General features: G+C 43.8%; 7 protein-coding genes across 11 annotated transcripts in view; all 7 read right to left on the bottom strand.

Annotated features, from left to right (window-relative positions):
• The window catches only part of LOC118316883 (DENN domain-containing protein 2D-like), a 24,215-nt gene extending 23,124 nt beyond the window's left edge, over positions 1–1,091 (bottom strand). Inside the window, exon 1 of one of the 3 annotated variants that reach the window (XM_035645141.2) lies at positions 836–1,091. In XM_035645141.2, the coding sequence (XP_035501034.1) occupies positions 836–865 (30 nt within the window). In that variant the 5' untranslated portion in view covers positions 866–1,091. The remainder of the gene's footprint in view (positions 1–835) is intronic. The other 2 variants (XM_047330908.1, XM_047330909.1) reach the window with 2 other exon arrangements.
• Positions 1,092–18,238: 17,147 nt separating this feature from the next.
• LOC118316472 (oleosin-B6) lies at positions 18,239–24,626 on the bottom strand. Its single transcript, XM_035644311.2, has 4 exons — positions 24,492–24,626; positions 23,005–23,131; positions 20,172–20,653; positions 18,239–19,604 (listed from the first exon to the last, which is right to left on the bottom strand). Exons 1-4 carry the CDS (start codon positions 24,534–24,536, stop codon positions 19,395–19,397), a joined length of 864 nt encoding a protein of 287 aa, XP_035500204.2. The 5' UTR covers positions 24,537–24,626; the 3' UTR covers positions 18,239–19,394.
• Positions 24,627–26,881: 2,255 nt separating this feature from the next.
• Positions 26,882–32,042, bottom strand: LOC118316819. The gene is made up of 3 exons (XM_035645039.2): positions 31,886–32,042; positions 29,165–29,689; positions 26,882–27,472 (listed from the first exon to the last, which is right to left on the bottom strand). The coding sequence occupies exons 2-3, from the start codon at positions 29,684–29,686 to the stop codon at positions 27,047–27,049; spliced, it is 948 nt and encodes a 315-aa protein (XP_035500932.1). The 5' UTR covers positions 29,687–29,689; positions 31,886–32,042; the 3' UTR covers positions 26,882–27,046.
• A 610-nt stretch (positions 32,043–32,652) lies between these two features.
• On the bottom strand, positions 32,653–39,212 carry lrif1 (ligand dependent nuclear receptor interacting factor 1). Its single transcript, XM_035645040.2, has 3 exons — positions 38,691–39,212; positions 35,561–37,127; positions 32,653–34,763 (listed from the first exon to the last, which is right to left on the bottom strand). The coding sequence occupies exons 1-3, from the start codon at positions 38,726–38,728 to the stop codon at positions 33,921–33,923; spliced, it is 2,448 nt and encodes an 815-aa protein (XP_035500933.2). The 5' UTR covers positions 38,729–39,212; the 3' UTR covers positions 32,653–33,920.
• A 537-nt stretch (positions 39,213–39,749) lies between these two features.
• On the bottom strand, positions 39,750–49,363 carry LOC118317087 (renin binding protein). The gene is made up of 11 exons (XM_035645536.2): positions 49,207–49,363; positions 47,673–47,778; positions 47,499–47,574; positions 47,338–47,413; positions 46,769–46,947; positions 46,053–46,280; positions 45,200–45,281; positions 44,909–45,084; positions 44,651–44,782; positions 43,444–43,531; positions 39,750–42,271 (listed from the first exon to the last, which is right to left on the bottom strand). The coding sequence occupies exons 2-11, from the start codon at positions 47,771–47,773 to the stop codon at positions 42,198–42,200; spliced, it is 1,212 nt and encodes a 403-aa protein (XP_035501429.2). The 5' UTR covers positions 47,774–47,778; positions 49,207–49,363; the 3' UTR covers positions 39,750–42,197.
• Positions 49,364–51,797: 2,434 nt separating this feature from the next.
• Positions 51,798–63,035, bottom strand: rcc2 (regulator of chromosome condensation 2). Of its 3 annotated transcripts, none has more exons than XM_035643895.2 (14): positions 61,882–62,575; positions 61,651–61,787; positions 60,829–61,051; positions 60,561–60,654; positions 57,511–57,654; positions 57,213–57,344; positions 56,904–56,992; positions 56,188–56,302; positions 55,314–55,480; positions 55,028–55,208; positions 54,748–54,853; positions 54,237–54,309; positions 54,075–54,152; positions 51,798–52,276 (listed from the first exon to the last, which is right to left on the bottom strand). In XM_035643895.2, the coding sequence occupies exons 2-14, from the start codon at positions 61,665–61,667 to the stop codon at positions 52,172–52,174; spliced, it is 1,524 nt and encodes a 507-aa protein (XP_035499788.1). In that variant the 5' UTR covers positions 61,668–61,787; positions 61,882–62,575; the 3' UTR covers positions 51,798–52,171. The 3 variants fall into 3 exon arrangements, with proteins under 3 accessions (XP_035499788.1, XP_035499787.1, XP_035499786.1); XM_035643894.2 differs by having other exon boundaries at positions 61,888–62,575; XM_035643893.2 differs by lacking the exons at positions 61,651–61,787; positions 61,882–62,575 and adding an exon at positions 62,590–63,035.
• Positions 63,036–65,921: 2,886 nt separating this feature from the next.
• On the bottom strand, positions 65,922–69,299 carry LOC118316257 (60S ribosomal protein L22). Its single transcript, XM_035643898.2, has 4 exons — positions 69,188–69,299; positions 67,456–67,563; positions 67,229–67,353; positions 65,922–66,118 (listed from the first exon to the last, which is right to left on the bottom strand). Exons 1-4 carry the CDS (start codon positions 69,197–69,199, stop codon positions 65,974–65,976), a joined length of 390 nt encoding a protein of 129 aa, XP_035499791.1. The 5' UTR covers positions 69,200–69,299; the 3' UTR covers positions 65,922–65,973.
• Positions 69,300–69,775: the final 476 nt, after the last annotated feature.

The raw sequence follows: 69,775 nt of genomic DNA, 5'->3' as shown, positions 1-69,775 counted from the left end.
CCTAAAAATGGGGGCGGGGGGCTGATTCAATAAGTGATGTGTCCTATTGTTTCACAAATCTAGATTCATATACTGTACCTATAGCAGAACTGTGACGGAGTGTACCACGAAAACAAAGGAATTTACACACACGGACACACACACACACACACACACACACACACACACAGACAAAACAATGAAGTTACCAATTAATGACCAACTGATAATGTCAAGAGAAAGTGGGAGAAGTACAGGTTGATCAGCTCTTCAGTCTGCACAATGCTGTGATTCCTGCAGTGTGTTTGGTTTCACTTACGCGTGAGAGCGTGATGTATCAGTGAAACGTGGAACTGACGAGAGAGAACTTGTTCAGGTAGTCTGTAATATGTTCTGCATTTTACAGGATGGTATCAAATGAAGTTTCACTGAAAAGACACTTCTTATAGATGAGACAGGTGCTGGCTGGGTGTTATGGTCATAAAATATTTTGTTGCCACATGTACTGTTTCTTTTAACTCGATTCCACACCAGTAAAAATACATTTTGACACCTTTCACTGCAGAGTCAAAATGCTGTGCGCTTTTTAATCTTACCACAGGAAGTAAAAGTGAAAATTTGTCAAGATCAAAGTTCTCTATTCCTGCTGTCATGTGACATTCACAGGAAATGTCAGTTTCTCATGCTTTACATGTCAAGGCAACTCTTTGCTCTGGTAGCATAAATGCCTCTGACTGTTACATGGCACCCTGATCTTCTGATCCTGAATCCAGTTAACGCATCGTCTGTCTGTATGGATGACACGTCCAGGCCATTCACTGAGGAGCAAAACACAAAGAGCGTGGAACTCACTCACCACCTGCTCCTGCTGTGATGTCTTGTCCATTTGTCTCGGCTGAGCAGAGGAAAGAAATGATTTATCATCCGCCGGATCCACAGTTCACGTGTCGACTTTATTTCTTCATCAGAGAATACCATCCAAAAAAGAACCTTCTCTTTCCCAGCACACGCAGGCGCAGCGGGTAGCTGATGTTGTTGGTATCAACGAAGCACCAAGTGCACAAGGAAGCAGTCGTTCAAGTGAGCGGTTGATGGACTTCAGTCTCAGGCTGGGATTTCCTCTTTCAATGTTATATCACAGTACAGTGACGCAGATGACGCAATGTGTGTGTGTGTGTGTGTGTGTGTGTGTGTTGCACAGTTAAACCCGTTCATCCACTTTTGAAACCAGTTAATCCATGTACGACTTGGATGACGATTAATAATGTACATTCACTCCACAAACCTGAGTCTGCCTGTGTTGGCGGATGTTTTAAGCCCTGCTTGAATGTTTTGAAGCTCCCTGCTTGCGCCGGCCTTCCTTTCTGTCAGCCCGATCATCTGAAAACCTGTTTATGTCACGTTAAAATCACCTTCATTGCCTTGGAGTGTTCTGCGTTTGGCTTCTGAAATCTTTTTTTACATAAAGCTTACCTGCGGTCATTGAGCTGTGAGGATATAAAAGACTTCTTAATCATCCGTGGCCCTGGTTGACTGCAGACCTTCTCAAATGAGAGAGATGTGTTTGGACAATGAAGGTTTTTTGAAGGTGTTCCTGTTCCGGGTCAAGAAATCTCAAAGTTATGACTGTATGGCTAAGGACCTTAGTCGTATCTGCATGTAACCATCCAGGCTTTAGAACACACAGCTGAATATCAACAGCGGAGAGATTCCTTTGAATATGCAATATGATATGTCTTCATCGAAAGACTTGAGGCAGAACGCCAGGGCACCAAACGATGCAGACAAACTCCCAGATATGGAGGCGGAAGAAGAGGAGGAGGAGGAGAACCACTCCAGGACACTCCCAGAGACACCCACTGCCTGAACCTTTCAACCAGGATGCTGTGATCTGTGATCAGAAGCTGCATTAGGATCCAGCAGCACTAACGCTGAGCATTCCTCATTGTGATGCAGTGGTAGGAGCAGGTTCGGTTACTTGCAGATCATTAATACTTATCTGGGATATTTATAGCCATTCATTCAATTATTAATGGGTACTTCAGTTTTTTCCAATTGCTAACACACTAAAATGACATGCATAGCACAATTATTTAAACTGACACACGGAGAGCAAAACCTCTTCTCAAGTCTCCAAAAGTCTAAACACATTTTCTGCTTTACACACATTTTGCAATTCAAAATGGCACTTTTTAAATGCACTGAACACGGTTCTCTGCATAAGACACAACAATCTGACACATTTGCCATTCAAAATGACCCTACATGAGCTAATTGGCCAATATATGTGCCAACTGGCCAAACACCTCAATGGTTAATTGTTACCACTTCGAACAGGAAGTAAGCACTATGAAAAGACCACAGATGAGCCCCTTTTTTTTACAACAACAATGGAAGACGTTGCGGGGGGGGGGGGGGGGGGGGGGGGAGAGGCAGGGGGAGAATGAGAGTGGGAGGAAGAGTGAGAGGTAGGGGTAGAGCTGGTAGAGGAGTTCATGGCCAAAGAAGACAACAACTTTCAAATGAAATCAGAGCAACCTTAGTTGATCATGTCATCAACAGAGAGAGCAGCCCAACTTGAGCCGTTTTACTGTCGCCTGTGTCATCCGGACATTTAGACTGGATTCCAGGTATGTAACCAAAATTTCTTTCACACTATGTAGAACACCCCATGTTATAGTGTGACACCTGTTTACTTCATGAATGGCTGATGTCATATAATAACTGTACAAGTTTCCTGTACAATTTACTCTACTGTGGGGGAAATATCTTTAGGCTGCATTGTCCAAGCCTATATTTTAGTTTTTTTGTTTTTCTAAAGGACTGAGAGACGTAACCATGGTGGAGGAAGGGGCCAAATGTTCACCGGGGTACAGGAAGATGCCATTGTAAACTTGGTTTTGGAAAATAATGATTACGAGAAATTGCAGAGGAGAAGAGGTGGGTTTTAAGACGTGACTGAAAGGTTGTGAGGGAGTCGGAGTCACGGATCTCTTGGGGGAGGGAGTTCCACTGCCTGGGAGCAGCCCTGGAGAAAGCTCTGTCTCCAAAGCTGCGGAGGTTGGCTTTGGGGTGGAGAGGAGACCGGCAGAGGTGGATCTGAGGGACCGTGTGGGTTGGTAGGGGGACAGGAGATCAGTGAGGTATTGGGGAGCAAGATGGTGGAGGGCTTTGAAGGTGAGTTTTATGTGGATGTAAATACAATATTGACTGCAGTACACTACACGCAACATTGTTTCCCAGTGTACTGGATAACACCATATTGACTGATTTTTGTTCTATGTTTTCAGAGAGTACTGGAAATGGATGCTAATGCAATCCCACATGAGTTCATCTTTATAGATGAGGCTGGGTTCAACCTAACAAAGACCAGAAGAAGGGGGAGAACCGTCATTGGTCACAGAGCCATTATAGATGTTCCTGGCCAACGTGGTGGGACCATCACAATGTGCGCTGCCATCTCCAATACGCACGGTGTCCTCCACGGTAGATGAAGAGAGAATAGAGAGAGAGACCAGGAACAGTTCTAACTGTTATATTCACTTCACTTTCACTTTTTGTTTTCTTCAATATTTTCTTGATATGCAGAAAAAAAGAAAGAAAAAGAAAGCATATGAATACCATTAGTAGACATTTTCAGTTTTATCCCCTCGACCACCAACCCACCCCAACCACTCCATGCCAGGCAGAAGAAAATATATAAACAAGCATAGTTACCGTTACAGTTCCTATATAAACATTTAGAAAATCAGTGCACATATCTACACTTATGAAAAGTAGTCAAGTGTAAATAGAGAGGTAGTGACAAAAGATAAATCAAGTAAGTAAATAAATTAAACGTATAATAACTATAACAGTAATAAAAAAAACGCACGGGCACAACAGTGGATCAGAATGAAACAACAAACAGGGTTTGTGGGCAAAGAATGAACAAAGAATATGCCAATGTTGACTTCCTACTACGTCCCGTCAGCATGAGCCAACCAGGCACAAAGACAAAAGGTTGCCCTCAAAATGACAAACCAGTCAAAAGGATGAGAGCTGACGAGGTTTGACAAAACCCTCCTGTGCTTTGTTGATGACACAAGTTTATGTTGAGTGCCAGATATGAAGAGGTCTAACACTCGTATTCCTGTACAACAAACCCGGAGCCATGTCCAGCTGTTTTTTGTCAAATAATATTTAATTTGTTTCATCTGGACAAAGAGCAATGTGAAAATGACAAGCGGTGGTTTTACAATGGGATATACCATTTTTTTTGGCCTGTAGTCTCCACACAACAACACTCCAGGAAGTCACAGTCCCCAGTCAAGGAAGAGTCTATAGGCTATTTCCTATTGTTTCCACTCTCTTCGCTGAGCTAAGGTAACCAGCTGCTGGCTGTAGCTCCGTATCTGAGAGTGGATTAAATGTTTGTTCTAACCATCAGCAATAAGGTCAGGTACGCATATTTCCAAAATGATTCCTTGAACACGCCTTAATATATCATGTCCTTGCTGATATATAGGGCAAGGGCTTGATTCTCTGCCTGTGATAAAAAAAAGGCTCATCTGTACAGGCGTCCACAGCCAGAAAATCCACATCATCCTTCAGGATTCGACAGGCCACAAGGGGACCGTGTCCTCCCTCTACGGACAGTTCATCTGAGAGGGTCAAACCTGTTGAGGAGCCAAATCCAGAAAGGAAGCAGAGCTGTGCTGAAGAGTCCCCCACCAGTGCCCCATTCAGGAGAAGACTGTGTGAAGGCAGCATTCAACAAGAGACATGGCACTCCTGTGCTTGAGGTGCAGACATTCAAATCTGATGTGGTACGCTCTTACAGTTAGATAAACACAGTCTTACACCGTCTGCTCAGGATATCCATACGCAATGACATACCTCACTGTCTGCTCCTTCCACAGAGTTATGAACCACTCCTACCTTGTCATGTTGGGCACATACAGCACACATGTTCAGATCCATGGAAGGGCCGGTTGCAAGGTAGAGCACTAGAACTGGATGAATGTCATATCTTCTCAACACAAGGGGGCAGCTCAGCTGCAGCAAAGGCATGGGCACACAGAGACACCAACTTCTGTGAACAGTGTCTGTGTATTTATATGACCAGAATTTTTTTTTAGTATTATTTTTTAGTATTATAGCCAAGTGGCGACCCACCATGACGCCATACGTCTGACCAGCAGCATGTCGGGTTTTAGGTTGGTTCTGATTGAGCACCCACCTTCACCTGCAACCTTGCACCGATTGGACAGACCAGCTGTCAATTACACTGTATGCACGCTCCAATGTAAATTGTATTTAATCATCTATTTTACTTTATATGAGACCACAAATTACAAAATGAATATTAAGGCTGTACTTGAGAAGTGGCTTCAGGCGCTAATGCATTGGCTTAATTTTCCAGACCCGGTGACTACGTCCATTTATATGTACAGTCTATGATTATAGCAAGTATTCTTAAGATTTGAGGAAAATCATCTAATGCTATTAGACAAAGAAACTGCACACACTAGTACTGACAGCAGGAGGAACCTCATGCATGAAATGTGCCTGTAATAGAAACGTAACTGTGTGTGTGTGTGTGTGTGTGTGTGTGTGTGTGTGTGTGTGTAGAGTGAGAGAGACAAGGGTGGTTCACCGTTTCACCGTTTCACCATGTGTGTTCTCAAACACTCCCCACTAGTTTGCTGCCCACATAATTGTCTTCATTTATTTCTCATTTCTTTAGTTTGCCACACTTTCATTTCATCTGCATCCAACCACATTCAATCAATGTCCTAGTTTGTTATATATATTCAAAACCTCAGAAAGAAAAAAAGGACAGTTTAATCTAGTAGATATTCTACAGAAGAACACAAATGTGTGTTATCAAGTCATATTTCTGTATCTTAGACAAAGAAATATAATTGAGAAGATATATGTTTTGTTTATTGTTCATTTGTGTTTGTTTTCTTTGGTTAGTCTGAGTGTTTATAGTAAATAATAGTGATGCTAGCCACACTCCAACCCAGTTGGTGGCGGTAATGAACCCATTTGTTGTTTGCCAATCGCCAAAAAAAACAGGAGAAGAAGAAGAAGTACATCTGCTCCCCTATATGTCACCGGTCTGTTTGTTCATTTAACACCTTATTCATTAAGTTGGTGTCTTGAGTATAGTTATTTTTTGTTGACCTCTTTTACAGGCCTAGTTGTTAAATTGCTGGTTTATAATGATTTTGTATTTTTGGGGGAGTAAATAAAAAAAACCTTTGTGACCCTTTGTTTCCTCTTTACCTCACTGCTTGGTCCCTGACAGTTATGTGTCCAAAAATGTGCTCGCAATTGTCATGAAGTTATGACTGTGGTAACACAAATCAATACAAAATATCTACAATGCTATTTAATAAGTTTTTTATCAAGTTGTGATGTCAGCCACGCAGTATAATGTGCTGCGGGTATCTGGATCAGCAACACTTTCCAAGTTCGCCACAATGAATCCACATTCAAAATCAAATCCAGATAAGATTCAAATGGTACTTTTGGTGATATTAGTGAACTGCATGTGTGGCCTGCTGCAAAGCTCCATTCAAATGAACATTGATAATGATTTCTTAATAATTTCTATCAGAGAAGGATGCGGGGAAAGGAGATCTGGTTGTGTTGTGGCTAGACCTGGCTAATGCATTTAGGTCAATGCTACACAAGTTTGTAGAAATTGCACCAACTAGCATCATATCCCCAGTAAGATCTGGGACCTCATCTTGGATTAGTAAAACAACTTCAAATTGAGAGTCACTTCTGGGCCAGTTACATCAAATGGCACAGACTGGAGAAGGGCATCATCACCGGGTGCACAATATCAGGCATCCTCTTTTCCCCCTTGCCACAGACATGGCAGCAAAAGCAGCAGAGGCTCATCAACCAAGTCTGGCAAACGACAGCTCCAAACCAGAGCCTTCACTGATGACCTCCGAGTCAACACATCTTCTGCAGGGAGCACATGGTTACTGCAATCCAGAGGAGAGACTCATCGAGTGGGCGAGGATGAGCTTCAAGCCTGACAAGTCGACAAGTTACTCTTTTACACAGTTAGTTTGGGGAAACTTTTCGACCGCACCCTTAGAGATGTGGTGGCCATCCACATATCCGTCACGGAGCTGGAGACCTGGCTCAGCAGAGGGAAAATATCAACATGGCATCCTGCCTCCGCTCCTCTGGCCATTGCTAGTTTATGAAGTGCTCATCACATTGGTAGAGATAAATGGAGAGGAGAATGAGCACAAGAGTTCAAGATCACCCATACAAGAGAAGGATTGCAGTACAGACTAGGGCTTTTGGAATGAATTTCGGGAGTCAAATTTAATTTGAACATTAAAAAAGCAATACTATTTGAATGCTGCTATTATTATTTGAATGTGTATTTTTATCTGTGTTGGCACTGCGGCTCAGGATTGGTCTTCTCACATCGGCCTATCCACATGTGAAAACAAAATGCTTTGGTAATGTCACATGACCCCCGCTGAACAGTAACGTTTTTCTGACTCTCGATCAGAAGTGACAGACAGCGATGATATTTCCTCAACAAGGTGTATTTGAATAATGCCAAGGAATCTTTTTACATACACCAACCCAAACAATAAACAATTATCTAGTTTGATTTACTCTCTTCCGATACAATTGTGGTGGGAGGGACGAGCCGCAGGTGCCGGAATGTTAATGAAAAGTGCCTTCATGTAACGGCTTTGGGGTCAATTTTTCATGTAAACATTCATATTTTTTAATGATGCCCATTTCATTAACAAAACTGTGCATCAAGGGGTAGTTCAGGATCTTGTCATATTTGAATTGACAAATCCATTCTTCTGTTTAAAATAGAATGGGCTACTGCTGGGCTACACCACAAGCTACTTTTTGTATACAAATGTATACTTCTTTATGGAAATATGATGGACACGTACACACACACACACACGCACAGTTTTATCTGGCAATGCTCAGACATGATTTTATCTGGCAACAAGTGTTGCAACAAGAATCTTCCAAGGGGAGAGAGACACAGAGACAAAGAGAAGAACAGTGTGACAGAAGCTGGACATGCGTCACACTGCGTTTCAGTTCACATATGTTTTGAGTTTTGTATTGAATAAGAGAGTGAGTGACCGGTGGGCGGCTGTTGGTCCGGCGTGTGTTGGGTGACCCAGGGTGGGCAAGGAGGTAGGCCACAATGTGCCTGTCAAAAGCAAAGGTGCCCATTAGGACATTAGCCTACCTGTCAAGTAGGCCGCTGCCTAATCTTCATACTCCCAATTTACATTGTACTTAAACAGGTTATCTCACTTTCACGAAACACAGCAGGCCATTTATACATTCATGTTGAATCTTTGGTGTTGGTCTACACTGGTGAGGTCAGTAGTAGCCTAGGCTACGTCCACTGTTCTCCCTGCAGACATTTGCCCTTATTAGTGGCTAGGGAAATGTTGCCTCTTGTCAGCGAAGCAAAATTACCTTGTCTTGTTGCATTCTGTAAAGCCTAACATTAAAGGAGCAGTAAGCGACTTTGGACAAAGCTTGTGTCTCTCTTTGTTGTTGTCGTGATTTTACTACTCTGGCCGGGGTGCGAACCCGTGACCCAGCGGGTCTATATATATATATATGAATACAATGTGGTTCCGTAAAATCGAAATGCTTACTGTTAAATCTAAACGTTAAATCGAAATGTAAAATGTAAATGCTAAATGTTTAATCGAAATGTTAAATCGAAATGTCACAGCGTGCTTGGTGAACTAGCTAATATGCAAATTCACACTGCCAGTCAGTGGAAGTACCAAAATAAAAGCTTGATGAAGCGAAGCGATCCAGCGCTATCCACCGTCTTCCTTACAGTAGGCCGTCGTGACTGTGTGACTGCACTCCACTGACAGCCACTTCTCCTCACCGTGGTCTACTGTTGCCTGCCAACATGTCCAGGGATTTAGCTGAGAATATTGGAAGGGCCGTTTTGGCAGCAATTCAGATTTTTGAAGCAGCATACTACAGCCTATGAGGTCATTTTAATGGCCGCAGACCTCAGCGGTCGACCTTGTAAGTCCGTCAAGTTTGGGTATTTAAATGGATTTCATATATTCTGTGCTGATGCTCTGCCATGTCACCCTTACCCTAACCATCATCCTTACCTTTATAAGCTTATTACCCAGCTTTGGTAAAACAAATAAAGGCCCCCGATGCTCAGAGGCAGTATTTGTGGCGTACCTCCTGTCACGGTTGAGCCGCTATTTCGAAAAAGCGTTGATATGGTCAGCTTGACCACATTCGACATAGTTCGCCGCATGAGTTGGAGGACCTGTTGTTTAACTTTGATAAATATTTCATTTACCAAAGTAAAAAACACCTTGAATTGATATTTTCTGTATAATGCAAGAAATTACAAAATGTGAGTAAATGTAACTTCAAAATGAAATTAAGTAGGTTTCATTCAAAATTTGATATGTAAACCCCTTAAAAAGAAGACCCCACACCATGACTTAATAATTACTTTAAAAAATACTTAAATTAAGAAATTGTTTTTCTATTTTTAAGTATTTCATAGAAAGACTTGCTGGATCAACACAATCATTTGATGCAAAATGTTGCCTCAGTTTTGATGTTTTTATCAGTGCTGTAATAAACATGTCAGTCATTGGGGGATTCTGTCAAGGAGTTAACTCATATCTCTTCTTTTTAAAAGTCTGTAAGTAAAGATCATTTAAATGTTACCATTACTGAGGATATAAAAATATAGAATAAGTTCTGAAAGTATGGAAGTCATATGGAGGAAGAAGGGTCAAATCCAAACATTATGATTAAATGGGTGTCGTATCTCCTCAGATGGATGTGTTCTCGCCTGCCACTCATCCTGTGTTGTTAGATGTGATAATGGACACAGGACGTCACTCAGAGCCACACAGTCTGGACATGTTGGAAGAAGTGGGTCACTGATAGGGAATAATCACAAAGTCCTTGTCCTGCGAGGAAAGTGTTTCATAATGACTCTGGTCCAAGAGCACAACTGAACGCATCAGAGATAAATCTGTTACATAATGCATGCTGAAGTTCGAACATCACATCCCATCCGACAGCACATTTGCGCTCACAGGAGATTTTTCCCTTTTGCTACAGATAGCATTTTACATCACCGAAGACATACTTTCTGTTTTTTAATATAATCTTAATCATTTCTGACACGTAGTTTGTCCCTTTACAACAACACAGACTGCTGATCTGACACCAATATCAGCAAGGTGCTCGTTCGGCTTTGCCTTCAAACATTTGCCATTGGGAAATCAATCAAATTCATGATGTAACAACTATATGGTTATGGTTTGGTGAGGTGCAGACCAGACCGGGCACTCGGTTAGTTATGGGGAAAGAGCTTGTTAAGTTTAGGGGACAGTGGGCATCATGGTTACAATAATTATGATGATTAGGGTCAGACATGGTTATTATTATTTTTTTAACAATGGAGTATTTATATTTGTAAAACAGAGAGAAATTATAAAAGCAACTCTATCTGTGCGATATCATCCCATTGATAAGCCAGTGGGTCTAGTGAGAACATGTGGGCGGAGCCAGTAACACTAATGCATTTTTGGAGTCTGTAATCATGTTCTTCTAATTCATCCGCAGCTCTGACCTCCTCTTTTCTGAGGACTTTTTAGCAACGTGACCTGAATTCCTTCTTTGCTCCCAACTTAATTCATTTAACCACTTGAACACAAATGCCAGCTGTCTATCAAACGCGGCGTGGTTAAAAAAAGGTAAGAAATGTAAGAATGTGTGTCACATACAAATCCAAATTGTAAAAAGTAAGTTCTCGTGTTTCCAGCAACTGCTTTATTCATAAATAATGAAAGTTTCCAGAAGAAAATCCACTTTCAAACCATCAGTTGCCACTAGTTCCCAAACTGAAACTCTAATTTATAGACCGGGTCTGGAAAATGACCCTTTTTTATCACCTAATTTATAACATAAGGTTAAATCGAGGCGTTTAAGGTGTCAATCGCTGGATTCTTCGTAAATTATGGTTTCGTTTTGAGTGATATAGACAATAAAGCACAGTAGCGTGGATGCAGCTTGATTGACAGCTGGGCAATCCAATCGGTGCATGTTCGCAGGTGTAGGTGGCCTTGCCGTGGATGAGTCCAGACCCACCCCCAATTCTACATCCGGTTTAAAAAACAAAACAAAGCATGGCGTTGGTCCAAATGTGAAACTCGAGGCTTCACAACGGCTGCTCACAAACCAACGGGGGACGTCACGGTGGGTTGCCACTTGCTCTAAACACAGAATATTCAATGTCAACTTGAAACAGTGGGATCTGTCTCACCTTAAGACAGGACAAGTCCATTACCGTCTAATCCATGACTTGAATAAGAGCGATTAAAGACTATAATAGGACTATAATATTTACAGATTATGATTAAGATTTAAAGATTTGAACTGTCATTTCCATTTTGTTTTACATAGCTGTCTGGCTGAGATGATGAAAGCAGCCGATAGAAGAAAGGTCAGAGGTGTCAGTGACAAAAAGCCAACAGGACCATGTTTACATCATGTTTGTCATGATCCGCACTCCGCTGGTCCCACTTGGTGATCGTGTAGTGTGTGTCTACGTCCTCACTAATCTCACCAGTGTACCCAAGCACTTCACAATCAAGAATCACAGTCGACTGTGCACCCGGTTTATCGTCGCGTTATCTCTAACATGAAACAAAACAACAAAAGAGAGCAGGAGACAATGAACAGTTTGATAAGTCGAGCTCGATAAGATACTGTCATTTACTTGGTCAACGTGGTGCTTCACGGCCCACACCCTGTGTCCTGGGTCTGTTGAAAAAGGCAACCTCTCCGATTGTATGCAGACGGGTGTGTTTCAGGTATGAGACAGGGTTATCTTGATATGTTTAGATGTGTCTGTCATTCTATAGCTATTAGTAGGCGTCCCGTTGAAGTATAATGTAACTGAGATGAGCAGGTGATGCAGAGAACAGAAGAAGGGTGCAACAAGATGACACAAGAATTTGCCAAACCTGCTTCATTTACATCCAGCTGTAAACACTTTGAGTCCTCTTCTTCTGCATATTGACATATTGTTCAAACCATAATTACAGGAAGCCAAGTGAAAAACTGGATGCTCCAGCATCCACCTTGAACTTTTGAACTGGACACATGTATAATATGCAAAATCCAACATCATCATGTGGTTGTGCCAGCCCGTCACAAACCAGCTGTATTCACATAGTGGTGGTGGATGGGAGCGCACATTCATTTTCTTTAGCTGATTTTCTCAGTTCTGTTAAAATATGGACATTTGGACCGGCGCCTGGATATTCTCACGTCTCCAGGCCACTGCTATTTTTTTTTCATTTTTCCATTCCCTTCTGTTCATCATCTGACCACCAGATGCACTCAGACTTTCCGACTGGTCCCAAGCCCCTGACCCCCACCCCCACCTGCTCACCAGATCGTCTATTTTGCCCATACCCTTTGCACCCAGCCCTCTGTACATGTTCCTGTGATGACACACTTGTCATCAGTTCATGATCTCGTCACTAGTTGTGCCATTTTGGGTTTATTTCCTGTTTTCGAATTGCAGGCCTAGTTGTTCAGTACCAATGCCTATTAACAAAAAACCTTCAACCAACCTGTCCTGACTCAGAGTCTGTATTAGGGGGCTCTCTCTAATCATTCATATTCAAGATTGACTTTCTACACATATTTTAGTAGTAAAAGGATAGTTAGAGCTAAATAAGTGTACATATTGAAGGCACCAGGAGAGGGCGACACTACGTAACTATGTATGAAACACAAAAATCTGCTACTGGTTTAAAGTTCTGATGCCGTCTTTGTCATGAACTGGCTTAAGGTTCAAGACCGATTGATACCTCAGAGTTAAATCAGTGCTGTAGGTGCTGTATAGTGTGCACTCCTCATGAAACCCACAGACTGTGGTCGGTCCACACTCAGGTAACATGTGTCGTTCACATGAACGGACATGACCATAAGGTTTGGATCACAATTAAAACTGATTAAACTGTGAACAAAGTAATGTAACATGAAATCAGTACCAAAGCAAACCAAACATAGGAGAAGATGATGCAGGAACTGAAAGAGAGAGAGAGACTGGGGCTCCAATCTTTTTCCCACCTGAGGTGGACAGAGGCCCACCCCTACACTGTCTGTGATTGGCTTAGGTTTCGGCAATAAGAGTGATGATTGGTTACCCATGCATTGTCATCAACAACTGAACAGCCTTCGCCCTCGTGCTTTACTTTGCCAACAACAACTGCATGGGGCTTCATCACTGTCATAACTAATGTATGTACACTGGCAAGGGGAAAAGTAATGGTGTGAATGTACCGAAGTTCACTTGTTCTTTCACAGCAAATGAATAATATTTGGTTCAATAGACACGGAACATCCTTTACTCCATAGTTTATCTTGGCACCTGATTTTAATTTAGCTTTGTCTTTTGTTAGTTCTAGTAATCAAACACATTATTCTCACTGGATTCTATTCTCAGTCTGGCTTGTCTTGTTTGACCCACAAAAAACCCCTGAAAAAGAGTCTCCAGGAAGTTCCAGCCCATGAACATACTGTGAGCAATGGTGCCCTCTAGGAAGCTGTACTTCCACGGCGCTGCGACGATGCTGGCAGTGGGACATCCTCGAAAAAAGTCTGTTGGTTGACGGTTGGAGGCCAGTTACTCCCACGGCTGAACATGGCACGAACACTGCAGATAAGGAATCTCAGTCCAGCACCACAGACAGGACGGACACTGTCGTGTCACTGTGAGGAACAAAATGTGAAACCAGTTCATACTGTCTCTGGTGTTGTGGACACTGCACATTCAGATGCTGTAGATGGTTTTGTTTTATTAGTGGGGCGTGGACCCGCATGATACACTGGATGTAATGATGCGGTGCTTGTCTCAGGTAATGTTGTACCGGCACCCAATTGGCTTTGTATTGTATGCATGTTAGTTATTCTTTGTTTCTTTCATTTCACACACTCGGCACGTGTGAGTACATCTATGATGTACTCACACGTGCTTTTAAAGGCAAAGCATTAAAGGTAATTAGAATTTTTTTTTAAATCAATTCTGAACTCAATGGGTTGGCCAGTGCACCGAAGGGCCTTCACCTCTTCCTGTCATCCCTAGCTGCCGGTATTATATCTATCTATTGAATTAATTAAAAGGAAAGCAATACTAGAAAGTTTGACTGACTTAATGAATGGTTTCATCACATTTTGATTTAACCTTTATTTAATCAGGCAGTCTCATTAAGATGAGGGCCTCTTTTTACCAGAGAGACCTGAGAACAAGAAGCATCTGCAACACAATCATACAACAACCAGGGATTAAAAACACTTACAATAATCATAAAAAAACACATGCATCTGAACCAAACAATGAATCTGCCCTCCAACAGACACTCGGATCACTCACTCATTACTCTACAGTAATGTGAGCGTTATAGTCCTCACTCGCTTCTGCATGTCGAGGCACTTGTTCCGCCCTCAACTGAGTCGGGTTCTTCTTCTTTGGAGTTTCTTCCTGTTACATTAAAAGGGATGTTTTTTTTCTCCACAGTCGCCGAATGCTGCTCATTGAGGGAACTCTAGAGTTTCTCGACCTCACTGTGTAAAGTGCCTTGAGATAATGTACGTTATGATTCAGTGCTATATCCAAATAATATTGAATTGAAAATTGAATTGACTTGCATTTGGCCACAGGTTCTCATCAACATCACAGGTCTTGTCCTCTGCTCATCCTCCCTCTCTCTATGACACTCTTCTCTTCCCACCAACCTTTCTTCATGATCCATGTTTCCAAACTAAAGCCCTGTGAAGCCGTCCTCGAATGAGGCACTATGTTTGTAATTATCATTATATTATTTTATTGTAAATACTTGGCCAAGATTTTCTATACATTTTAATATGTTTTCTGCAGAAACGCGACATGAGGTTTTTCCATCATTCTGTTTTGAATGTGTTTTTAACAGTGCTGCAAATCTACAGTGTTTTTTCTAGTTGGCAGAGTATGAATGAGAAAGGAGTTCATCCACCGTACAGGTGCAGTGACGTTGATTCTATAGCTCGGAGAACAAAAATGAAAAGTCTTGACTCTGTTAATCCTCATATTTACTGTAACAATGTGTACAGGTTCATGTTCTGGTTGTTAGTGCATTCACGCTGCGCGTGTTATTGGTCCACACTAAGTCAACTTGTCATTGTGTTTGCAGCTGCACCGCGGCAGATGTGACCCTGCTGATATTGCGGCAGGAAAAGGAGCATCCAGACCCCCGAGCAGCCTTGACAGAGAGATAGGACACAGCCTCACTGTGCTCCTGTGGCCAGAGGCAGGTGGACCCGCTCACAGTCTTTGTGCACAAGGCAGAGCAGACCGGCTTTTTGTACTTGCACGACAATCACTGAAATATTAACTTACATTCTCACCATGGCACCCACCCAGGGCACTGTACAATCTGTACCCGTCACCTGCAAGTTGCCAGGGATATGTGTAAAAGAAGCACGGGGCGACGCAGTCAGTGAATAATGCAGGACTGCCAGTTGTCCAAATTGGATTTTTTATTTTTGTATCTACAAATAATCAAAATCACCTGATATGAACAGTTGGCAATCCAGCTTTGACTGTGGGCCAAGGTGGTTCCCATATTAGAATAGCCTTTTCCACTGGGAACTCCTTTTACTCGCTTGCAAGTCAGTTCTCAAAATGTTTATTCTGCCTTCAGGAACCAGAAACTGTCCTGTCCCTCACCCCTCATTTACCAATTTTACTGACAAATTTAGAGGCACATTGGTTTTATTGAAACACTAGTTTCACTTCATTTTTGCATGAATTTATGTTGTGCAAATGAGAAATTGTATAACATGTATATAAAGACTTATTAGAGAAAAAAGCTTATTGCTATTCTAACAGTGAATGCTTCTTTCTTTTAACAATGAAAACATTTTTCCCTTAAATCCAAGGTTCCAAGGCCTGGGTGTGTATGTCTTGTCTCACTGCTCCCTCGGTTATGTCGCTCGACTTTGCAGAGAGTTTCTACGATGACGGAGGCTTGACAGTATCAAGCATGTTATTTTAACTGTACAAATATGAATGTTGCACGGTGAGTTACATCATGTGCAACTGTAGTTGGTTTACAGCAGTATGGTAATTCGAGAGCCCACACAGTCAGTGACAGCTACTGTACAAAACAATACCGGGGTCATTTTCACCAAAGGTCAGACAGGTCGGACTGGCCCTGAGGTCATGATGCTGTGTGACGTGAATGTCACAGAGGCAAAGCTAGCCTGCACCGACCACCACGAGTTCTAGACAGGATATTAGTTAAAAAACAAGCCAGGCCATATTTTACTATTATTATACTCATAATACATAAGCTCAAAAGCATCCCACAGCTAATTTTTGCTGATGATTTTATTATAAATCATTCATAACAGTATCCCTGTTTGGAAGGCTCTAATAAATGACGTTTGATGCTGATAAAAAAATAGAAAATTGAATGACAGAGACAATAAATAATAATAACAATAATAACAACAATAAGTCATATTGGCTGTTATTTTGGACATGTCATAAAAAACGTCTGTCCTCATAATGTAGGAACCACAGTTTATAAGCTGTGGATGAGCAGGACATCTTCCATCACTGGTGTTGACCTGAAAGTGAGTGCAATATTTCTAATAAAAGACTTCCTCCTCATTTGCCGACTGAAGATGGGAACGCTGCTGAGCTCACTCAGCTGTTCCAAACGGAGATGCCATAGACGACAGTTGCAGCATTTCAAAGTTCCCCGTCACAGATTGGTTTAGATAGTCAAAAATTACACCTGCGCAAAAATGTTACCATTCACCGGGTGGGGCCGGACAACAACAGCTCGCTCATGGCCATGAGAATCCGCGGCGAGTGGTGGCTTTGTTGGAACAGCTCCGCATGGGAAGAGATGGGAGTGAACGACGCTATCTGGCTGTGACGCAGGCAGCCACAAGGAGAACGCTCTTCCCCACTCACTTATCAGGGGCGACTGCGAGCAGCTGTTACTATGTTGTTGGTCAAAAGGCCAGAGGCACCCTCACACCCGATTCATTCTTTTTGTTTCAAAGAGCGTTACATGTCCAAACCAGATGACACCCTGAGAGGGACATTGGATTCAGAGGAATTTGACTGGCAGCAAATGAACACATCATTATCAAATTTGTCAACATCCGTCATCCTGTAGAATTAGAAATGTTAGAATGAATGACTTTTATGGACTGAATTATTATTGAGTTTCATTGCTTACTAATCTCAGTGATGCAATATTGTACAGAACAGGTTGATGAACACTGAAGCAGTCTGGGCACATCTGCAATGTCAAAGGAACGAATAAATGGTAAATGGACTGTATGTATATCGCACTTCAAAGCACTTTACAGTACAAGTCACATTCACACATTCACACACACATTCATACCCTAACCCTTGCCCGAGGACATTTGGCCATGGGGACTGGGGGAAGCGGGGATCCCCTGACCTTCTGGTTTGTGGATGACCTATCTATCTCCTGAGCCACGGCCTGGGCCAAAGATGATCTCTGACCTACCGGCAGGAATCCATTAGTTTATCAGGAACAGTGAATGTGAGATGGAGCAAATAATCACAGAAGTGAGTCCTTGAAAACGTAAGCTTCTCCAAAATGTTCTGTTACTTAACTTTTTCTTTTTAAAATTTAGTATTTCCAAACAATGTGGTTTGATTTTTCCTCGCAACACTTTCTTTTCTGACATATTATATTATAGGTTACATTTCCAACTCATCCATCTGCCCAGGTGAGGATGTCCAGATACTGTACCTGCTCAGAAGCAATGGCCACTACTTCCTCGATAAAAACTCACTAATCTGACATTTATGCTTATTGAGCATAAAGAGCCATTTGATTTATTAGGCTGCTCAACACAGAAGGTTGAAATAGCCTTCATAAGAGAAGATAACATTAGCCATGTCAAAGTAAAATGAGTCAGCCGTTTATGATCACTGCTGCAGCTGAACGCCAAAACAAAAAGACAAGTTGTGTTGATATTATATTGTTATAAAATGTTTAAAAACTGAAAACAACTCTGTGCAAGAGGCGAGGTGGGGGGAAAACAGCAGAGGAAGAATGGAACGGTCAAACCTGGCCTCCTGCAGTGGCTTCAAATCAAGACAGAACAACACCTCAATACATTTGAACAAACTTTTAATAAAGTTTTAGTATTTATTATAGTCACAGTGAAATAAATAATGAATGCATTCAAAGTCTTTTACATAAAACATGTCCATACTTAAAATTTAAAAGAATTAACAACACAGGATAATCCCAGACAGAAAAAAACCCAGAATTAATAGAAATAACAAGTACATATATGATAAGTACAAAAGTGTCTAATGCTCTGCAAATGACAGTATCCAGATAACACGGCCAGTAAAGCTTCATACTGTCACTCCGTCAAAGTGCTTTCAAAAAAGTGTCAACGCTTGTGAACAGAGGCAGTGTATTATATTCAACTGACTCTGCACAAGTATCCCGGACTTTAAAGATTTTATTAAAAAAAACAGACTTATGAGAAAATTTAGCAGCTAAAGAGACAGACATCCTTCACTGGAGCAGGTGGAGACCAAACCATGAGCTACGACGAGTATCCACTGGACATAAACACAACTGCAAATGAATGCTAGTGTTGCTACAAGTCACTGGTTACTGGCGTGTTTCTATAATGTACATGATTGGGGTCTATGGGGTCTAAAACTCTCAGGTTACTGAAAGCCTCAGTTTCCAGTGTGAGACCAGAACAAAGTAGATCACTATACTGTACATATTTGTCTGAGGAGATTCTCACTCATCCAGCTCATAGTTATCCACGGGGGTGTCGAACCAATAACAATCCTTTACAAATTCACAGCACCATTTCCCCAAAAAAAAATTTGAGAAAAATAAATTGCTCATGTAGTGCATTCCATTTGTCTAGACGGGGATGGTTGACAATGTTAAGTTGATTATTTAAGTCCATGACCATCATGGATTAAATATCACCAGGTTGATAGATAACAGTCAGTCCAGTAGTGAGCTATCAGAATGGACTTGTTCACTTTTCTAGTCCACACAGGGCTGTTACAGAATTATGACATATTTGAAGCTGATGACATCAGACAAGAGTGTGGGAGAGCAGATCCAGTTGTGCTCCCCCCGGGAGCTGAGGATGTCCAATATGGCTGCCAGTGGGCATCTCATGTCACCTGACAACACTTTGTTCCCCCTCAAAATCTGTTGACGATCTGGTGCGCGGAAGGGATTTTGGAAACCTTACTGGTTCCAATCCAGTAGCTTGGAATATGCCGACGTTGTTGAGGTCAGAGGTCATGATTTCAACCTCATCCCTCTCCCGGAGGCTGAAGAGGGCCTGCTGGACGTGTTCTCTGGTTTGCTCCTCCTGTTCGACGAGGAGCCTTTGCCCCTCCGTTGGACTGAAGGCTGTGTCCTCTTTCTGTAAGATTCCCTCTTCGGGCTGTCGGGAGCCCCCAGCTGCTCGAAAAGCCTCTTGTGAAACACCGCTTCAAACTGCTGTGCCTGCAAGACCAAGATAGGAAGAATTAGGCGATTCAACGACATGTTGCCGGAATATAGCAGGGAACCTCGGCCATATACATATACTATATTATTTGTACGTTTGTTTCCATCTTATGCCGTATTTGTCTGTCACAAGTTGTTACAATTCAATCCACCATCGTAATTTAGTGCTTGGAAATGGGATTTTTTTTTAGTCAATGCTGAAAAAACACTAGTAACAAGGCGTATCCAGAACTACTGCAATGCTACAAGTAAATCAAGGAATTGACCAGCTGATATAAAACAGTGGAGGCATCTTCAGCATCGTCAGACCCACCTCAAAGGTTCCTGTACTTTTGTGTAGGAAAAAAGTGAAGCATTTACTTTGATTTACTTTTAGCAGCAGTGGAGCTGCTTCCGTCGGGCTGTTGTCATGGGAGACAACAGGTTCATGAGTGAAGTTGATGAACATTGTGCCCCTGTACTTGGCTCAGCGATGATGTGAATGGCCTGATCCAGTCACTGCTGAGGACCCTGACCTGCCTCTGACAGTTGTGGATTAAGTTAGTTTGTCAAAAGAACACTTACCGTGTCGAGCGGTGTGGTGGTGGCGTGCCCCGCTCCGGTCGTGGCCGGAGGAATGGCGGGGTGCTCTGCCCCGGTCGTGGCCAGAAGAATGGCGGGGTGCTCTGCCCCGGTCGTGGCCGGAGGAATGGCGGGGTGCTCTGCCCCGGTCGTGGCCGGAGGAATGGTGTCGTGCTCTGCTCCGGTCGTGGCCGGAGGAATGGCGGGGTGCTCTGCCCCGGTCGTGGCCGGAGGAATGGCGGGGTGCTCTGCTCCGGTCGTGGCCGGAAGAATATTGGTGGCGTGCTCTGCTCTGGTCGTGGCCGGAGGAATGGTGGCGTGCCCTGCTCCGGTCGTGGCCGGAGGAATGGTGGGTTTCTGTGGGCTCTTTGGTTTGGCACAGTATTTCTCCAGCTGCTGAAGTTCACAGCCGGCTGGCCGGCAGCACATGTCTGCTATCCCCTTCCCTCTGGGCCGACCACCGTAGCCGGACCACGAACCTTTACCTGCAAAGGTAAACAAGACACTCATATCAAACGGGAGCTTGATTGTCCTCATAAGGTCAAAACATTAACAGTATGCAAAGTTTCTGACAAACCCCTATCCCCTCTCCTGATTCATCACACTCTGCCACACAAAATGGACAAAACAACTAAACCAACTTGAGCTGTTTTAGAGCCTTTCCTGTGAGGGCACTGAAAATGAAACCCTGAAGGTGGCACTTAAGGAACGATCATGAAAATGAAAGGATGTTGTTGTTCTCATGACGACAGTAAAGCAAGAGCACCAAAGTCATCCGCGTCCATCCTGTGGGGACCATGATCTTCCAGACTTTGGTCAAGATGTGTTCTTCATCTTCCTCTGCACATTACCAATGTTTGGCGCCACTTGGGAAATATTTGTGGTGATGTAGTAATGTGATTATGACCAGTGAAGCTCCTTCTAAGAACGTTCATTTAATTTAGTGCAAACAGCAGGTCACCGGTTTCAGTTAACCACAGAATCTTCTCGATTGGAACGAATACTTGAAGCATAATCTTGATTGAAATCCGTACGACATGGGTCACAACCATCCAAGGGAACGCAACATCACCACATATGTAAAGTATAAACTCTGCGCTGTCTTTTTTTCGTTCTGCACCTTTCTTTGTTATGAGTGAGAACACTGGACCGATCTGAGATAGCGAGTGTTTTAAGAAAAGAGCTATCACAACTGAGGCACGGTGTTCTGGTTGCCATTCTGGTGGACTGCCCTCGCTCTGATAGCAGATGGAGAAGGTGGCCTTGGTCACAACAGGGGGAAAGGTAATCAGGTGAAAAGGCCTCTGTAATTCTCTGCGTGCAGTGGGATGAATTCAAATCGAAGAGTAATAAACCTTTCAAAACAAATGCTGCAAGATCACAGCACAAGGTCGACTGACCCCTGTCCCCCCAAACCCTGCTGCAGCAGTCGGTCGGCATCTCCTGCTGATGAACCATTGTTGCATGAAACGGTCGATCACAAGATATCACTTCGCTGCTGATGCCTGTTGTCATTGTTGTGACTAGTTTTTTTATGTAAATACATGAACAAGACATGCTTTGTTGTTGTGGTGATAACTTGCTCAGAATTAGCAGTGTCTTCCTGTGGCCATGATGACCATGACCATATCTGCGTTGTACAACTCTGCTAGAAAGAGTGTTATGACACAGGGTAGAATAACCCTGATAATAGTCGGTCCCATCATTGTTTGTTTTAATTATATTTATTGAAGTCCAAAAAAAAAGTAATATATCTGCAATTCGATTGTAACACGATACAACCTATCATCCATCCATCATCCATCCATTATCTATACCGCTTTATCAACTAAGGGTTGCGGGGGGGCGGCGACATCGGGTGTGAGGTGGGGTTCACCCTGGACTGGGTGAAGCCCACAGGGCAACTTACAGAGACGAACAACCATTCCCTCTCACATTCACACCCACCACGCAGACACGGGGAGAGAACATGCAAACTCCATACAGAACGGCCCTGTCAGGTTCGACCAGCACTAACCTCTACACCAGCATGCAGCCCTACAACCTGCCATCAAATACATACAGTAATAACTACATTGCATGTTGGGCCTTAATGTATTGGAGGAACTACGGACATTGAAATGTTTTACAATTCCATGAAAACTGGACACCTCTGTCTACAAAGAGATATAATGCAATACGATAGATAGAACCCCAGAAACGTTTTAATTTGTTAAATGCAGTAGTAAACATTAAACCTGTGAGTTTGCCTGTTTTCTTATATACAATACTATGGAGGACTTTAGGGACTTTAGATGTTTGCATTCTTACCAAAGACGCAGTATTTGAATCTGTTTGGTTCCTTGGTGCAGCAGGATCAAATATATAAACATATATGTGTGTGCAAGACTGCCCACACTGACATCCTCTCTTAAGGAAAAATACTACAGGGCACTATTGAAATGTGATAGGAAACCGCATGTAATGTTTTCTGAATGCAGGTCTCCTAAAACCTCTCTCCAGATTTCATACAGGCTTCAGTCGAGGCACACACTGTGAGGTGTATGATTAAGGGGGAAAGAAAATCCAAATTAGAATGAAAATAAAAAGTGGATCTGTAATGAAGTGAGGACACTTCATCTCGTTCCGTTTCATATTTCGAACATGACCAGAAGCTGGATGAAATTAAATTAAGGTGAGGTCTAATGAAAAGATCAGTCCGCCTAGAGGATGTCCTCCTGACCTTTCCATCACAGCCCTGATGAGGCAACAACTCTCAGTTGGTCCACTCCAATAGACCGGGCAGCATCTTTTGGCGACAGTTGATAATGAGGGGATAATATGAAGGTAGACGTACCGAAATAGATCCCGCGATCCCCGCACACAAATATGAGGTCGCTGAGGAGATCCGTACCACAGCGGAGTCGGGATGCCTCCGAGGAGAGCGGCCAGCCGGCCAGACACATGATCTGAACACACAGCACCTGCAAATGAGAAGGAGAAACCCTGAATACACGACCTGCAACATCCTGCATTCAAGTGTCCAGGGTGCCCGGTGGTAGTAATAATCATAATTATTGATAACTTTTCTGTTCAGGGTTCAGCCCATGAAGCACTCCGGTGTTGTGGTAACCTTGAGAAATCGGCACACTATGATCATGTACTCTCTGAAGTTGTACAGTAGAGGCTCAGTAAATATAGATGAGTGACACTTGTGCTGCAACAAACAACTTGGAGCTGTGAATAAAGCAGCTGTCCCCCAATGACCCTGTTATAGATGCAAAACTTATTAAGAAATTCACTGATGTCAAGTGGTACATAATGAGCATGGAGGTATGAAATATGACATTCACTGAGGAGGATAGTGAGAGACAGCTCAGTGAAAAAGAAAAAGAAATTTGATCAGCAATTCCAGTTTTAGTCCTGAAATTATCTTTTTTTTTTTTTTTTTTAAACTAAAATGTTCACAACATATTTTGGATTGAATTAAAAAACAATCAGGAGAAGAAGATCATTTCCCGGCCTCATTGGTTTCCCATCAAAATATCTGATCCATCAATACAACATTCTAATACTCCTGTCTCGTAAATCTCCCACTCCCCCGTCAGCATATTAAGTGATTCCAGGGGTCAAACCTGGATTCATTTTGAAAGTAAAATGAAGTAATGAAGTCCATCAGTTCTTGGAGCTCAAAGCTCACATCCTCCAACAGTTACTTCAAGAGATGAGGTCACTCTCTATTTTACGGCTCCATGTTTTACGAATAATTTCTGAGCATATTTCATGTAAATAAACCATTTTCTGCTACTAATTATATGAGCAAATGTCCCGTGCACTACGGAGAAGAAGTGGCCGCACATTGCACTGGAATGCACCGGAATGCACTGCTGCAGCGCTGGTGGTGGAGCAGGTCGGTTGGCGGTTCGATCCCCGACTCGTCCGGCCTGCATGGCCTGTTGTCAGTGATGATATGTGATAGAGAAGCACTGTAAGTATTCAAGTGCTGTAAGAATGTGTGCGAACGCGTGAAAAGCACCTTGAGTGGTCGTCAAGACAAGAAAAAGGTCCATTTACCATTACCGCTCCTACTGCAGACTAAAATATCAATAGACATATTGTTTAAATTTGTCTACTTAGACAAACGTCACGAATGTGCATGTTGTTCAAGTAAAGTTACGAATCAGCTGCTTTCAAGAGAACTGGAGGAAAAATGTTGTAGCCATGAAATAAAGTTTCACCAGTGAAGAGCAGGGAATACTCAGCAGAAGCCGAATGTCGGATTATTTCAGGGGAAGCAACAGCAGGACCCACGCGCCCTCATCACAAGTCCGGTCCAGGTCTTACCGTGAGTGTCTGCGGCCTGGCAGAGGAGCAGCTTGAGGAGGGCATCCTGTCTGTGTGGACTGACCTCAGCAGACCTGCAGTCTTATACTCTGGCAGCAGGGGGGAGGACCTACCCCCACACACACACACACACACTCCTCACACTCCTTCACCCTGCCTCATATCTAATCCAGAAGCCACATTACATGATTTAACATACTGTCACGGGGGCTGAACTTGTTCTGCCGTGTTCCAACCGTGATTGTGACAGGATATTCATACACAGTATGATCTATCCTTCATGTAATAGCTCTCCCCTCCGTGAAGATTGTAATGTTCGGGTCTTGTTGAAACTGATTTAGTGAAGTGTCGATTCAACACGTGTAGGATCATTTTCAGGTTGTAGTTCCTGTGAAGTTGCGTTTCGTTATAATCTCCCGCCAGGGTCGTGACCTCTTCGGCTCCTGTTGACTCTGTTTGTTTATTTCATGGTTCCCTCCATGTACTTTTCCTTGTGTGTCGGTTCTATTTGTTTCTTGATTCCCTTGTTGTTGGTTCCTGTTTTTATTTTGAAGTCAAGTTCCTCGTGCCGCTGCACTTCCTGTCACGCTGTCTCTTGTCCGGTCACTGGACTTTGCCTGTCTCCTGCCGCCTGTGATGGTCTGCACCTCTGTCCAGTCTCCCCGTCCTCTGGGTCACTTCGTCCAGTTTGTTACCTGCTGCCGGTCAGTTCGTCCCTGTCCCCGGTCGCTGATGTCTCTCGTGCCTTGTTCCCTGGTTTGCCTAGTTTTATACATGTCCAGTGATTGTTTTTGTTTTCTTTAATTGAAAGATATGGGGTTTTCTTGCACTTTGCATTTGGGTTCTGCTCCTTCACACGTAACAGGTGGACAACAAAAAGGACCAACTTCAATTCCTTTCTAACACAATGACCCCCAGTGACCCACTGAAGACTGTGCAGCACTTTAACTCTCCTCCTGTTCATTGTTGGACAGTGGATTGAATCCCGTGGCCCTGAGAGCACCACGCAGTGCACATAGACAAAATAAAGGCACGCTTAAGGCGTCACTATGACAACACAAGTGCTGTAGTACTTGTTGTTGACTCGAGTCCTTTTTCTAATTTCTCGGACTCCTTGGTATTTGCACTCGGACTTGGTTAATTGGTCTCACCAATTATTCTCATTGGTCCCGACCGGGTCCAGCAATATATACTTTTCAAAACCATTGATGAAGCGCGCTCGTTCAGAAAACGGGTATTGGTTTAATTCAAAATCCATCCACAACGGGCATTGACGTCGTACGTGTCAGCACAGCGAGGGCTGTTGAAAATGTTCCTTCGATTTAGTGTTTCGGTTCTTTTGTACAGTACCGTGGAACCATCAGGACAAGTTATACGTTCAAGAATGGGAACATGTCAATTTGTGTTATCTGTTACATTTTCCATTGGCAGTCGAAAATATTATTGTTACGAGAAATGAGAAGTTGCAGCTCAGCTTTGTGACTTTGAAGTGACGGCCTAATTTGATCCTACAGTGTTGATACTCTGAACGTGCTTTTTTATCATCACAAATAATAATGACAAATGATCATCATACTGTCTCTTGCTTCACATAAATTATGAACAGGTAAGTAGGTGGTCTTGAGGAGGATTCTCTTTTTTCTGTCTCGGTCTTGACTCAGGGGTTAGTGGATTAAATGTTGTCCTATTACACGTGTGCATTTTCATTATTAGCATATGAATTATTGGGGTATCGGCGACATTCGACCACCAAATGCTAACCAGGTCATCTGTGAGTCCATGCAAAAAAATTTGCATCAAATTTAAATAAAAACAAATTCCCTCCTGGTGTTCCCATACGTGGCACTCACAGGTATGAGTTGGTCTGATGGCCTGAAAACATGACGGCACAGAGGCGTACAGTGATGATGAAAGAAAGATAGAAAGAAAGAAATGGTTGTCTTTGCGGGATATGGTTTTTTGTACTAGTAAGACATGCTGCATTTGTTTCTGAACCATGATGTTTTAGAAAAACACGGAGTATTTGTGTGATAAAAAATGTTTTGTCTTTGCGAACCAACCACGGTCAGTAGAAGAGATGCTTAATCGTCAGTAAATATTAATATGGTTTGTTTTGGGAGAGAAATAGTTGTAACTTGTGCTGTGCATTAAAACTGAGCAGCGCGGCGCTGCGGTGGTTAGTGGTCAGGTGCTCCATCTTCCTCCCACGGTCTCAACACACGCAGCTGATGTATGTGTGAACGTGAGCGTGGTCGCTGGTTCGTCTGTACATTTCTGCTGTTTGTAGTCGCTCCTGTCTGTACCGTCAGCTGCGTGGCCCTGAGAAACCTGAACTATGAAACATGTTTGTGTGGTGAAAATGAGCTTCAGTGAACACTAGACACTTTATCCTTGGTGAAAATAGGGTTTATTAAAGAACTGGTTCACGAATAATCAGATTACAGTAATGATGCCGGGGGGGGGTCGCCGTCAACCAACAAGTTGTCAGGTAACCCGTGAGTTGGATTTTTGTGGACTTGAAGCCTCATCAGCGCTGTTTGAGTCGGACGGAGCAGTTACTGTGAGGAAGGCAGGCAGTTGAGAGCAGCTTCCTGCTGTTTGAGTCTGGCCTTCATCTGAGTGATCCTCTCCTGGTTTACCAACTCATCAAAGTCACACTCCTTCACCAGGGATGTGGAGGCACAGGCTGCACCCAGAGGCACTGTGGCACCGCGCTGACTGGTGACCTCCGTTTCGTTGCTGTCCAGGCGCTGCATCTCACATTCACCGCTGTCTTCGGTGTCTTCCGGTGCCCAGGCCGGCCCAGGGGCTGCAGCTTCCTCCGCCGCCTGCGGCTGCGGGCCTCCCCTGTGACGGGGGCCGTCCACCTCCAGCACCTCGTCAGAGGACAGAGGGGCCGAGCGTGCAGCCCTGGACGAGGACGCTTCCCTCGCCTCACCTTTGGCGTGTTTCTTCTTGTGCCTGTTGTCCTTTAGCAGCACCTGGAGGACACACAAGGTAGAATCACATAAGGCTGATGGTTATAGTAAAGAAACATGATGGACAGAAAATCCATAATCCACAACAGAGACTCACGACAGCAGGTACAACCTCATTTTCAATCAACAAGAAAAAGTCAAAAAGCCAAACATTCCTTTTCTTGTTTGGGGCAGTTTTTCAAATCATCAATAATCCATCAAGAAAACTAGTGGTCAGTGCAGCTGCAGCCCTCAATGTGCACAGCTGGTTTGACGCTTTACCGTCTGCATAGTTTGTTCTTTTTTATATCACTAGAATGAGATTAGGGCTGCAACTAACCATTATTTTTCATAATCGATTGATCCGTCGATTTTTTTCTCGATTAATCGATCAGTTGTCTGGTCCATAAAATGTCGTTGAATTGTGAAAAATGTCGATTGTGTTTCCCCAAACCCCCAAGATGATTTTTTGTTTTGTCCACACACCAAAGATATTCAGTTCACTGTCACAGAGGAGCAAAGAAAGAAGATATTCACATTTAAGAAGCTGAAATCAGAGAAATTTTGACTCTTTTTTCTCTCCATAAAAACTACTAATCGTTTATCAAAATATTTGGCGATAAATTTAGAAATTGATTACTAATCGATGAACTGTTGCAGCTCCAAAGGTGATAGTTAGGAGTTAGTAACAGTGACAGATGTCAAATGGTCCACCAACAACCAGTGTAGGAAATGAAATGATAGTACGTACAGGTATTACAGCCCCTCGACTGGGCCGTAGACTCCTACAGATTCACACCAATATGTTTTTGTTTTAAAACTTTTGTCTGGTGTCCACACTTCTTCTTTTTTAAACTCTGGGGTTGTGTTTTATTCTGGACGGACAGAACGATGATGCAGATGATGAAATCTTCCCGATTGGTTCTTATGACCTGACTACAGGTGGTGGATTCAAATGGGTAACGAAAATGTTAAACAAATCCCTGCCGTTTCTTTTCATCATTGCCGTTTTGCAGTATTTTCTACAGCTAAGAAACCAAGGGTGCGGTCGAAGTATTTGATCGGCAGCCATGAAAAGGGCTGTTCAGGAGAGTCAATGCTTCCTTTCCTATCACCTTTAGCATAGGGTACATTTCACCTTTCTACGCTAAAGGAAAGGAGAAATAGACGCCCCACAATTCATTGCGGCCGCAATATTTAATGTGACTAGCAATGCACAAACGATTCAATCTGAAGTAGAAGAAGAAGAAGAGTATGACTTTGACCGAGGAGATATCACCATGTAAGTTACTGTTATATATGAATAATAACATGTGATGATGTCACACGGTGGTAAAACACTTAAACATGTTGATGGAGCCGCTGAGGTTTTTATAGTTCATCTTCAAAAATGTGTAGTTTCACCACGACAGACGCATCAACAAAATCCGCCGTTGCGTGATGACGTAGTTTAGTGCACGTCGATTCGGATTCTCTTTCCCTAAGTCCTATCAGTTGTCCTTTACACCTTTCCTTGACCTCATGACGTTTTCCACCGAGGTCAAGGAATAGTAGAGAGGAAAAGACAATCTGCTTCCTGTTTACACACACATGCACATGTTTTCAGGTGTGTTAGTATGGACGGAGATCATTTCCTTTTTAGAATGACAACATTATATTAAGCAATACTTGTCAAAAGACCGGTCATGTGTTTCCTGCTGTGAAGTGTCACGTTACCTTCTTCTGTCTCTTCGACGACGATGAGGGAGTAGAGGAACCGGGCGTCTCTGGTTGAATCTGACTTGACTTCCTGATGGACAGGTAAATGCATCCTTTGTAGACCACAATGCCAGTTCCGTAAGTCTGCGGCGGCGAACCCTGGGGCAACGCGGACGCATGAGACCGGCGCGTTGCGCTGGGCTTTATGTCCCTCAGCACGTCGTAAGCGACGCTGTTGGAGGAGACAAAAGACATCCGGAGGGGCCCCGGCGCAGCCTGGAACACTCTGCTCAGGCGCAGAGACAGATTCTCCTTGGTGGTCCTTCCCGTGTGGGGGGCCAGTTTCTGCCCTTTCCTCCGTATAACTGCCGGACTGATCCATATGCCCTCTGGGGAGCTCGCCAGCGTCTTGGAGCCCTCAGAGTCACAGGCGGAGAGGCCCATTCTTTTGAGCACTGAGGCTGGTAAGCTCCACAGAGGGATGCATTTGACCTCAGCCTCCACTGGGATGTAGATTTCCAGTCTGTCGGGGGAATCCATGCTCTGTGGACACAAACAACAGGTAGCTTCAAAACTCAGACATTTTTATTATAGAGCCGGTTGATGCTGTGCCATGTGTGAGTGAGCCGAGTGAATAGAAACGGTGATTTAAATGCACTTGGAGTGATTAAGATCTTGTTTACCGTATAATGTCACGAGTTCGGTTTGGAAAATGAAATTTGGGAATGGTGACTTGGCCTTTCATTTCTTATACTTTCATACTGCATTAGCTGGTTAAACTCACTGCATTATTTCACGAGTATAGATCTGCAGCACGAGTTCTGACAGGAACTAGAAGAAGAGATCATATTTCTCTGCATTGACTTCCTGTAAAATTCTGAATACACCTACAAAGCCCTTAATAATCAGGCTCCATCATATCTTACAAAGCTCATACTTCCATGTAATCTATTATTAAAATATCCTAGTTTGCTTCAGTATATAGCTCTTCTCTTGCACTTTCAGTGCTTGTTTTTTTAATCTAATTTGCTTTATCCTCCCTTATTTTTCTACTTTTTATTGACTACGTTATGCACCAGTCACCAAAGCTAATTCCTTGTATGTGAGAACCTACTTGGCAATAAACATGATTCTGATTGCGACATAGATTTATATAATCTGTTGTTGACTACAACAACTTTTATTTTGAAATGTAGCACTCGGGTCCAGTGGTGTTTGTTTGGTGTTATTTTGGCTCAAAGAAGTGATTACGGCTTTGATTAATAAATATTCAGAGCCATTTTGTCAGTGAAACTGATGAAGACTTCCTGCATGAAGAGTTGAGCGTAATGAAGTAAAGGGACAGGTTCAGCAGGTTGCCAGCCTGACGACGGACACGGCACAGAGGCACGGCTGAGCAGGAGGAGGATAATAACAGTGAACAGATGACAACGGGGAACTAGTCGTATGCCCGGTGGGTATCAAACATAGATTGCAACCTGTAATGTGTCAAATGACCAGCAGGGGTTAGCCAAAGTATAAATAGTATTTTACATTTGAAATGTATTTAATCTGGGGGAGCCAGTTGGAATGGGCCTGATGTACAGTTGCTATGGTTACATTACGACTGGGGTGTCGGGTGTAACTGCAGTGTTTCCCCTACATGCACCACCGCTACTGGATTATAAATATTTATAATTTTTTTAATGAGAGGAGATTGGGCTCCGCCTTGTCTAAGGGTGGGAACAGAAACCCAGTATCAAACGGGCCCCGGGGCTAAATTACGAATCTGTGAAATATTTAGTGAAAGTGAAAGTAAACTCTACTTCTGCTGGTCCCAGTCAGAGACAACAGCTGCACCTAAAGTCCAGCACTCTGTCTGTACATGTTGAGTTGTGTGATTTAATTCCTCTGACAGGCTTCATGTTAGTCCATCACTCAACACAACATCATGTACTTTTCTATTAATAATTGTTTCAAAATAGTGCTGTTCAGTATTCATCAATTTACTGAGTGCAGTGCTAGACACAACACATTTGTCCATTACATTTTATTCTCACTTTGTCTCATTTTTTTCTACTCAAAAGGAACTAGAACCGATACTGAGTACTGTTAAAGTACCGGATTGATACGCGCGCTTCGCCTCCGCTGCATCCTCCCCCATCGTCAGGGAAACACTGTGTACTGTGTGGCTCGTGAGTCATCCTCAGCAGAATGTTGCTCGTCATGTTTTCTATAATATATATGAATTATTTTTACTGGAAGAGATGCAAACACGTACAAAAAAATGAAGATTCAGGTGCAAACAACATATATATATATATATATATATATATATATATATAAATATTTGGATGTGTGACGTGTTGCATTGGGATGTGATCAGTAGAAGGGCTTGTGTGGCATTCGTCCTGTTTTTGGTTGGGTCTTAATTTTCCCTCCAGCATGTGCGGGAAGCCAGGACTTTGACTCCATGTTCTTGTAAATCAATTCAATTCAATTTCAATTTTATTTGTATAGCGCCATATCACAACATACATTGTCTCGAGGCACTTTACATAGTGAGGTCAATATTACAATATTAAACCTATGCTGTTCATGAGATAGGAGGGACTTTCCCACCCCAGCCTTGGCATTGAACGCCTCCTCTCCTTCCTGAATGAAGGGACATGCGCGGACACGGTGTGTCGGGGGTTCCGGGTGTTAACACGAACATGTCATCCACACCCGGGTCGTGTCTCTAACATCTGCGGCTCTTACCTCGACGGACCCGCCGCGCGTCCACTCCACTGCTGCGTCGTCTTCCTTCTGCTCCTGCCTTGTGTCTTCTTCGTGTGTTAATTGGCGGTTGGCAAACCAGCTCGTGTGGTGCACTGCGCCACCCACTGGACTGCTGACATCATGCAGGGGTAAAAAAAAAATATTACAATACAATATTAGAATATTTAAATGATTGTTCAGTCAATATATCTGCCTTCTTATCTTCCTCATCCCCCACATGAGGAGGAACCCAAAGGAAGACGTCCACTAGTTGTTTATTCTCAGTATCACATTAGAAATGTCGTCTCATGTGGAAGAGAAATCCAGCGCCTGTGGATCCCGTCTCCAGTTCTTCGGAACAATCTGTAAATATCACCTCATGTGGGTGTATTGTAGTGTAGTTTTGTTTAACGATCCACTTTGGTACCTCATATCTGTGGCTCAATGAATTATCAGAGCGTAATTCAGCATAGGCCTCCATTTGGACAAACACCCCGACTCATTTCATCAAACTACCAAACTTCCTGACGAGGACTTTAGCCACACCACAAACTGTGCAGTCTATGATGTTATTGTTACTCTTAAATCAGCGCAGATTATCATTTATTGTTATGATAGGCACAAGCCAGGGGGTGTCTAATGAAATTTGGTCGGTTCTTTGACGATCACAGAGGAACGACACAGAGGCAAAGGGAAGGAAGATACAACTCTATTATTCAGATCCGTTACCTCTGCATGTATGACAAGGAAATCAAATCACACCTGGCTGTCGATCCACTGCATTTAACGATAAACAAGTGGGAAAAGAGTTTGAACTTTTATTTTCAAAAGGACGGGTCGGAAAACAATACCCCCCAGCAACTTTTCCTTAGAAACTCGAAACAATAGCTTTACAAAAATCGTGCTTTTCTTAAATGTGTTGATTGGAAACAGTGATACAACTGAACTGAACATCGCCTTTCTCAGGCTGCAACGCTAAAAAACATAATTAACAAGGCGTCTCCATCCGACAAATGTATAATCATTTCCACTGTCTGCAAGCACAGTATTTCCCAGCGTGCCATTATATTTAATAAACCCCTTTTAAGCCAAATGCTAGAATATAAAATATGAATCTGTTAGCACATTGAAAGTGCTTTGTTCAGGAGGAAGTCAGTGGTCCTGTGTACTTCTCCTGTAGCCTACTGACGAGTCATCATTCTTTCTGTCCTGACCTCACAACCACTACTGCATGTGCGATATAATCATCTTAACTAAAGGGCCACTTGATAGTTTTTTCAGTGTTTTTTATCTGCACAATCTTTAAATTGAAATGTTTTCAATGCACTACTGGACACATTTTGGTGCTACAGGTTAGTCAGGTGACAGCAGTGATGGAGGTACAGTATGAGTCGCAGTGGTTGGGAGGATTGTTTCACTTTTGTGCCACGGACACATTCAACAAACTTCACATTTTCAAAGGCAGAAGCTTGTGGCCTCAGTCACATTTTTGTTTTAGCACTCGTTGACACTGCGTCTGTTTCCCATGCAGCCCCGCTGAACAGCTCCTCTCCTGCTGCCTCTGAAGCCACTTCTACTCTCGACATTTCTGAGGTTACCTGACAAAACATTATCAGAAAGAAAGTGCATGAGCGCTCTGTCCTATGAGGACGAGACACCCCACAAGGTTTCATGCTACAATAAACAAAATGTCAGAACAGGAGAACAAAGTGAGTGCTGGGCCTGCTGCACCGCAGTGTGTGTGTAGGAGCATCAACTGTATCAACTCTATATGCTCTGCAGTTTTTTTTGGTAAACATTTAAAGTAGTGATTATTAAGAACGAGAAAATGATAACAAGAACAAAAAAAAACCACTGTTGAACATTTGCGAGGCCGATGACGTTAAACAGGTGGACGTTATGAAAAGGGAAAGTTGACAAATTGACTTTAGTTGAACTGTGATGACGTTCATGACATCAGTATCAAAAGAGTTGTAAAAGTAAAACTGGTAATATATTAAAAATAATGTCAAAAATAACTAAAATTATTATCGTGTCATATGTGAGACTTTTCCATAAGTTCTAAAGTTGCCTCCTTCTCTTTCAGAAGCTCTTTCAGTCTCGTGATTGGTCTGTCTCTCTGTAGCTTGTCACCGTCCTCGGATGCTGTGGACAATCCGCCACCAGCCGGACACACTTTCCTAGCAGCCTTTGTCCGTGTCCCTCTCCTACTCGTGCGCTCTGTCCGGCACGTCCACCTCTCTGGCTCCTCCCACCTGGAGCTGGATTTTACCCCAGGCTGCAGGTTACCGGGGACGCAGCATGGACACGTGGTGCGTTTCCTCATCCTTCCCATTCGTCTCCTGTTTGTATTCAGATCCGCACACTGAGTCGGACTCTGGGCCGCTGCGTCCTCCGCCTCGTCCGCACTGAGGAAATCCTCATCTATTGGTTCTACGTAGCCAATCACAGGCGTGTTCTCGACATCGGATGAAGCTCCCTTGAGTGAACTTTGACCCGAAAGGCACTTGGGGAGAGGTTTTGTGTTCAGTTTGAAAAGGGCATATTTGAGAGGTGTGACGTCCGTGTGGGCAGCTTCTGTCGACGCTTCCTGTTCAGTCTGTACTTTCACTCTTTTGACACTGATGGAACTACTGCAGGCGTCGACTTCTCTTTCCTTCGACCCGTTCGCCGGTTCCCGATCATCCTCTGCGGAGCTTGTGGACTCTCTCATCAGAAGCCGCGCAGAGACGTGCCCCGCTGACGCTTCGTCAATCCTCTGCAGACAAATCCTCACATCAGCCGTGATCCCGAATGTCTGCCTCAGCTGCGGGTCGGCCACGTCACCGGGCCGCGGCGCCGGTGGAGATGTGCCGCGTGGCTCAGGGTGTGGAGAACCCTGCGAGTGCGAAAACATAAAAATACAGAGAATACGTGAAGATGCACTGATACAGTGTATGTTCAAGGAACAATGAAGGGGCACACTCATGGTTGGCATAAACCGATGACCTCCCCATTATCACTTTTTAAATATTTATTTCATAAAAACTTTGTTTGCAATGGTACAGCTGAAGTGTGCCCCCCAACTCCATTATGTGTTGACCCCGCCTCTACCGAAGGTAAATCCACAGGGCTCATTGTTATGCAATGATGTCAAAGGGACCTCGGACACGCTCTTCGTTCAGGAATATGCATCTTCAGTGAAAAGAGCCATTACCCCTCCCACCACCAACTCTTGGTCACAAAACAATAGGACATACATTTTATAGATTTGAAGATTAGTTGTATACAACAATGAAGCAGATAAAAGCAACATTTTTACGATTTCTTTTCTGGTAAATTTGCGACTTTAATGTCAAGAAAATTGTGTTTTTTCTGCGAAATATGACCCCTCCCCCAGCTCCGTATTATAGATTTCTTCCTACAAAGATTTTTTTGGGCGGGCACACAGAAGCGACAGCTAACGGACAGTGAGGAAATATTAGCAGATTTTAACAAAACGTGTATTTGCTTACTGCCCCTTTAATGGTCTGAAGATGTCACCTTGAAATTTCAGAATCTGGGACGGGCAGTTTTCTCCAATTTATGATCATTTATAAATTAACTCAAGATACTGCCCTAATACCCTGTTAAATCCCTTTCTGTCAAAAACACTGAAGTAATCCCAAAGCAATGAAGCGACTGCCGTGGCTTCACCTCCCGTTTGAGAGAGCATGCCGCGCTGCTGCCGCTGCCGTCGGAGCTGCTGCGATCTGCTGGACTTCCAGCCGCTGCCTCCACTCCCGTTCCCTCCGCCTGCCGGCTCACGGTATCCCGCAGACTCTCCACGTCTGAGCCCTCGGTGTCACGCACGGCCGTCCCCTCTGAGCCACAAACACGTGGGACATTGTCAACCGCATCGGGTCTTCTTCCTGTAAGGGCGGAGCCTTCATCCTCGCCCTCGTCGTCAGCTCTCTCTTCCGTCACACTGTCCGAGCTGCTCGTGCTCGTGCCCGTCCCGTCTCTCCTCTCCTCTTGTGTCGCTTGTGTTTTCACGCTCGAGTCCCGTGACGCCGCGGCCTCAGATGTGGGTGGAATATAAGACACGAATATGACATTGTCGTCATCCTGATGAGAGCTGGCCGATAAACGTACTGCCGCTTCATGTTGCGACGAGTCATCCCAAGCATCATCGTCACAGAGGTCGATCACCTCGTCCGGCTCGTCCTGAATGATGATGCTGGTGTCCTGCTGTGTCGGAGCTGTGTCGGGCCCCACGCGTTTAGCTGTTTCATTGGATTTTGTTGCCGTCGCGGGCGAGTCGCTTTGTCTATTTGTAGGCGGTAGACTGCATTTTTTGCCCACAAAAAAGACCTTCCCGTTGCACATGATCAAGGCATTGTCCTGTCCTTGTCCACTTTTGCCCCGATTTGACTCGGAGACGTCACAGCGCAGGCCGCCATTTTCTTTCCCTGCCACAGTGTGAAGACCGTGTGAAGTAGCAGGATTCAGACTTCCAGCGGTCGAGCTGTCCTCTTCTTCAATCACCCACTTTATGGGGCTGTTTGGCCTTTGTGAAGCCTTCGGAATCAGTTTCAGACGTGCCTTTGTCCCGGTTGATGTGGCGGGTCCACCTGGAGTCCGAGTCGCTGACTTAGAAAGCGCTCTATGTGAGTGAAGTGCAGAGTCACATTGTGGAGCAGCGCCTTGATTCACGGTAGTGACCGGTGACACGTAGACCGCGTTGGGCGCACCTGATCCCGCGGCGGAGTCGGATGATGAATTAAAAATCTGTTTCTTGATACCCGCAGGGAGCGCAGATGCTGGCACCGTTCTGACTTGTGCGTTAGCGGGAATTTGGAGGTAATGTCCTCTGGGGAGTGCTGGAGATTTCACCGTCACTGGAAGCTGACATGGAACTCTGATCGACTTCCCGCAGTCTGTTGCAGGTGTTGCGGTCATTGGCACTTGGGACATTAAACTTGCAGTTTGTTGCTGTGTTGGATGCTTATTGTGTGAACTACTAGGATCCATTGCTACTGGACTAGGCGAAACATTCTCAAAGGTCACCTGCTTCATCTTCTTCTGTCGAGTCACAGCTGTGTTTCTCCGAACTGGTGCCGGGGGAGTATTTACAGCCGTCTGTGGAACAGAATCCAATCGAGGTTTGCTTATTTGATAATGGACAAATTCCCCGTTGAGCAGTTGAACAGGAATCAGCTTCATGATGTTCTTTCCATCCGCTGCAACCGCAGGCATCGCCTGGTAGAACACACCGGTCCCACTGAGAGAGAGAAAGACAACAGAGCACAGACACACGTCAGTCGCCGCACAGATCAGAGGGAAAAACACCTTTTTTAAAGCTTGCACTTTTGTCTAAAGCAGTGAAATTTTGTCTGATGTGCGTTGGATTCCAAAACAATGAAGGCTTGGATCTCCACACTGCTCCGGTAGTTCTCTAATGTTGGGGAATTTGCCGTTTCTCTGCCACTCTGAGGAGTGAAGTATAGGTGTAAATAATGACATCATTGAGCTGCACCAGGTTCCACGTCTTGGTGTTGTTCATGCCATGTACTCCCCCAAATGTAAACCTGTAAATTTCAATCATTCATCAACATTGTAGTTCGTGGGATGTATTCTTACAATCCTCAATGCTAAATATGCTCTAGTTACCAAGGATACAAGGGATAAAGCAGGCATCTCTACCAGGGCCCCCGGGTCACTATTATTAGTCGTCATTGACCCCCTCAGCATTTACCCGCTCGCTCGACCACCGGCTCAAGAGGAGGAAGCTGAAGCTGAAAGTGTGTGTTCTGCACTAAACCTCGACCACGTGACGCTCTAATGACTGACTGATTCTCTCTGTCGTCAAGGGGTTGATTCGGACAGATGAGCATGATAGTAGAATTTAAAAAGCGCGACTCTGGTCCACAACAAACCCACCCTCTGGGAGACTGTCCTAACGTAATCTTTGAGTCTGTTTCAGCGATTTGTGGCACGACACCTCTGTACCAAGGATTTTTTTTTATTATTGGTGAGGTTGAGTCTGTCTGAATCCTTTCCACTGTCCAGACCATCCTGCAACATACCACACTAGGGATGCACCAATCCGATATCAGTAACGGATATCGGCCGATATAGACATGTAGATATGTCGGGTATCTGTGACAGTGGGGCCGATCCATTGAACCGATCTATTCACTTCAATTCTGTGTGAGAGGCTCATTACGTCATGCTCACTTAGAATGTAGATGCCCGTTCATTCTGAAAGTTTAACTTGACTTGTGATTTATCTTTTATATTTCTCAGCTTCAGAGGCTACATTTTTATATTGGACTAGAAAACGTTTACGAAGAACTTCGATTTCTGTTTACGATATTTTGTTCAAGTTGCAGTCTGGAGCATTATTTAATAAATGATAGAGTCAATTCATATTTGTGTGGATTTGTTACATTTAGTTGCACCAAAGCATTAATACGTAAGTCAAACCGGATGCAGCTTCGTGCAAAGGAATGCCCCCAGTCCATTCCATACAGTGGGGCGTACACTTCATTAATTTAACACTGGTATCACCAGATATCAAAATCCCAGGTATCGGATCGGTATCGGAGCTGGAAAGAGGTGGATCGCTGCATCCCTTAACCAAACTAACTTCCTCTCTGTGCACATAACACCTGGTCTCCTAGTCTGCTCTGTGAAGAAGTGAAATACTCGATCAGAACACTGGGGTGTCGTCCTCCATGCTGGGCTGCACAGAGGATCGGACACTTGTTAGATCGGGCTGTCTCACGGATGTGATGAAAACCAGGGACTAGTATTAAAAACATGAACTGGATCCCCACTGTACCTGTGGACCGTCTCCATGTCTTTACTTGTCGGATACATGGCTCGGGAACACACGTCGCACTGGACTCATTCTGTCCCCGGGAGGTGGATGGAGCTTCGCGCTAACGTCCGCGGACGGTGAGAGTCGACCTGTCGGAGAGCGCTCGTCATTCTCCTCGATGTCTCCGTCCGCACGGTGCAACGTGACGACGTGTGTCCATTTCTCCGACGGAACAATACTCACTCCGTCGACGCTAATACACTTCGAATACTTCACCTCTCGGCTTCCGTTTCTGTCTCGCGTTTCTTACATCTAACTTCCGGTTTGTATTCAACATAGCACGGCTACTATGCGTCGCTGTCGGTGTCCTGCTCCATTTCATGACGCCAAACGAAACGCGTGAGATTCTGTGACCGAGGGGGTTTCTGTTGCGCCTGTTACGGAATCATCTCTGAAAATAAAGACACGGGGACCGCAGTCGGAACCGAACCAGCGTGAGCCAAGACGGAACAACACTTTGTTTTTCACCGTCAACACAACCAGGCATCCGCTCTCTTCTTCCGCTCTGCCCTTCACAATAAAAGTCCAACTTCATAAACAGGGGCGCAGCACCAAATTCTGGGCCCTATACATAAGTAGTCTCTGTGGGGCCCACGCAGCTATGATGTTTATTAATTTATGATACTATGTGTTCTTATAGTAACAAGTTAGCTAGGTTACAGCTAGCTAGCAATAACAGCTGTGTCGATCTCAGCTAGGTAGCTACTAGCTAGCTGGTGTAGTAGGAGTTTGATTATAGCTAGCAACATTTTTTTTGAAAGAAATTAATAAAGAAATTAATTCAGCCAATTTTTAAATTTATGTTATGGCACTAATTACTTAGAAAACACTAATTACAAACTAAAAAACACTTCAATTCCAGGCTTTCCAGGGCCCCCCCCACCCTTGAGCCCTGGGTGGTCTGTCCCCTTTCTCCCCCCAGTGCTACGCCCGTGAACATAAATAAAACACCTTACAATTCTGTCGTCAAACCCTGGAGCATTTGAAAGCTCCTTTCTCCCAACATCCACTGAAACGTTACACTTTAAAAAAAATATTTTATTGAAATATGTACAGTATATACAAGCCAATCATGGCATCATTCATTTAGAAAATAACAAAGTATATAGTATTTGCCAAGGGGAACTACCTTCTGATATCTTGTCTACAAAGGTAACTGAGTTACAAATTTGCACTGAAATGTATTAAAACATGAAACACAATCAAGATCAATAAGGAAAGATGGAAATTATCAATAAAAAATAGATTTAAAAAAAACTAATATACAAGGGGAAATACATTATAATTTCACTGAGTTAGTGGGAAATCCTTTACTTTTTCCCCCTTCAATCAATTTCTTAGATTTAAAATACAACTTAAATTTGTTTAAGAAGATTATAAATTTAAGGGAAGAATTTTGTAATCTATTCTTGTGGATGAAACATTTATGATTTTCAATATCAAACCAAATGTCATATTACCTCGACAAGGGGAAGCAGGAAACAATGTATTACAATTTAAAGAAATATATGGTCTGTAGTTTTCAATATAATTTCCACAAAAACAAAACATATTATCATCAATATTAAAATCCAATGTTCAGCAGGGTAGATGTTGTAAACAGTTTGAAGTGTGTTTCTTTCATTTTGGGTGGTATAAGGAATGTTAGGTACGTCGTTCTTGATTTAGTTATTAACTCTTTTCAAATTCAAATTCAAATTTGTGAAGAATGTTGTTTTTGTTTTGTCTTTCAGTGAATAATTATTACATTTCCTGTCCATGCTTGAAAGCCCTTGAAAGCCAGGCGCGGCTCAACAGGTTAGAAATACATAATATTTTTTGACAGGAACACAAATTGTTGGGGTAATTCCTTTTTTTAAGGAAATGTCTGATTTTGGAGGGTTGAATCTGTATTTAGTGGAGATTTGTTCATAATCTAATAAATTACCACTACCATCCATTAAGTCAGATATTGACCATATATTTCTCTAAAAACAATCTTTATAAAATAAAGACTTATTCTGGTATAGTATATAACTGTTATTTCAGAGTACAGTAGTATGGGGTGAGTATACATATATATAATTTTCCAATATAATAAAAGTTGTTTGTGGAACTCTGATAATGATACAGGTAGTTTATCAATATTGAAATCTGTGATAAGAAGAAATGTAAAGCCACCCATTTTATTGAATTCATTTTTTTGGAATACAACACCAAAAATAGTTACTATGTTTTATCCACGATTTTAGCAAATTTATTTCGAAGGTTCCATTTAGGCATTTAAATCAATACCCTTTAGACCTCCATCCTCCATTTCTCCAACCCCAAAACTTTTTTTATTTAATGCGATTTTGTGTCACCAAATGAAGTTGAAATGAATTTGGTTAAAAGATTTGATCAGTTCATTAGGAACGGCATGAGAGTAGGCTGGGTAAATACACCTTGATAAACTTTCCAACTTCGTTCAGTCAAGTTCCTTTAAATTGCACATACACATACACATTTCATGCGTCAGGCGTCAACTCAATGTACTTGACAATTAAAGGCAAAAAACATACATTTGTTCTTTGTATGCAGTGAATTTATTATACACACAGTCCTGCCAAAGTGGTAGGCTCTTTAGATTGTACATTTAATCATTATCTGTAATATTTCAATGCACAATTCATTTACTGGCCTGTAAATCTACAAATGCCACGCATGTCACTAGCAGTAAGAGATTGTAGCTTTCATTTTTCTTTGACATTCACCATTAGAATAGAAGATTTATTGGTACAATATTGAATATGGACTGTAAATGGAATGAAGTATATAACGAGCTTTTCTAGTCTTATCCACCACTCAGAGCACTCTCACAGTACAAGTCACATTCACACATTCATACAGTGCTGATATTTACCGCACTATTTCTGTCAAATGTATACGAATGTATTGCAGAGGCACTTCGGGGTTAAGTGTCTTGCCCGAGGACACGTTGGCATGCTGACGGGGGGAAGCCCACCGTCTGGTTTGTGGACGACCCCTCTACCTAGTATATGTTATAATGAACGGGAAGTGTGTCCTCCTACGGTCCACAGACATGCAGCCAGCTGAAACTGCATATACTATAGATGTTAGTGTACAATGTGACTATTAGCCCTGATGCAGGACCGACACATCAGTAAGGCACGTGCACCTGGGACATTGTAGCCACTGAGCAGCTCAAAACATTAAGTTTGTTAACAGTGCAAGCTCACTGGGTGGCAGGATCCTCTTCAGCAACTTACAAGGACAAAGTCAGACGTCAGGTGGGAACCTTTAATGGAATCTTAACCTCAAACGGCCTCTGGTGCCACAACATTAAGGATGAAATTATACAGGTACGTTTACAGAAATGCATTTTTGAGAATTATCGCAAATTTGTTTACTATCGCTACTACGGTTTGATTCAGTGGACCGACCCAGAGATCAGATTCAGTCCCGTTATTGTAAAATTCACGTCGGCGTTCAGTCCCTCTTGGCCAGCAGATCGTCCAGCATGCGCTCGCACATGTAGAGGCAGCGAGGAACGTGGAAGAACCCTGCAGAGGAGAAGATGACAGCCGTTTGTCTGACACCTTCAGGGGCCCACACGGCTTTAGGTTCCCTGTGTAGCTGTTTTAATGCTGTTTCCTAAGATACCGTGACAACACTCTACCCGCCAATAACGTGTGTCCAGGTGTCGGGACGTACAGCTGCATACTTGAACGAAGCTATAAGAAGCCTTCAGCGTCCCCAGAGGGAGCAGTGTGACATTTGATAAATGAGTGATGCCACACGTGTCACTGTCAGTTGGGACTACAAGTTTAAAACTCCAGCATCGGCAGCAGGTTAATGGAGGGATTAGTGACTACTACAAGAAAATCATTTTAAAAATGTACCTGGAATTTGCAGGACGGTTACCGAACTGCTCCACTGTGGTCACACTGGGTTGTGCAGTCAGACTAAATTAGCCACAGATTTTGTCGTCAATGTTTTTCATAAAATGAAAATCGGATTCGCTGCGTTACTGTTGCCACTGTGTGTGGCTTATATATAAATTTGAATATTTACTTCTCTGGTGTTATTTCTTCATACCTTAAACTTTGCATGTTCAGGGGTCTGTTGAGCAGCAACACAATCTGTGGACCGGCGCTCACAACTTTCAGATCGCTCTGTAATTAAGCTCTAAAGTATTGTGGTGCTTTTTTGTTTTGAAGACATATTTGATAAAGGGGAAGTGATTCTCTAACTGTTGCTGCCATGAAAGAGATCAGCACCTTCCGCACCCAAGAAGTCCTGCGGCCCGATTATTTAAAAAAATCTAATTATGTAAATTACCTGAAGGGCAAGGGAAGGGCAAAGCCTTTCCTATCTCACGTTACCCACCCTATGGACTACAGGATTTTACGGTCAATGGTAATATTGTAGTGGTGGCCGCAGACAAATCAATGTCTTCGAAACACTGAGAAGAGTAAAATAATTTCATGATAAAACTGTAGCAGGTCAGAGAATGTCAGCTGAGTAGGCGGTCCTTCAACGTGGTCCAGGACCACTTCCGTCCCACCTCCGAACGTGGTCTAAGTGATCGGATCTAACATGCATCTGGACAGGGCCTAAAGAGTCTAATGGAAAGTCTTGGCTCTTCACACAGAGCTCGAACTCGACAGGACTTCTCTGTGGCCGGCGACAAAATTGGAATTGGGTCGACTCTATTCTGAAAAGATGCTCTTACCTTTAAAGGGGCCTCCTTTAAAATCCAGTGCCACTTTCCCTTCTTGGGTCAGATATCCAAACCACTCACCGCTCTTAGCATCAGAAAACTGCAAAAACAAAAGAATCATGCACCCGTGCAGTATATAAGAACTGCAGTGCATTCAAATACACATATCTATGCATTTAGGATATTCACAAAAATCTTCATTGAATGATTTCAATTACTTAATTTATGATCTTTGAAAGTTACGTCCCTTATGCCGAAGTGGCGATGGCACACCCTCCCAGCAATTCCGTGCAGCTATGTGGTGATTGCTCAGTTTGGTGTCGGTCTGCGTACAGAACCGATGGCACCGACGTCATTTAGGCCTTTCCCACTGAACAAAGGGACCCTGAACTACGGAAGAGTATTAGGGCCAGGCATAAGAACAAAAAAATCTGGACATTTTGACTTTATTCTCGATATAGTTTTTCAACTTTATTCTCGACGTTTCCACTTATTTCTCGAAATGTTTAAAAATAAATAGTAATCCTCCCCCTTATATTTTCTCTGATGCCTAGCCCTAATAATCTTCCGTACTGAAATGACAGTGAGGCCATCGTCACATGATCTGCACTTCCACCGTACCAAACTTTGACCCCTCAGGAGATTCATTTATCTAGTATTGTGACTTCTTGACATAACCACATTTTTATGTGTACAGATTTAAATATGAGATACAATATTTATACTGTATGTATTATATATACTTCTCCAGAGTTTTCAAGCCGCTAAAACGGAGACCTTTGAAAACGCTGCTGGCTCCGGTTTCAGTTTGAAAACTCTGCGGTTGGACTTTTGGAAATGATGAGATAACATCACATTGTCTTCCTGATTGGTTCTCGTCAGTCACCATTCGACTACAAAGCGTCGTTATCGCGGCAAAAGTTCCTCCTTTGTCGTCAGTCCAAGAAGAAGAAATCCCTGCTTAACTCTTCACCGCTGCTCTTCCTTGTTCTGTAACTAACCACCCAACTGCAGTACAGACTTCCTGTTTATTCAAGTGTACGTGAATATGCACTGTCAAATGTGTTCGTTTGGAAAGAGATTTTTTTTGATACGAGCTGAAACATTTGTTTCATTTTAAAAAGGCATTCGATTCTCATATAAGGAAAAAGAAAAAGTGCACTTCCCAAACTGTTGAACTGCACATTTGTGCCTTGTGGGCACCGCAGTGTACACTCACGTGGCTGCAGGTGTATTCATAGACCTGACAGAATCGCTCCAGCAGCTCTGGCTTCTTGCTGTGGCTGTAGGCCATCAGGAAGGCAATGAGAGCCTCACAGTGAGGCCACCACAGCTTCATGCTCCACTCCAACTGGTCGGACACACACACGCAAACACAGTGAGCGGCCAAATGCAAACACTATGTAGAATTACATGCTAAATGTAAAAGCACCCCCTGTCCCCACTATCATGTGTTTACTGGAGATGAGCGATTCACCTGTGTGGGGCAGTAACCTTCCACATCCAGGAAATAGAAGAGGCCCCCGTGCTCCTTATCCCAGCCACACTGATAAGGCAGCTCCACGAACTTGTTGACGGCAGTCGTCCGCAGCTCCTCGTCCCCCCACTCGGCACTGTACTGGAGCAGGAACCAGCCGGCTTCCAGGGCATGGCCTGGGTCCACATGGGGTATGCATGTGGGGAAGGCCGAAGGAAGGGGAAATGTTGAGGTACTAGGCAACCAAACGGATGGACCTTTGCTCACTCATGCGCTCTCTGCCGTGTTTACCTGGGTTCTGCAGTCGGCCCTGGCAACCCGGCAGCTCTGCTCCCTCCACTGACACGTTCTCTAATATAGCTGTGCCGTCTCTCTGTGCCGAGTCACCGCAGACGGAAAAAAACATTACAACAAGTTAATTCGACTAAAAAATAAAAACTAAAAAAGCACTGTAATTATATCAATAATTCTGCAATGCACCATATGGCAGCCGTACAACAAAGCCTTGCTTGGTGTGTCGTGTGTTTGACTAAACTGGGTGTTATTTATTTATGTACAGTGTTAATAAAGTGTAATATTCCTTAAGACTATTGCCACATTTGACTGTGTGACACAGCATCAAGTGGTCGAGTGACATAATACTGGTGAAAATCAGCAGATTAGATCAGTTGCTAAGGCTTTCAAAGATGTATTCCACTGTAGTGTTCTTGCCACATAGTTTGGCAAGAAAACTACAGTTTAGTTGCCACGGCTATCGCATTACCGCGGCTACGCCGTGTCACTAGGCCTGTCACGATGATTACGTCATCGACTTATCGTTCGATACATGAATAAGAACTCAATGATTTTCATTGACCTCAATAACAGCCATTGTGTCTACATGCGTGTTTGCTGACGTGAGAATACATGTCGACAACAGTCTCGCTGTGTCTGTTCTCGTCATATGATAAATGAATCACTGGTTTGGTTTATAAAATGTCTGAAAATAGGGATTTCTTACTATTTTGAGCCATGTGTGAATGTGTGAATGTAAGTGAACTGACCTAACTGACCTGAATCACTTCGCTTCATGAAGCAGAGTCACAAATTGCCTACTTGTAATCATAGAACGCTGGCAGGTCATTTTGAAGTCATGTTTCCATACCTGGATGTGCTGTAGAATCTGCTGTACACACCAGCTGCCCAGCTCCCTGTACTTCTGGACCACCTCAGGACCCCGGCCTTCGGTGAGCTGCTGCACCAGACACAGCAGCATCATGGGAACCGCCATGCTGTTGGTGGGAACGTCTCCGGGATGCTGTGGCCGGTCCAGACCCGACGAGTCCACCCGAACCCAATAGATCAACTGCTCCATCATCTGTTCGGCCTCCAGCTGGGAACACAGCAGAACAGGGGGCGTCCCATCAGAGTTTATCAATAATCAATGTTATTGGTCAAAATGCTATGGCTGATGGGTGTATGCATATTAGGGCAAAACATTTTTGCTCTTATTGCTATTTGGATAGAGTCATTTGAAGGGGGTGGTCATTATACGGCATGCTTAAACACAAGAGCTGCTCTATTGTCGACACGCTATCTATTCCAAGCCGAATGCGGCAATTTCAAACAGCAGAAGAGTTTTATTAAGGATTCCATTCTTTTTCCATCAAAAAAAAACCCCTTCACAAACGCCTGGATTCAAAAGCAACAATTCACCCAATACGATTCCAACTGGTGCACCTGTGTGATGAATTAGAAATGACTACGTACCAATGTGAGTAGTGGCGTCATGTAACATCTTTGTCTCTGAGAAAGCATCTCAGCTTCCCATCCACAAATCTCAAACCAGAAACCTGATCGTAGAGTGTTTTTGAATCCCACCTGCATGTCCTCGTCACCGGTGACCCTGCTCAGCTCGTCCATGGCCATGACGTAGAAGCACTCGCTGAATATGGTCCTCTGAACTTTGACCACTTTACCGTCTTTCGATAAGCAGAAGGCACATTTCCACTGACCAACGGCGGCAGACACGCGGGCAAACCTTCGGAGGAACGCACCCCCTACGAGGCAAAGACAACAGTAGTTTATGATCAAACACGGAGGCAGTCATCATGAAGGCATTCACAGAAATGAATTAATAACACTGATGACTTGGTCTGCCTGTTAAACACAAAATACCAAAGATGTCATCTTCTGTCTCGAGGCCTCTCTCAATAGAACAATCACAAAAGATGGAGGTTTTTGTTCAAAAACAAAAAATCTGTATACCTCCGACACCTCTGATGAGCAGAGCTGCCACTGACGTTTGCTCATTGTTTGTTTCTGTGATTACTTAAGATCCAGACCTCCAACTTAAATCCTTCATCTGGTTGACAGTTGAGACATTTTAAAGGGTTAGTTGGTCTGTGTTCTTTACTGAACCTGATTTGGACATGCTCTTTTCAACGCACCAGCTACTGCTGCTTCAAGAATTTCCGGCCTGCGGAAGCGATCCATGGTTCGGTACAGGCGGCAGTACATCCACACCTGTGAGAGAAACCGCAAGTGATCCGTCACAGAACCGACCACGATCGCTCGTATTCACCCCGCCGGTGTCCGTACGGACGCTCACCTGTCTGCCCTGCAGCCAGACGTACTTCAGCTCATCGTAGACCTCCCCGTCCCTTCCGATGCACGTGAAGAAGCCCCTGAAACAGAAAGTGGAGACCGACGTTCCCCATGAGGATACAGACTGTCCACAGACTGAAGTTGACAGACAATATTTTCATTCCATCTTTACAAGTACCCGTGTACAGTGTCGTGAGAATATTTGAGCCAGAAATCCACGACGTTATCCAGTTCTGTGCGGATCCACTCTCGACTCGCCTCCAGCTTCACCACAGACATCGTCCCTGTCGGGGAGGAACAGGGAAACCAGTTGGAGGTCTCCAAGAAACTACAAGACCCTGGTGGAGAACTATGACCTGGCTGAACGACAACCAGTTGGAATAAATACTTAAAGAGAAATATTGAGACATTAAATGAGTGCGAAAGCTCCAATAGAATAGCTTCACTTCAATAGATCATGTTCAGAAGATGTTGTGCTATGGATTGTGTATGGAAGTTCTTTTTTTGCTTCATCTGCATTATTACATAGATGTAGGTAGACCAAGTATTTGGCAAAGGATGAGTACATGTTCTGGAAGTTACTGATCCCGTCCTCAGAAACACCAAGACAATCACTGCACTGAGTGTCAAAGGACACATTTTATAACTCCACTTACTACATATCTGTAAAAATCATTGAGCGTTATGGCGCTGGCGGCTGAAGGGATGATGCTACCCTGGGTTGCAGGCTTGAATTTGGATGAAGAAGCTGTTTTTGCCTATTAACAAATGTTTATGTACTGTATTGAGTCTTGCACTTTTGGGTAACATCTTCATGGTTGAACGCACTTAATGTTTATTTATTTAGTTCCGGTATATTTCACATAGTATACAGTATTTCCTTTCTATTGCACATTTTCAATTTCTTTAGCTTTTCTATACCGTGTGGTTTTGCCTAACTCTTACTTTTGCACTATTTAGAATTTTTTCATTGTTTATATTACTTATCTTATTTATATTTTAAATAAGATAAGTAATATTGCACCGTGGGTCCGAGATAAACGGTTTTTCAATTCTCTGTATGTCTGGAACAATGTTGCAGGAATTGACAATAAAGTTGACTAAATTGACTTGAATGTAAGTCGCTTTGGACAAAAGCATCTGCTCAATGTAATGTAATGTATAATGAAGAGCAGGAAAATTAAGGCTAGTTAATGTGTAATTTAGGGATGAAACGGTTATAAAATTTTAATGATCATTAAAACCGCGGTAGATTGCAACGGTAAATACAGTCCAGCGCTCCAGATATAAATTCAATAACCTAGAAGTTTGAGCATATGTTGGCGTTCACATAAGTGTTGTCATCTCTGCACAAAATGGATCATTTTCAAGAAAAAGAAAAAAGAACGATGAACCGTTCTTTTGAAAGATTTAGCTCTTTTTGAACATTTTCATCCTCATATTGTTCAAAAATACCGCGATAATAAACCGCGATAGCTCCGATCTTCAGAACCGTGATGTCACGTGCTCCGACCGTGACGTCAGCGGAACGATCGCGCGGAAGGAAAAAAAAGGTCGAATTTTTTCAGGAAGTATAGAAAGTTATGGAAAGGTCCACACAGGTCTGCTCAGTGTGTCTGAGCTCCAACCTGTGGAACCAGACCGACACGAACACGACGTCCGTCACGTGTTGTTGATAATCAACAGCTGATCGGTTCAACAGCTGATCTCACCTGCGGGTCTGCGGGGTCCTCGGGCAGCAGCGGTGATCAGGACCTGCTTCCGACCTGCTGCAGTCCGTCTCTCTGTCTGTCCGTCTCTCTGTCTGTCCGTCTCTCTGTCTGTCTGTCTGTGTGCGTGTGTGTGTGTGTGTGCGTGAGTGTGTTTGTCTTCAGCTCGGGTCACATGACCAGTGATCTGCTCCGGCTCCGAAGAGGAAGTGGCCTCAGGGAACCAAACACTGATCCACTGTCACAAGGCACAAAATGGAGATCAGGTCCGAAAATGAGAGATCTTTTATTCTCACCCAGCAAAAGAAACTTTTATATAGATAGATATTTATCTCGAGCCATCAACAACAACCACAAAAAATCTGATTAAAAACCACAAAGATAAAACCACAAAGAGATAAATCACTCAGATTCCACCAAAGAACAAACCAGGACCTGCCCCAACTTTATAATATCATATTACCACAAAAAACAAAACAAATATATGTGTATATATACTGCATGAATACATGCAGGTCATACAACAACATATGTTGTTGTACTGCCATCACATATAGCAGAAAAACTGAAAACATTTAGTCAATAATTTAGGGTGAATTTGTATCAACACCAAAACCCAGATCACGAGGGAACGTCAGGGTCAATTGAGCAGAAAGAGGCCGCACACATCAACATGACTGCGCTCACTTCTGTTTGCCATAAGTTGTTTTTCTATCAGTAGACAGACAACCAAAACTGCACAACATGTCTATTCCCTCACAACAGCAATAGTTCTGCTTCTCACCCACACTCAACGTACGTGTGTGTGTGTGTGTGTGTGTGTTCTGGAGATGGTCCTGAACTAGTCTGCACTAGATCTAATGACGTTCCTGTGGGTTGTTTATTATTAAGCTGAGTCTGAAGTCACCGCTTTCAGCCAATCAGCATCTTCAGCGGGAAATGCAAACCAAATTTGGTCAAATTAATCCAATGTGTTGAGTAATTTTCATACACGTGAAAACAACAGTGACGCGTGTGCATGTAGCACAAATGACAGACAACAAAAATAATTTTAACATGAAATCTTTATTAAACCATTTCAATGAAAAAAACAAAACAATGTAGCCCAGATAAATTTCACTATAAAAAAAAGTATGCGGTACAGATCACCTCTGCTGTTTTTAAAACAACACGCCTCCTCTCCCAGCACATCTCCATACATAGGAACATCTCCAGACAGCACATTGGTTCTAAAACTTCAGCGCTGCTTGGAATAATTCATAAGATTGGAATAATTCATAACACTCAAACGAGCAGAGAGCTAGCGGACAGTGTGTTCTCGGAAGGACTGAGGTGTGCATCCTGGATGCAAACTCTGAAGACTACAAAAGGAATGTAACATCGAGTGAAGTGCACTAACTCAGAACATCATGTTCCAAAATCCTGATTGTGATCTGTGGTGGTGGTGGCGGCGGCGGCCCCCCCCCCACGTCTAACCAATCAGCCCGGTCAGCTCGTCCTCTGACCAACAGAAACACTTCCATATCCTGAACATACACATAGAAAAAAAGGCACAGGTATGGAGTGTTTTTGAAAACCTTTGAAAAGACCCTCAGTAGGAAAAGACCGAGGGGCTTTCGCTGTAGCACCCGTAATTGTGACAAACAAACGCTATCATTTCAAATACTGCGACAAAAAAACAACAGAACAGGAGACATGAAGACAACACACGTTTGGCTGCGTTACAAAATGGAGAGGGGATTGGGGGGAAGCACAGCTCTGCACGGTGTGAACTGCGGCTGGTTCACTCGAGGTGGGAAGAGAAAATATCTTGAATCTGGACCCTTTATTGTGAGAAAATCCGTTTGCTGGTAGTTGAGATGTGTGGTTATCAGACTTATCCCCCCCATGGGGCCAGTATTGTAGCAATATTTTGCGTGTGGAGATTTGTGCTACTGTATCTCAATCCATGCGTGCATAATCAGATTGTGTGTTGGTAAAGGAATCTGCAAATGCGTGTAAAGAATGTGGAGATGAATGTGTACACAGACATTAATGGCTGAAGGCAAGTCGTCGTTTTTCACGTGATTTTTGATTCGTCTGTGTACACATTGTTGTTTTTTTAACCCTGAGCTGAGGTATGGAAAGTGAGGCGGCCGCGTCTCATGACTTCTCCAATGCGTTTTGTAGACGGAAAAAGATAAGAGAAATGCCATAGGAATTCAGGGGATGTGGGGTACCGGGCTATTTTTTTTTTTTGAATTCTAGTAAACAATGGAATTATTGTGGGAAGTTTCATGGCTTGATTTACCTGCCGATTGCAAAAAATTTTAAGGTGCATAGCGCCACCTACTGCGCAAGACTGTAACATCATGTAAATTACTCTAGCATGCATAGCAGCGCAGCAAGAATCACCTGTTGAGCTGCAACAGTTATCCGATTAATCGATTAGTTATCGACTAAAGTTATTGCCAACTATTTTGATAATCGATTAATCAGTTAAAAGTCAAACTTCTCAAAATTCAGCTTCTTAAATGTGAATATGTTCTGGTTTCTTTGCTCCTCTGTGACAGTAAACTATATATCATTGTGTGGACAAAAAAACCCATCATCTCTGGGTTTGGGAAACACGGTCGACAGCTTTCACTATTTTTTGGACCAAACAACTAACCTTTTAAGCGAGAAAATAATCAACAATATTAATCGATAATGAAAATAATCGCTAGTTGCAGATAGTTACACAACGAGAGAGATTCCTGTAGGCATTAGCAGATTCTTTTACACACAAAAATCTGATTACGCACACGAGGATTGGGATACAGTTATACAAATCTCCAAACACGCTCCCAAATAATATTGCCACAATACTCTCCCCATACCCCCCAACTCAACCATCCCACTGGTGCACCACCATGTCCAACAGGTGTCCCTGCTGAGCAGCACTGGTCTCTGGCCCAGTGAAGGAGGTCGAGGTGTCGCCGTTGCCGGATCAGATTGTTCGGGGGTTATACTCCGGCAGCTTTTTCAGTTTCTCCTGTTCCTGCTGAGTGTCCTGTCTGGCAATAACCAGAGAGTGAGCGTAGCCCATCACCACCTGCAAGCACAAAACATATGACGCTCGGTGAGCCTCTCGACAGGAACGGGACACTGTACTGCTTCTGACACAGAATCATTCTTTAGGACCTTCTACAGCTTTCTGCTCTACCTTGAAACAAGTGAGGAGCAGTCAGACGTTTTACACTGGTGCAGATCCCCTATAAAGATGGAGGACACTCTCCACTTCCTCCCATTGGTCAAAACAGTTATCATGGAGTGTAGCCATGGTATTGAGGTCCCAGTGATATTTTTGCAGCCAGCCACCAGGAGGAGCTGTTATGACTTCTGTTGTTACATGAAGTCAGTGGGCAACACATTTGTTCCTACTGCACCGACATCACAACTCACACTCACTCATGAAACTAAAGCCAACGTGGGAGTGAATGTGAGCTGAGCAGACAATGGTTCATGTATTTATATGAACTCCAGATTACTCCCAGGGTAGATTACAGTAACCCGATCATCTCCACTCTCCCTCTGTGCCACGTTTACACTTTTTACATGCGAGTATGTGAGCATGTAAATAAAGAATAAGTTATCTGATGAACTGATATCCATGCTGCTGAGAGCATGAACCCTTACTTCTTCTCCAGCCCCAACACTACAGGCTCAGGAGATGGAGAGGGTCGTCCACTAACCAGAGGGTTGGTGGTTTGATCTCCAATTCCTCCAGTCTGCATGCCACAGTGCAATTGGACAAGACACCTAACCCTAAATTGCCCCTGACAGCTTTGCTGGCAGTGTATGAATGTGGTAAACCGCGGCGCTGTACATGTGTGTGAATGTGACCTGTACTGTAAAACGCTTTGAGTGGTCGATAAGACTCAAACCTGATCTATATGAATACAGTCCATTAACCATTCACCACAAGGCCCACTGTTTGTTATTGAGCAAAATGTGTCAACTACCATCAGAGGAGTATCATGAAAACATTAAGGTTGTAATTCTTTTGTCGATCTTAGTTTTTCTACTAGCACGATCATAAGTTCAAAACGTAACTGACTTGGATTTTTGACCAGAAAGCTACAAGACTAATCTTATTCCCATCAGCCATCCAATGGAAGTTGTTGAGTACATGTCCCTGAATTTGTAGGTAAAAGAGTAAGGAGGGGCTTGATTGTGGAAAATTTCTAGGGGGCGCTATGGAGCCATTTGCAATACGCAAGCCCAAGGGTGCGGTCGAATTGTGAATTTTGTTTAGGAAGTTTCCTAAATCTTGAAGTGACCACTAAGTATTTCCTCAGCACCATGATAAGAGCTGCTCAGATTCTCTAAATGCTAAGGAAAGGTGCTTCAATGCTTCCTTTCCTATCTCCTTCAGCATATGGTACACTAGTGGTGGAAGGTGGAGCTTCTTAAGTAAAAGCAAAGGAAAAATAAACAGCCCACAATTCATTGCGTCAGCAATATTTAACGTGATGCGCCATGCACGAGCGTAAACGATTAAATCCGAAGTAGAAAAAGTATGAATATGACCCAGATAAGGTCATTATGTAAGTTACTGTTACATATGAATCATTTACATTTGAAGATGCACATTTTGTAGTCCATCTTCGGAAATGTGTAGTTTCACCACGGCAGACGCATCAATAACATCCGTCGCGTAATTTGCCTTTTCTTTAGTGGTACGAGTCCCACTTTAAACCGTGTGACGTTTTCCACTGAGGTCAAGTCAAGTAGATATGAAGACGATTCGAATCCACCCCAAGACCCATATCAGATTAAACTTCTCATTGTTGTTTACTTATTGTTTCTAACCTCTTAACAAACACTTTTTTATTTTACGTTCCATTTACCTGCTCTACGTAGACACTGTCCAAGGTCTTGACCTCTTGGGCGGTGGTGGAGGATTTGGGTTTGTTATCTCCGTATCCCTGGAGGAGAGAAGACAGAGGTGAGCCCCTGACCATCACAACAGACAATACAACACCCATATGTAATAAACCTGAGGGTCTTACCAGCTCTCCGAATGTGGGCGAGGGGCCCCAGCTGATCGTACTCTCATCTGCGGCGACAAGGATGCTGCTCTTCCTGATAGATATAAATAGTCAGACATCAGACAGAGAGAAACTAAAGCAGGATGGGGAGTCACTGTCCAGCCCTATAGTCACCTCCTGCTGGCTTTATCTTGCCCATGATGTACTTAACTATTAATAAGCAGGGACATCGGCTGGTTGGTTTCACACACCGTTCTATATTTTGTTGTATTCATTAATTTAGTAGCTTTAATTGAATGATGGGGTTACGGTATCAGTCACGGTCACAATCTGGCCCTCTGGTAGTGAGGAGAAAGTTTTTGTGGTGCTCTATCATCAGAGTTGCCCATCCCTGGTCTAACATAACATTCCCTTGTTGGTGAATCCAACAGTAAAGCAGTGGGGCTGAGGGTGACAGACTTGACACGTGGTGAACTGTCCCTTTACAGACCCCACTGTTACGGAGAAAGAACTAAATGACGTCAGCACTCACCCACACGCCAGGCTGCGGATCTTCCAGCCGCACAGATCCTGCACAGACTTGGGGTACATGGTGGACTCTCTGGAAGTGTTTGTCACCCCCCAGAAAAACAGCCCCCCTGCAAATACAACGCTGGTCAACCACTACAGGTACAACAGCCTCAGTGATCATATCCATCACTTTAACTTGGTATTCAGTATCATTAGCCTCGGCCAGAACATCAGGGAGAATTATAGAATCTGAAAATATTTCCACTTCTGAAATTTGACAAAAATGTAATGTCTGTTCCTACCCATCTCATTGAGAGCAAAGGAGCACTGGTAGCCTGTAAAGATCTGACTCGCACCACGTCCGGGAAAGTCAAAGAGTTTGACCAGTCGAGGAACCATCTCGTCCTTCTGCTCCGTGTGGCCCAGACGACCGTAGCCTCCGAAGCCCCAGCTGAATACTCGCTTCTGAGAGTCCAGCACCAGCTACACACACGCGCACGCACACACACGGATAATGGGCATTAGTGAGTAAGCTTTGTTAGAACTGTTCAATTTGATTTGGTTGTAATGACACTAATAGTTTCTCACCGTGTGGTTCCCCCCGCAGGCCACGTCTCGGACCACCACGTTCGGCACGGGCATGACCTGGCCGTCTTTGGACTTCTCGATGAAGATGGCGACCCGACGAGGAATGAGCTCGCAGTCAAACTCAATGCGCTGGGCACGAGCGATGAACTTCCCATCGCTGTTGTGACCTTCAGTGACAAAGGGGACAAATATATGATGTAATACAACCAGTTTCTAATAATATTGCATGCCGGTTGATACTTAGCAGGTATTAAAATATCGGATTTACAATTGTCTAAAATACGCCCCCACCCACGCCCCTACAGGGCTCCAGACTGGGACCAGTTTTTTAGACCTGCAAATTTGCAGACATTTCTTTAATTACTTTTTTTTTCCATGTTGAAAAGAATCGGAGCGAGTCTGCCAGTGTAGGCCAATTTGTGTGTGTGTGTGAGGGGGGGGGGGTCTGGGAGTGGGGTCAGTAAAACTATTAAGATGGGTGAAAATGTGAATAATTGCAATGCAGGTCGATTTAAGTCTCCTAAAGTTTTCAGTAGGTTGCAACAGTGCCTCTCTGGAGCCCTGCCAAAGATGACCCTGTGCAGTTTTTGGAGCTGCAGCTTGTTTTCTAGTGAATCCATACATTGACACGCTGTAGTCCTAATCGATTATGTCCGAATGTAGTCATGACTATTGTTAAAAGTTGTTTCATGTTTCTCACGCACTGATGATCTAAAAAACTGCGGCCAACACTGCTCTTCCTTGTGTTCTCAGCAACGGATACTTCCAGTTGGAAGTCAAATATTAGTTAGTTACTCAAACTCACTTAACAACCCTCACAGAACGCATACAAACAACACAGAGAACAATACGTGTCTGCAGGGTGTGAGCGTACCCAGCTGTCCATACTCCGGGCAGCCAAAGGAGTAAAGGTTTCCCTTGCAGTCCACCACCATGCTGAATTCTGCACCACAGGCCACCTTCACCAGGGGCTGGCCATTGTAGGAGATCTGCAGGGAGAGAAGGTTCACGACAGAGAACATTCATTAACATGCTTAGAGAGGACAGCGAGTTATCCCACAACACTTTTTACATCCCCCTGATGTACATAGGAGAAGGCAGTCGCCACTACTGGCTCTTGATGTGGTCATGGTATTTAACAGAGCCGGTCGTGTAATGTTAAAATAAACAGTGCCCCTGTAACTTCTTGACATTCTGTGAACTGACTTCTGCTAACAGGCTGGGGCCTGGCATAGATGTAGCTTTGGATGTATCCATTTTGATCATGTCAGTTGCCTTTTCACGTTTGGTACTTTTGGCGTGGGTCAATCAAGCTCACCGTGTGCTTTGAGCTCTAGTATGTTTCTCTCGTAAGTTTCCTTCTCTACTCACGTCTACACACGTTGTTACTTCCTCAGTCGGGGAGGGATACTGACCTGTGCAAACCGATTCAACGTCATAGCCGTGGTATATGCTTAATATACCAATCAGATTGCATGATTTGAGCTACCTGTTTTATAACATTCACCACATTATTCTCTATTGATATTCTGCCGACAGCAGGTTTAGATGTGCACCACATAGGAAACACTGGGGACAGTAATGACTTACTGGTGCTGGGCTGAGGACGGCATCAGTCTGGTTGCCTTGGCCAAGCTGACCCAGTTTGTTCTCACCAAAAGAGTATGCAGTGCCATCCTCTGAGGAGAAACAGTGAGCGAGCGGTCAGCAAACACAGCAGCATTCACCAACCATCACACTCTGTGGGATGAACTTCAACATAGAGCTAGAGTTGTTGTTATTATTATTACGACTTAACAGTATCCTGGTTTTCACTAAAATAGATCTGAAATCAGCTGCTGTGCTGGAGTTAAAACAGAGACATCCCTGACGATGAACCCACACGGAGGGTCGGTCTACCTGTGAGTGCCAGGGTGTGATTGCGTCCACAGGCTGCAGTCACAATCACGTGTTCTGCCAGGGCCTCGATCAACTTGGGAGCTTCCAGGCGCTTGGTGTCGCCATGACCCAGCTGACCTTTGTCATTACGACCTGAGGGAGGCAGAAACCAAGTTTAGAGAGGGAGAACAAAGAACAAATCCACTTACTCTGTCAGTAGTCAGAGCTGTATTAACTAGGTATAAACTAAACCCCTTACCTTTGGGGTTTCATTTTTACCAGGAAAATTATTTGTAACTGAACACAGCATGTTTCTTACCCCAGCTCCACAGCCGGCCCTCGGTGGTCATGAGGAGACTGTGTGCAGCACACGGCCCAGACACAACACAGCTGACCTGGACATCATTCAGACAGCCGTAGCGGTGAGGACCCCACAGATTCTGGCCAAGGTTGCGAAATGCAGCTGGAAACACAGAAACAACACATCATGATGTGATGATATCCACTTCAAGATCAACCGTCAACACAGGGGGTATCATGATATACTGGTATTCCTGATAACAGTAATGACTGAAATGTTCTTGTAGATATTGTGAACTCATGATTTAGTCATGATAATGGTGTAGTTAAAATATGACGTGACAGCCCCAGTATGGATGGACGCGAGTGCTCCATTCCTAGAGTAGTCGATTGGTGAACAATGGCACTCAAGTTTTTTGGGGGGGGTTTTGTGCGCGGGCGTTCTTCTGCGCTTGACCCGAGACACAAACACCTTCCATTTTTGGAACCGGCAATTCGCCTCACCATATGAAAGAAGTTGTGCAAGGCCCAGACGAAAGGGCCAGTTCTTGACATAGATGTGCAGTGGCGAGCAAGACCAGTGTGCGCTGCGCTTCTCGGTTGACCGGAGTACAACAGGGGAGCGGCACAAGGATGCACACGACTGTGCGGGGAGAGAGAGCCAGGGGAGAAGCGACGCTTATTTCAGTGAGCCATGCATTCGTCCTAAGCAAAACGCACTGGAGTGGTGGAAGTCCAACAAGCACTGGTACAAAAAACTGAGTGTTCGGGTATCAGCGGAGCGCGTCTTCTCCACAGCGCGGGACTGATCATAAACAGAATGCGTTCTCGCCTTTCTCCTAAACACCTCTGCATGCGCGTTTTCCTGAGCAAGAATTTAATGTTTAGTGTTTCCAAAAGCCCATGTGTTTTTTTTTTAACCACTACAGGCATACAAGCGTTTGTTCGACATTAAGTCAAATAAAGTGTGACCTGCAGATTAATTAGGTTTTTGTGGTTGTGAAAAATAAATCCATAAAGGGTAGCCGTGACAGTTTTGATTGAGAATAAGCATTAAGTACTGGGTAGGATGTGTTGCTGTGCAACATTATTCCTGCAGAAAGATTCTAAAAATAGATTTAGAAAAACAAGTACTCGATTGTTCCTCGAGGAATTGATGGGATCCCTCGATCTTGGAATTTACTACTCGTGTCCATCCTTAACGCAAATCCATTTAAGACAAACTCCTACCACACTTATTTTTCAGGCTTTAAGCTTCAGCACATTATATTAAGGGCCAAGTCTCCATTTGAATCTGAGCAGGTTTACATCAGTGTAGAAAGAACTGTGTGGAGATACAGTCCTTTACAGCACACGGTGCACAGATTCAAGGAGTTCAAGGGTAACTAGACGAAAATTTAGTGGGAAATCCTCAGGGTCAGATACTGTTATGTCTTGGGTCCACAGTCATCAGCAGACTCTTTGTATCTGCCCTGGTGATCCTCTACCTTCAGCTCCTCTTGTTGGGGCCTCTATCGGACTTTAGTCTGCTCGTCAGCCAGTGGATTGCTGCTTAGTCAGGCCGACTCCACCAGTCACATCCCACCTCTGGTCATGTTGAGGATCGTTGTCATGTGAAATGTTGAATGATGTCGTCCTGCGAGTTTTGATCCATTTGACTGACTGTGAGCACAGAACACTGTAGACATCTGCAGTCATACAGATTCTCCTATCAGCAGTGAAGTCATCAGTTAATGTCAGTGAGCCCGTTCAACTGGAGCCACAACAGATGAGGTGAACTGCAGCCTGCTCTGTTTTCTGAGATTCACCAGGGGTTTGAGTGTTGTGGGGAATCCTCTGAACCTTAAGCTAGATGGCAACTCTCAGCTCTCTGTGAGCTCTGCATCTCCCGCAGTTATCTACTAATATTACTAACGTAAATATACTAATATTAGAAGGACTGTAAGCAATTTTAATCAATACACTTTTTGTAAAATTCTGCAAATATTTCCTCACGGTCCACTAGCTGTTTGTTGTGTGTGAGCGCTGAAAAAGTAATATCCATTTCAAGATGTTGAAAATTGAATATGCTGAAGCCTAAAATTATAACTTTCACAATAGCAGATCCTTAGCAAATATTTTTCTCTCTGTACAGAATTCCCCATTATAGGACCTGTGTTGATATAGATGTGTAGATGTCCAGATACTTCCAACCTTAAAAGCATGATGAGTGCTAGTTCACAATAAAATAATTATTTGAATGTGTGTTTGGTGCTCTGGCAGGCACAGCATCTCATCCGTCTTAAGATGGTCTTTGTCTATGCAGCTGCTCCTGCCGAAACCCCCAACCCCCATTCAGTCTCAACAATGCTGATTTATCAGTGTTTACCCGAGTAATGAGAGCAGGAGGGAACAAGGCAGTGCGCAGCGTGCCCTAGGCATCAGTGGGCCCGCAGCAGCAGGGGGGGTAGCACTGAACATGCATACATATGAATAGACATTAATGTCACATTCAATTAATGGGATCTCATAGTATTAACACGTGTTCTGTTCATCCCAAACAAAGACACATATCTATATTCACCCAAAATGTGGACGTATGGAAAACCTCATGAAACCTTTGTACAACTCTCTTGTATCTCGACTGTTAACCACAGTGAGTGGTCATATAGAGTACAGGGAATCCACAGACCAAATCTAAACATCCGATTCCCCACTGTGATCACAAAGCTCGGGGAGGCTGAGGAAACACTGCACACACTTGTAAGAAACAGTCGCAGCAGGTAACGTCTCTTAGAAGTTGTTGGCACATACGTTGACTCATTTAAAGAAGACAGGGTTCACATTTCCCCACTGGACAGACTTTACCATACCAGGGCTGCTGACTTCTTCTCTTGAACGTAGAAATGATGATGGAAATAATATCAAACGACTTGCCAATGATAGCTACTAACAACTGTTATCATCAACGTTTATACAGTAATGAAGTAAAACTAGCAACATTTTGATGCATCAGTATACAGAAAGAAGGAAAAGTTGTATGTCCCACTCTAGACTGGACCCAGCTACTTGATAGGAAAGATATTCTACCTTGTTGTTTGGGCACCTCCTTTCTTCCAATCAAATCCCAGTTGGTTGCTCCAAAGATGAGCAGTTGACCTTTTACCTTTGGGCACTCAAGTTTCTGTGGAGAGGGAACAGTGAGGTCAATAACATGAGTTATGGTTCATATATTGTAGCCTAAACTCAAAGAGCTAACCATTTCAACAACAGCTGCTGAATGACTGTACCTGTGATTGGATTAATTAATAAAACAAATATGGCAAGCCAGTTATTTCAGACTATGCATAAAACTCACAATTTTCTCTTTGACGTCGTCTGCCACAGTGACGGGCTGCAGACCAGACTTGGCGGCAGGTCTGCCAGGTTTCTTGTTGTTCTCCTGCTCAAAATCAAACTCGTCGTCACTGCTGAAGTCTCTCTCTTTCCTTTTCCCGCTGACCCTCTTCTTCTTCACACCACCGTTCCCTGAGATGTCCGTCACCTTCTTGCGTGGCATTTTTTCAATCTGACAACTGTTTCTGTGAGAAAGAGGCGAGTGGATCAGGGTATTGTATTGTGACATCTATGTGAACTTCAGACCACAACGGTGCGTCACAGTAAAAATGAAGTGATTACTGGGGATAAAGTAATAAGAACAAGGATAATTGAAAATGGAAGATTTTATAAATAACTTGACAGAAATATAATCCAAGAATGGCTCATGCATTTATACAATTGTGAATAGCAGTCATTCATGTTCGAAGAACAGCACAGACAGAGAAACGAGTGACACGGATTAACATATATGAAGAAAGTAGAGCCTGACCAATATGGACTTTTTGGGGCCAATGACGATATTAGGGCGTACAAGGTCCCTGATACATCAGCCGATATATATATCTATATAGATATAGATATATATATATAGATAGATATATATCTATATAGATATATATAATTTTTGTAAATCTGTCAATGTAAATATGTCGTTATCAAACCTTTATGACAAAGAAATGTAATTGAGGCTTGGTATTTTAGTTAAACCACAAACTTGATCATTAATATCTGTAAATTGATTTTTTTTTAAAACAACCAAATAACTAAAAGTTGAATCAAGAAAATAAAAAATGATTGTTACCTGACGTGTAAAACCATGCAGATTCAGGCTCACATGTGTCGGACGATAATATCGGCCGATACCGACATGTCTGTGAAGGGCTGCTATCGGCGATATGATCGGCCAACCGATATATCGGTCGGGCTCAGGAGAAATATCTATGGAATCAACATGTCGCGCAACATTAAGTGGACTTTAACCATAACTCTTCATTAACAGCCTGTGGACTTGTGTCGTGATTAAATCACTTACTCTTACATTTCTGTTTTCACGACGGAACAGCATCTGTCCCACAGGAGACAAGTCAACTTCAAAGAGCCCCGGCTCCGTGTGTCGTCGAGTCGCCGCCATTAAAAAAATATATAATCAGGCCACTTTTTTCTCAAAATATGTTCCTTTGTGTTCATTTGAAGGACAGCGGGTCGAACCCGCCGCAACGACCGACAACTGCAGCGAACCGACGTCCGTCCGTCCGTCCGTCCGGTAGCCAGCCGCTAGCCGCTAGCTAGCCGCTAGCCTCATTAGGCTAACGAGCTAGCCGCTGTCGCTCTTTGTTCGCATGATGCTATTGGGCAGCGAGCTAGCCGACGTGCTAACGCACTACATGTAAAAGTTGCCGTCGCGCCGCTGGTCCGCCGCGACACGCGCGAGGAGCGGGTTAAAGTCCGCGTGTGGCCCCGGGAGAGCGACCCCTCCCCCCGGACCGCGGGGTCGTAGAACCCGTCCACGGCAGCGCACCGGTCGGGTTCTCTTTGTGCTAACGCTCCGTCGTCACGGTGAGCTAACGGGCGCCCTCAACGAGCAGCCGGGCGCCGGCGCTCCGCGGAACGACGGGACGATACAACAACAACAAAAGTTTTCAATATTGTCGTGGGAGCGGGGATCGTAGTCCCGCGCGGCCCGCGGCTCGTGTCGCGGACCAACGCGCTGTCACGCAGGTCCGAATGTGGAGGAACGTACCGGTGATTTCCTGATTCGGCAGCTCCGCGTCCGTCCGTCCGTCGCCGGTTTGATGATTGATTTGAACAAAAGAAGCTGCAGTCTGCTTTTTCACACCACGTGATTTGCATTTACCACTCGTACAGGAAGCCGCGCGACTCGCCGCCGACACGCACCGGACGGAGGGGGAGCGATCCCGGACCGGCGGCGGTGGGTCGGACCCGCTGGATCGGAAAGTTCCTGCAGGACGGAGACACAACCAAAGGAAGGAATTGAGATCAGTGTGCAAAGTTTCTGTCACAAGTTGGACCACCAGCTTTCATCCGCCTGTCTGTTCATTATTCATTTGTGTTTCTTATTGGAAGGCTCACTTTAACCCCCCTGTTATCCTCACATGTACTAACATTGTGTACCCCTTGACCCCAGCAACTCAATCCTCCGGAAAATTATTATAATCAAAAATAATAATCAAAAATGTTTAAATTAAATGAAATTAAAACTTAACAAATTTGCAGCTTCACGTCTCCGTGTTGCTCTGCACACTGATTGTATACTACTGCACTATTTCCACTGTTAAGATTTCATGTAAATTCTTTATATTTATTATACTGATTCTATATATTGATTGCAATCAGTATATTTTTAACATTAGTGTTTGGTATATATTGTTTATATTTTTAGAAAAGTGTGGTGTGTGAAAATGGCTGCTGCAACAGCTTGGGATAAATAAAGTACCTATCCATCTATTTATCTACCTAGAGCCAGAATGCCTATTATGTGACTATGGAAAAATATGTAAATCACCATAAAATCTCTATGAGACATGGTGGTTGGAAACATGGTCCTGCCAGTGTCAGTATTCCGCAGGCTTGCTGTTGCTTCCAAAATGAGCAACGCAATGTAGGCTTTGACGTTGGTCACAACTGTCCCCATGCGTTGTAATTCTTCTATTTGCATGTTGCATCGTACCGATACTGAGGAGGAAGTGTCAGAGGACCATGGACAGACATATGAGCATTATGGCCAACGTTCAACTGGCTCAAGTGATGAACGTGATGGCGACTGAGCAGAGGGACAAGACTCAGTTGCTCAAATGGTGATTGGACAACCGAACCTTTTTCCTAGTCCAGGTTGTCTGGATGAGGAGGACATTGTTAAAACAGAACAACAAAGTGAAACATGAATATGTTTGGAGGTGGAGCATGCCGGAGCAGAGGACTTGTTCTAATGATCACTATAAATCCCATGTTACAATGTAAAGCAATCTGTCTCTCCATGTTACAAATGATTTGTTTTGAAATGCAGTGGAATGCACATCAATGTTGATATCTACATATTCAAATGTCATTCACATCATTAAATCTTCAAAGCCCCAAAAATGTATTCTTTTCCCCCCCAAAGGCTGGCACACTGAAATATTACCAATAGCCAGGATTGACCCATTTACGAGATCCAGGATCCAAGTTCTGTTTTCACAGATTTTATAAATGAAACAGAAGTCTCCGTCCCTGATATGAATGAAATAAAACACGTGCCATAACCGGTGATGTTCCACAAGTTTTAGCTGCTGCTGGATCAGTCCACCTTCGTTCATTGCAATATCATACAATATGCAGCATGTTATAATGTTTGATATTTCTCGTGTAAAGCAGCTCACAGCTGTGATAAGGCTAATAACACTGGTTATTAATTGTTAAGCTGGTGGGCAGGAGATGAGCAGGGTCTGAAATGATGGTACGTTAGTGGACTGCGATGAAGGATTGTCGTAGAGCTGTCTTCACATACACGTCGATTTGATAAAGAACAAGAACACCAATGGCTGATGAAAGTACTTCCCACACAGATCACTGAGCAAGCTTTGGTTGAAGTGAGGCAAAAAAAACATTTTGAAGAAAGGTGAGAGAACAAGAGTAATATTCTTAAAGAAGAAAAACTGAGATGATGAATTTCATCAACTGAACTTTTTCAAGAAGAAGAGTTGACCATGTTGTCTGCTCTTGTATTAAAGTGAGAAAGAAGAGATGACCACGGCAGTTCATACTGAAATGGAGAGACGTGGACTGCGACAGGAAACCCGAATTAAGTTTGAACTAATCTGAAACCTCCTTGTTTTTTTCTATCTGGACCTGGTCTCATCTGGTCTAGGGGTGAAAAAACTGTGAAATCACCCTTTTTTGGTATTTTCATGAATAGAATTAAGGTTTCACAAATCTGAAACTATTTTTTACAGAATCTTTGGCTTCTCTCCAGTCCAGATTTGACAAGTCTAGGTATAGTGGTTTCCTATCTGGACCTGGTACAATACGAGGGGACAGGTCGCTCAGCATTGTTAGTTAAGTTCCCCTTAAGCTGTGAATCGGAAGCCAACTTCAGCGCTGTGACAAATATAACGTCGCTTTCCAGAACCCAAAACAGACACCTCTTGCCCACGGTCTTAAATGAAAACAACCATTGAGTCTGGTGTGGATGTCTCATGGTGGATGTTGTTGATGCGTCTGTCGTCCTGAAACTACACATTTCTAAAGATGAACCTCAGCGGCCCTATCAGCATGTTTCAGTGTTTTACCACTGTGTGTTATCACGTTATGACTCATATGTAACAGTAAAGTACATGATGACGTGCGTCTCTTCTGGATCATATTCATCCGCTTCTTCTTCTATTTCAGATTTTATCGTTTATGTTCACGCATGGCGCGTCAAGTTAAATATCGCTGCCGCAATGAATTGAGTGGCGTCTATATCTCCTTTCCTTTCACATAGGGAGGTCCAGTGTGTCCTCTGCTAAATGCATAGGAAAGGAAGCATTGAAGCTCCTTTCCTATGCATTTAGAGAATCTGAACAGCTCTTATCATGGTGCTGAGGAAATACTTCCGGGTCATTTCAAGATCAAGGAAACTTCCTAAGCACATTTGACAATTCGAACGTGCCCTGAGACTTATTCTTTCCACTTATTTATTAGATCAAGACAGACTGCAACCGGCAACTCTCTCTCCCTCGCTGCGTGCGCGCACACGCACACACATGGTCAATCACCACCATCATCTGTATATTTTACAGAAAAGCCAAACTGCTCCCACACACGAGACGAAAATGATGCGGGAGGCTCCTCCAGTAACCATGACTACGATCCATGTCCATTGTAACGTGCCTCATTCACGCCACTTCAACATCTCCCAATCTTTATATTTTCACTGCAGTTCTCTGCATCGACAGTTAAACGGTATTTTTATGCGTTATGGTTAAACTTTGCAATAAATCCTCAGATCACATGCGTTCAGAACCGTAGGTGTTGATCCGTTACACCACTAACGCCAACAGGAAATCTCAAAAGAAATCACCAGAGAGGAGCTTCTGTATTGTAAACAACATTTAATTAAATGTACAAAATCAGATGAATTGTCAATTTAATCTTCCTCCTCTTCCTCCTCTTCGTCCTGGTTGATCTGGAAGTAGCGGAGTTCGTAGCTCTCCTTGGTGTTAGCCACGACGCGCAGCCAGTCACGAAGATTGTTCTTCTTCAGGTACTTCTTGGTCAAATACTTCAGGTACCTGCAAAACAGTGGACGACAACAGTCGGTCCGGGATTAGTCCTGCCTTCATGTGGTATCGCAATTATGGTTAATACAAATTGACAAATTGCACATTTCATAATTACAAATGGGAAATTCTGAGATTCTTTTAATACAGAGTTCCAGAGTTGAGATTCAGTAATGGATGGTACCTAATTCTTTATTTTCAACAGTGCAACAAGTATTAGACGTTGCATGTATACATCATTTGAATCTGTAATCTATGTTCACTTAACTTGATACTGTCCAGTGCCATCCATAACAAATGAACTACAGTCTGCTAGCGTGGTTCAAAGTTATTACATTAGCTTGTCCACAGTAGCGTTCCTCCTGTGACACCACTTGATCTTGTTCACACGGACTCCTGACGGCCTCGTAGAATTGAAGCTGCATATGATGGGACATCGAACTGCACTTGGCTTAAATGACTGAAAATTGTGTTGGCACACATTACAGTTCTCCTTTCTTCAATGCTAATAGTAAATTTAGGAACTTTAGCATCACAGTTAACTGGCACTACATGTGATCTGCTCGTTGTTTTTTTGTCGTCCACTATGAACTAAATAATCTGCCCTAACCCTTCACCAGGGCCGCGGTCAGGGACACGCCAGCAGTTTAGCTTAACATTTGAAGGACCTGACATTTTGATGTGATGCAGACGAGCTTGTCATACCACTTTACAAGTGAAGCAATAATATAGAGAAAAATAATACTAAAACATTCAAGAATAGTATTAATTATGTTGGTATGAGATCAGTACTGGACTTTTTCTGTACTGTGCTGGTTGGTACTAAAAAGAAAGAAACGTATTTGTGTGTTTGTGTTTCTCGTCTTATCACCACTGTCATGACTTTCATGTGGGCAGAGTGAATGATACAAACTCTTTACTCAACACAGTGAGTATCCGACAAGAAGCGGAATCCATTGAAGTGGGATCCAGGTAACTAGAGGTCGTTCTCACTGACAAACAGATGCTGTGAGCTCGTCGTCCATCGTGATGCTGGATAGTCTGACTCAATCTCTAACATGAATTCCCTACATCTAATATCAGACGGGGGGGGGGGGGGGGCAGAGTGCCACTGCTTCTTACCTTTTGGAGAAGGGCACCTCAGAGGACACCGTGATCTTGCTCTTGCTCCTCTCGATGGAGACCACACCGTCACCGAGGTTGCCTGCCTTCCCGTTCACCTTGATGCGCTCCTGGAGGAACTGCTCCTGGAATCAGCAGACGCACACAACATCGCAGCGCTCAGTCTCAACACCTGCAGTTCACGCCACATGTTCCCTGTGACTCTCATACTGTTACTTGTGACTTACAAAGTTGGCGGCGTCCATGATGCCATCTTCAACGGGATGGGTGCAGTCCAGTGTGAACTTCAGGAGCTGCTTCTTCTTCTTACCACCTTTACCGGTGCTCTGCTTCTTCTGCTCACAGAATACAGGATAAACGCTGAACTTTACACAGAGTATCAAAGTAGCTTCCCTGTCATATTGAGGGGTCGGACGACAATATCATGAAATTAAAGTTGCAGTTCCCTGAGGCATAAGAACATTGAAAGACATAAGTCACTAAGAACTAAGAGTTGGCGGTATCTCTAATGTATTCCTTGTTTAGCAGCTAGTTGTACATGAAATGTATTAAATGACAAGATCGCCAATACCGCAACTACAAATTGTCACGTAAAGATTTTGTCAAGCCGCCGGCACAAGGCATGCTTCGGTTTTGTCTTCGTCGGTCGGTCGCACACGCACAGAGACACAGAGAGAGAGAGAGAGAGAGAGAGAGCTGTGGACAAAGCTAATAAACCAATAAAAAAATTACTTTGGAATAATACTGTTTGGTTTCATTTCACTTGGTTGGGATTTCCCCCCCTTTTGCATGCATGTTTAAGATTGTCCCCATAATGAAAGTAATACACATACTGGTGTGACTGTATGCATCAAAGAATTAATTTAAATTGTGCATTCATTAAGTGCTTCAGAGGAGATTTGACAATATGGCGATATATATAGTGTATCACAACATAACAAAAATAGATCGCAATATTATTTAAAAGAACAAGAGCAATGAAGTGCAGGGCAGCTGCACTATACTGTATAGTTACAGTAAGTAAACAATAAAAACGATGGAATTCTATGTTATTGCACTTTGAGAAACAGTTCATTTTAGTGATCCTTCAGTGAGTGTGTGTGTGTGTGTGTGTGTGTGTGTGTGTGTTTGTGTGTGTGTGCGTGTGTGTGTGTGTGTGAGAGAGAGATGTGGGGGGGCATGTTCATGAGTCTAACAGCTTGGGGAAAGAAGCTGCTCTTCAGTCTCAGCAGCAGTACTTGGTTGACAGATTGGCTCACAGACACTCGGGTGTTATCGTTAGCACTTTGCTACTACGACGCACTGACGTTGCCCCCCCCCCTCCTCCTCCCTCTCTCTCTCTCTCTCTCTCGGTGTCGGACACGCTCACACTCGGTCGAACTAACTGTGACCCCGCGTCTGCAGCCGCTGCTCCGGCGAGACGAGCCGCTGTCCCGGGACAACGTGGCGAGCTCGGTCCCCACCGACCGACAGGCAGCCCGACAGACCGACCGACCCGCCGACAGACCGAGCGACCGACCCGCCGACCGACCGAGCGAGCGAGCGACCGAGCGACAGGCAGCCCGACCGACCCACCGACCCGCCGACCGACCGAGCGACCGACCCGCCGACCGCCCGCCCGAGCGACAGGCAGCCCGACCGACCCACCGACCCGCCGACCGACCCACCGACCGACCGAGCGACCGCCCGAGCGACAGGCAGCCCGACCGACCCGCCGACCGACCGAGCGACCGACCTGGCGACCGACCTGCCGACCGACCCGCCGACCGCCCGCCCGAGCGACAGGCAGCCGCAGGCCCCGGAGGAGCTCACTACGACACGTCCGAGCCGGACCCCTCCACCCCGCCCTCCCTCTCTCGGACCAGCAGACCGCCCCCGGCCCGCTCCCTTCTCCCTCGGGCCTCACGCAGCGACAACACGGACATTTGTGCGACTTTCTCGACACGCGACTCTACTCACAATAGGCGCCATGGCGGAGAAGCACGGGAAAAGGAAGATGACGCGGGTGTTCTTCTTCTAGTGCGTTTCCGGCGGGCGGCGGGCGGTCGAGCGCGATGCTGCCCCCCACAGGCGAAGAGTGGCGAAGCCTTAAGACCACTGCCAGAAAGTGGAAAATTATTTTCAGAGGTGGTAAAAAAAAAAAAAATACAAAAAGCCAAGATCTGACAACTCCTATTTATTACATGGACAAACTATGTTCTACACTGATTACAAGTTTCCACATTAAGAACAGATCGTCCGGATGTTCTTTTGATAACTTTCAAATATTTGTCTGGACCACAATGTCCCAGTCCGATCAGCCGAGTTAGAACCATGTCATCCCTTCTTCCAGACTTTACCAGCAGTGTGGGAGCCAAGTTACATCTCTGCAGGCTGGTGTTTAGTTGAAATAAGTGCAGTTTATATCTTGTTTGGTCATTTATGTTGGTTTAAGAACAATGTTTGTTAAAGGCGGCAATATTTAAGTTTCTGTTCAAATAGCAGAAGCAAGTTATCTAATGGAAGATGGTGGTGATGACACCCTAAACAGCCAATACCAGAGTTAAA

Source organism: Scophthalmus maximus, chromosome 3, assembly GCF_022379125.1.
Source record: "Scophthalmus maximus strain ysfricsl-2021 chromosome 3, ASM2237912v1, whole genome shotgun sequence".
Classification (NCBI taxonomy): domain Eukaryota; kingdom Metazoa; phylum Chordata; class Actinopteri; order Pleuronectiformes; family Scophthalmidae; genus Scophthalmus; species Scophthalmus maximus.
This window is presented reverse-complemented; position numbering and strand designations above follow the sequence as displayed.

What these genes read in the sequence shown, in the direction of transcription:
- LOC118316472 (XM_035644311.2), bottom strand. Translation starts at nt 24,536, where the DNA reads ATGCCCTCCTCAAGCTGCTCCTCTGCCAGGCCGCAGACACTCACG. An exon ending in CCAGGCCGCAGACACTCACG is followed by an intron (nt 23,132 to 24,491) that starts GTAAGACCTGGA and finishes TCTCATTTGCAG; the next exon opens with GTGCTGTGTGTTCAGATCAT. An exon ending in CCACCACACCGCTCGACACG is followed by an intron (nt 19,605 to 20,171) that starts GTAAGTGTTCTT and finishes TTGGTCTTGCAG; the next exon opens with GCACAGCAGTTTGAAGCGGT.
- LOC118316819 (XM_035645039.2), bottom strand. Translation starts at nt 29,686, where the DNA reads ATGGATTCCCCCGACAGACTGGAAATCTACATCCCAGTGGAGGCTGAG. An exon ending in CGTCGAAGAGACAGAAGAAG is followed by an intron (nt 27,473 to 29,164) that starts GTAACGTGACAC and finishes TGTGTCCTCCAG; the next exon opens with GTGCTGCTAAAGGACAACAG.
- lrif1 (XM_035645040.2), bottom strand. Translation starts at nt 38,728, where the DNA reads ATGTATCCGACAAGTAAAGACATGGAGACGGTCCACAG. An exon ending in GACATGGAGACGGTCCACAG is followed by an intron (nt 37,128 to 38,690) that starts GTACAGTGGGGA and finishes TCTCTCTCTCAG; the next exon opens with TGGGACCGGTGTGTTCTACC. An exon ending in CATGCTCTCTCAAACGGGAG is followed by an intron (nt 34,764 to 35,560) that starts GTGAAGCCACGG and finishes TCGCACTCGCAG; the next exon opens with GGTTCTCCACACCCTGAGCC.
- LOC118317087 (XM_035645536.2), bottom strand. Translation starts at nt 47,773, where the DNA reads ATGTCTGTGGTGAAGCTGGAGGCGAGTCGAGAGTGGATCCGCACAGAA. An exon ending in GGGCCGACTGCAGAACCCAG is followed by an intron (nt 45,085 to 45,199) that starts GTAAACACGGCA and finishes ATGTGGACCCAG; the next exon opens with GCCATGCCCTGGAAGCCGGC. An exon ending in AAGGTTACTGCCCCACACAG is followed by an intron (nt 44,783 to 44,908) that starts GTGAATCGCTCA and finishes GTGTCCGACCAG; the next exon opens with TTGGAGTGGAGCATGAAGCT.
- rcc2 (XM_035643893.2), bottom strand. Translation starts at nt 62,699, where the DNA reads ATGCAAATCACGTGGTGTGAAAAAGCAGACTGCAGCTTCTTTTGTTCA. An exon ending in CCCGGAGTATGGACAGCTGG is followed by an intron (nt 55,481 to 56,187) that starts GTACGCTCACAC and finishes TTGTCACTGAAG; the next exon opens with GTCACAACAGCGATGGGAAG. An exon ending in CCTGCGGGGGGAACCACACG is followed by an intron (nt 55,209 to 55,313) that starts GTGAGAAACTAT and finishes GCGTGTGTGTAG; the next exon opens with CTGGTGCTGGACTCTCAGAA.
- LOC118316257 (XM_035643898.2), bottom strand. An exon ending in TCATGGACGCCGCCAACTTT is followed by an intron (nt 67,354 to 67,455) that starts GTAAGTCACAAG and finishes TGCTGATTCCAG; the next exon opens with GAGCAGTTCCTCCAGGAGCG. An exon ending in GAGGTGCCCTTCTCCAAAAG is followed by an intron (nt 66,119 to 67,228) that starts GTAAGAAGCAGT and finishes ACTGTTTTGCAG; the next exon opens with GTACCTGAAGTATTTGACCA.